At 35.7% G+C, this 66,015-nt stretch overlaps 6 protein-coding genes and 3 long non-coding RNA genes across 11 annotated transcripts; 4 read left to right on the forward strand and 5 right to left on the reverse strand.

Annotated features, from left to right (window-relative positions):
• The first annotated feature begins 8,011 nt into the window (after nt 1-8,011).
• LOC119067627 (probable nucleoporin Nup54) lies at nt 8,012-9,143 on the forward strand. The gene is made up of 3 exons (XM_037170720.1): nt 8,012-8,084; nt 8,218-8,331; nt 8,389-9,143. Exons 1-3 carry the CDS (start codon nt 8,012-8,014, stop codon nt 9,141-9,143), a joined length of 942 nt encoding a protein of 313 aa, XP_037026615.1.
• A 4,205-nt stretch (nt 9,144-13,348) lies between these two features.
• LOC119067648 lies at nt 13,349-14,915 on the reverse strand. Its single transcript, XR_005085982.1, has 3 exons — nt 14,380-14,915; nt 14,225-14,308; nt 13,349-13,710 (listed from the first exon to the last, which is right to left on the reverse strand). It is a non-coding gene; the product is annotated as an uncharacterized LOC119067648 (long non-coding RNA).
• A 2,262-nt stretch (nt 14,916-17,177) lies between these two features.
• Nucleotides 17,178-18,055, reverse strand: LOC119067645. Its single transcript, XR_005085979.1, has 4 exons — nt 17,875-18,055; nt 17,624-17,799; nt 17,383-17,534; nt 17,178-17,320 (listed from the first exon to the last, which is right to left on the reverse strand). It is a non-coding gene; the product is annotated as an uncharacterized LOC119067645 (long non-coding RNA).
• A 4,181-nt stretch (nt 18,056-22,236) lies between these two features.
• On the reverse strand, nt 22,237-26,138 carry LOC119067643 (glutathione S-transferase 1-1-like). The gene is made up of 5 exons (XM_037170742.1): nt 26,015-26,138; nt 25,870-25,924; nt 25,529-25,786; nt 25,296-25,466; nt 22,237-22,446 (listed from the first exon to the last, which is right to left on the reverse strand). Exons 1-5 carry the CDS (start codon nt 26,047-26,049, stop codon nt 22,303-22,305), a joined length of 663 nt encoding a protein of 220 aa, XP_037026637.1. The 5' UTR covers nt 26,050-26,138; the 3' UTR covers nt 22,237-22,302.
• On the forward strand, nt 22,695-35,007 carry LOC119067647. Its single transcript, XR_005085981.1, has 4 exons — nt 22,695-22,706; nt 29,405-29,410; nt 29,772-29,786; nt 34,911-35,007. It is a non-coding gene; the product is annotated as an uncharacterized LOC119067647 (long non-coding RNA).
• LOC119067638 (prostaglandin reductase 3-like) lies at nt 32,752-41,759 on the reverse strand. 2 transcript variants are annotated; one of them, XM_037170738.1, is made up of 3 exons: nt 41,747-41,759; nt 34,584-34,941; nt 32,752-33,514 (listed from the first exon to the last, which is right to left on the reverse strand). In XM_037170738.1, the coding sequence occupies exons 2-3, from the start codon at nt 34,887-34,889 to the stop codon at nt 32,810-32,812; spliced, it is 1,011 nt and encodes a 336-aa protein (XP_037026633.1). In that variant the 5' UTR covers nt 34,890-34,941; nt 41,747-41,759; the 3' UTR covers nt 32,752-32,809. The 2 variants fall into 2 exon arrangements, with proteins under 2 accessions (XP_037026633.1, XP_037026632.1); XM_037170737.1 differs by lacking the exon at nt 41,747-41,759 and having other exon boundaries at nt 34,584-34,984.
• On the reverse strand, nt 35,795-38,412 carry LOC119067634 (ubiquitin-conjugating enzyme E2 Q2-like). Its single transcript, XM_037170733.1, has 8 exons — nt 38,143-38,412; nt 37,927-38,058; nt 37,484-37,747; nt 37,347-37,424; nt 36,879-37,161; nt 36,673-36,821; nt 36,028-36,106; nt 35,795-35,953 (listed from the first exon to the last, which is right to left on the reverse strand). The coding sequence occupies exons 1-8, from the start codon at nt 38,296-38,298 to the stop codon at nt 35,922-35,924; spliced, it is 1,173 nt and encodes a 390-aa protein (XP_037026628.1). The 5' UTR covers nt 38,299-38,412; the 3' UTR covers nt 35,795-35,921.
• A 6,064-nt stretch (nt 41,760-47,823) lies between the features above and the next one.
• Nucleotides 47,824-53,081, forward strand: LOC119067633 (organic cation transporter-like protein). Of its 2 annotated transcripts, XM_037170731.1 has the most exons (7): nt 47,824-47,946; nt 48,028-48,147; nt 49,249-49,489; nt 49,553-49,656; nt 49,720-49,816; nt 51,793-52,698; nt 52,766-53,081. In XM_037170731.1, the coding sequence occupies exons 2-7, from the start codon at nt 48,119-48,121 to the stop codon at nt 52,898-52,900; spliced, it is 1,512 nt and encodes a 503-aa protein (XP_037026626.1). In that variant the 5' UTR covers nt 47,824-47,946; nt 48,028-48,118; the 3' UTR covers nt 52,901-53,081. The 2 variants fall into 2 exon arrangements, with proteins under 2 accessions (XP_037026626.1, XP_037026625.1); XM_037170730.1 differs by having other exon boundaries at nt 47,839-48,147.
• Nucleotides 53,082-58,034: 4,953 nt separating this feature from the next.
• LOC119067644 lies at nt 58,035-63,899 on the forward strand. The gene is made up of 7 exons (XM_037170743.1): nt 58,035-58,272; nt 58,839-58,886; nt 58,953-58,985; nt 63,206-63,280; nt 63,333-63,398; nt 63,465-63,609; nt 63,670-63,899. The coding sequence occupies exons 1-7, from the start codon at nt 58,195-58,197 to the stop codon at nt 63,738-63,740; spliced, it is 516 nt and encodes a 171-aa protein (XP_037026638.1). The 5' UTR covers nt 58,035-58,194; the 3' UTR covers nt 63,741-63,899.
• The last annotated feature ends 2,116 nt before the right edge of the window (nt 63,900-66,015 follow it).

Genomic DNA, 66,015 nt, shown 5'->3' on the forward strand with positions numbered 1-66,015 from the left:
TCATACCAAAAAACCATAGCAAAATATGTCGTATTTCAGTTGTACTGTGCATAATTCGACGATCGAAAAGTTCGATCAAAGTACTGCTTATACAGCGACATATGTGCGCTCTTAAAAGTAAGTTTATTTCGAATGAAGAGATAATGTTGGCTTTGTAGAACACGATTTCAGACAATAATGCATACCATTTTTGCATTACTAATACATGTAAGAAGCAGACTCACTTTATTGTCAAAAAAGTAAACTTTTTTAACTCGTTTTTGTTGTAGTGTTTGTCAAGGAAATAGAGACGAAAAGTACACAAACGAACGTAAAGAGCAAACCTTTGCGTACGTATGCACTATGCATGCACTATTGCCAATTGTCATAATCCCCACCATCTCATACCAAATTGAATGTAAATGGAAGAATCGAAAAAGAATGTTTAATTGTGTTTGCGTTAGTAGATCGTACGATGTATGACAGTATGACTCTTATGATAATAATTATTATGTGGTAGGAGGGGTAATGAGATCGTTACACTTCTGTACATAACACGAACGAGCGTTAGCGAGTGTGTGTGTTATGTACAGAAGCGTAACGATCGAGTGTAGCCCTACTACCACATATATGATTTTATCGTTCCGGAGTGAGTATGTCATACATAAACGAAAACTGGAAAATATACTGATACATACATGCACACACAGTATAGTATAAAACGATGAGCTAAGGAGAGTCAACATCTCGTATGTTATACATATCCTCGAAGAATACAAACAAACAATATTTACAACAAGTTCTCGGTATATGTATAACAAACTCAAAAATGACTCTCCTTATCACATCGTGTTATAATGTACTATTTCATCACTCGTAACGAAAAATACTATTTTTCCGCACAATTCGTTCGGGAAAACTTGACATTTCACAACAAAAATCATGGCAAAATATGTCATATTTCAGTTGTCCGGTGCTCAAATACTTTTCCATCTCACAATATTTTCCAAATCTTTGATTTGTCTTTTAACGAATTAAATTTAACGGAAATGTGGCTTTATTTATTACGTGAAATTGGGATGATAAAATCATGTTAAATCGTTTGGTCGAGATTTATTTCTTAAAGTTTTAGGGGAGTATTGTAAATGATGTGGTATTGCCAATTTTAAGCTTACGTTTGCAAGTTTTGTTTTAGATTTCTTTAATAAAGCGTGTATTTTTTGACATAATCGACACAAATACAGGCAATAGTAATATGTTTGTTTAATTATATCACTATTACTATAAGTACGAAACGGAAGTTGTGTTGTCTTCTTCGTCATCACCTTCTAAATGCAGGGTAAATTAGATTGATCGTTTATGAAATTAGCGTCCCGTGATTTGAAAACAGGTATATACGACATAGATATATAGATAAAATCTTTATTTTCTGCTCCTATCGAAGTTGCTATTTACACAGAATACTGTGTCATTCAAAACTTATTGAAAATATTCCGATTGATGTTTTTGGTTCTTCAATCACTTCATTAGTTGTATAGATGGTGATGTAAAATTCGCAATGAATCTTTTAGAATTGAAATTAAAATTTCGTCCAAAGTTTGTTTGTGAATTTTGATTTTAGAATGTTTGATGTATATTTCGGAATCATTCCTCTCGCACCAAAGAATAATCCAATCACGTCACACATTCGGAAATCGTTTTTAGCCCCGTACGAAGTACGAAGGGGCTTATAGGATTACGATGCCGTATGTAATTGATGGAATTCGAAGGAGACGGTAAGGACAAAGTGTTTGCCTATGTTCATAGATGACGAATCCGCAATAAAAATTTGGGCCGTCTGTCCGTCTGTCCGTCACGTCGATATCTTGAGTAAATCAAATCCGATTTCAAATTTTTTTTTCCCTGAAAGATAGTCAAAATAGTGAGGCTAAGTTCGAAGATGGGCATATTCGGGTCGGCCCTTCATGAGTTAGGGCCACCTAAGTGATTTAAGGTCTTTTGGTGATATTTATGGCAAAATAAACGATGGAAATGTAAATGACACGGCAAATGATAGGTATTGTCAGAAAAAAAGTTTTTTTAAATCGGGTGAGTGAACCGTGAGTTAGGGTCTTAGAAGTGAAAAGCTACTAGGGCCCTATGTGTATTTTACATTGAACTCGAGTGAATTTCATTCGTTTTTAGTAATTTTTGTGTCATTTGGAAGGTAATCAAAGGCCGAATGGAATGTTGTTGAAAAAAAAATTAAATTTGGGTCCTCGGACTAAGGCCGCTACTTGGGCCCTATGCGTATTTTACATACAACTCGAGTAAATTTCATCCGTTTTTCGTAATTTTTGTTTCATTTGGAAGGTAATCAAAGGCCGAATAGAATGTAGTTGAAAAAAAAAATTGGATCTTCGGACTGAGGCCGATACTAGGCCCTATGTGTATTTATACTCAATAAATTAAAATTTTAGGGCTATTTGAAATTTTTGTTTTATTTGAAAGGAACGTCGTACGGGGCTTCGTAATTGCGCTATGCGCAATTTCTAAGCTGTACACATTCCATAATAATTTTACTTTAACTACATTAACCGGCGCAATAGGCTTACGGTCAAAGTAGGGTGACAGACGCACTAAGGTCACGTACGCAATAGATATACGGGTTTATACGGGGCTCAGTCGCAGCAAACGCTCCGACTGTTCTGATGGCTCGTTTGTATTTCGGTATCGTATTAAGATAATGCTCTCGCTTTTCTGTATTTATTTCTTCTGCTTGTGATAATGTTTTTTCCCATCTGATTGTCGAATCAAGAATGTAACCAATTTTTCCGTTTTTTGATCTTGCTACGATGTCTGAACCTTGAGTCGCACTCCAATGTTGTATAACACTGACAATGTTTATTCAGTGTATTTAGCTTGCGCGTGCACGTTTATTCCGAAGTCGATGTTATGCGAATTGTTTACAGTGACGATAAACTTTACAAATGTAATAAAAACAGTTCAAATGGTTTTCAAATCACAATACATTCAGAATCGATCATTTTAATTATCTTTTCGCAATTCCTGTCCATAATCATCACCTTTCCATGCATCCATTTAATGTCGTTTTGAAGGTATTTATTTCACTGTATTTCACCGGTCTACAATCTACATCCAAAAAAAATACCTTCATACCTACCTTGGTAGATAAATAACTATTATCACATATGCGCGGTGTTCGGATGTCAAAATTACTTAAAATTTAAAAACTAATTCATTGCCATAATTCTAAGGTCCATTAATTTTGAGATTCGTCATTTATTTGCAAGAAATTTGCAAAAATTAAAAATTTAATTATGAATTATGGATACATGGTCGGCCATTTTGATGTAAGACTAAAGAATCAAATGCAGTGCAAGATGGAATAGAATCAATTCGAATTGGAATCAAAAATGGCGGACCATATTTCATAAATAAATTTTTAATTTCAGTAAATTTCTTGCAAATAAATGACGAATCTCAAATTAATGGACCTTAGAATTATGGCAATGAATTAATTTTTAAATTTCAAACACCGATTGCTGATATATTCAGAGATGAAAAAGTGCCTGATATTGCTGGCCTCACAGATGTTAAATTTAAAAGCAACATGGCGTCAACTAACTCATTAATGTTGCCTTTATCGTCGGCATTTGCCATTACCGTACGGATTTAGCGTTAGCGTTAGTGTGTGGCATTTACCGTTAAAAAAATTTGACGTTCTCTATTATTAGAGAACGTTAGCTAAACGGCCGCTAACGCTAATTTCCAACGCTAAATCCCCCGCTAACGCTAAAATCAACGGTAATGCACTGTCAATAAATGGCACCATTGTGAATGCATACACATGGTCGACGCAATTTTCGATTTATTTTCATTTATTATTTTAAAAGGTCATCCGGATCAATATTCTATTACTGCAATCCGTAGATCTAATTTGCAGGAAGGCAGCGACACTGTGCTGGAAAAAATCTATAAACTTTACAATGTGCTGTTCGACGACAAACATCCTCAACTACACAACAAACACGTGGTTAACCTGCAATTGAAACACCTGAAAATATTTTTGTGATTATTGCTCCCACAATGTGATCGGATTAACATTTTATGAATGGAATTAGTAGATCTGAATTGTAGGAAGCCAGCGGTATTAAGCTGGAAACGTTTTTTATTCTCTTTTTAATGTTACAAATAGTATCCTCCACACGACGAACATGCAGTTGGAAAATGTAATTCGTAAAACGTTTTATTGCAATCAAAAGTGAATAAAACTTTTCTCATAAATAAATTTTTAATTTCAGTAAATTTCTTGCAAATAAATGACGAAGCTCAAATTAATGGACCTTAGAATTATGGCAATGAATTAATTTTTAAATAGGATAGCACTTTTTGATCAGTTGAATACAACTAGTCATACGTCATACATACAAATGTAAACTGGGCTTACTCTCAATGCTCTTTTTATCAATATCTGCTTGACACTTTATCTGCCAGATCGTATACAGTGTTTAAGGAGAGCGATTTTTGACCGCTTTGTTTGGAAACTTCCACTCTACAACGTACATAGGAAGTTTCACTTTTTTGCGTTTGAAGCGTATCAATTGTCAGTTCTAAACTGTGTAAACATTATATTTTATTGCTAAAACCATTAACATTGGTACAAGTGATGTCAGACTTGTATTGCACAGTGATGACGAAAGCAAGTCGTTTTAACATAAGAAGAGCATAGTATGATCTCACCAGTCTCAAAAAAAAATTCTATATCGATGCTTGAACCAATGAATTGCTATGTAATGGCTTAAACCATTGCCTTTCAATGTATTTTGATTCTAATTAGAATTGCAATTCGGCTATACACGCTACAGTTATAGTACTAAAAACTCTAATTTGAAACAAGATGTCTAGAGACATAACGACAGCGAACAGCGTAAGTAATTCCTTTTAAATTTAATGTCCTTTTCTCTTACGGTTGCTTATATTTCTCTTAAATAATGAAATGTACAGTAAAACTGAAGAAGTGCGAGTTTTATATTTTAAATAGAGTACATTACTGCCTCTCTGAAACACTTTTTGTTTTTTTTTTACTTTTTTTGTTTTTTCGCCATCGCCGCCAAAAGTTATTGCCCAGGAACTCAGCCTGGCACCCTAACTTTTCTTCATCAGGACACTAAACTCTACCGAAAAACACTTTAACATGCTCCAGACCTCACTTTGGACACAGGGTTTTCAGTGGCCCCTAGACTAGATGGCGCTTCCACCATTTATGGCTAAGTATTTCTGAATCTGTTGAGGCGTGTGTTGTATTTCGAGCCGAAGGCAAGGAATATATCCCACACATTGAAACAAAAAATTTCGCAGCGAGACAGTATTTCACTGTCTTGCAGCCAGAAAATGCCAATAATTTGGCTTTTATTTACACAGTATTTGGTTTTCTATAGCCGCAGGAATTCAACATCTTATGCTTGGAAAATAGATACCCTGTTTAAAATCGTTCAAAATAATGAATTCCTCTTTTCTTTGGTAATAAAATATTCCGTAAGCTTTTCCATACAACAAAAATTGATCAAAATGGATTAAAATTTACTTTATCTGTCTAGAACGATAATCTCGAGCTTATCCCTCAAGGGAGTTTTTGTTTATCTCTATATCTGTTCTCGACAGATAAAATATGATATGCACCTATTGCCAGACTGTTATTTTGACGTGTAGGCATTATGACCCACGCCTTCGGCTAGGGCAATAATGTCCTACACGTCAAAATACCAATCTTGGCAACAGGTGCATAATATATATTACGAACAGACTATTGACCACGTTTAACCTAACGCTCACCCTGGCTGCTAGATCTCGTTTGGGTATCTGTTTGGTGTTGCCACCTACGTTCTTGGTGATTTTTTGAACTTTTTATGTTTTTCTTCTTTTCTTTGTTTTGTGATGTGTTCATCCAATGCACGGTGGTGAGTTCTACATATATTGCTTGGAGTGGCAATTCTTTTTTTGTATTATCTTTCTATAAAAAAATTTAGTAATTTATTTTAATTTTTTTTAAAGGGTATTGCAGGATGCAGACCCTATTCCATAGAATTGATTCGATTATTCGCGTCCAATATAATTAACGCTGTAATGTGACGAAATTACGTACATTCCATGTGATCCTAATAAATTCTATCCGTAAATAGCACATAAAAATATTTAAAAAAAAAACTCAACAAGTTGCTAATCATCAACTATTTGCTGTGCTCTGTGAACGTATAACTGATGCTGTTTCTCTTTTATACGATTTTCTACAAAATTTATGGCACTTTATGGCCGTTGCTCGTGTAGACATCAGAAAAAAGGGCGATATATGAAAGATAGAAATATCTTGTTGGTAATATATAAGAAGATATATTATATAGATATGATGCAAACAACATGCTCTCTCTTAATGTTCGTATCGTTTGTGTTCAACAAGCGAAAAACTATTTACCGCTAATTATTTTGGATTCAAAAACTTTTCGCTTGTACAGTTTAAATGTTCACTTAATGGTTGGGTGGCTGTGTGTAACAATAGCCGTTGTAGTCTTGTGGTAATTACTCCACGAAACATAAGTTTTCAAACAACTTGTTGCTTAAGCCGAAAAACTTTTGTAGCTAGCTAGCTTTTGTGGCGATAAATGCTGCAATTTTTTTTTTGTTTAAACCACAATCTACCTCTGGTTAATGATTGCATTGAAGTTTAGTCATAATCGTCATAATATTCGAAGCGCTGCTGCCTGCAGTGGGAATATACACTACTACTTATTTGAAAAGATTACGAACAAAAAACCCATAAAAATCGGAAACGGAATATGACTGGCGACTCGAAAATGTACATAAAAAATATCCCCAAGTAAAATAATATTTTTCGAAATTCGGGACTGGTATGAGGGAGATTTTCTATATTATCGCTCATTCAGTCGCCAGTCAGACCGTCTGCGAAAATTGCATACAGAAGAAGGGTGTTACAAATAAGCGAATGCAAAAAAAAAAATACACTGAAAACGAAATGAATGTGTAAATATTCAATTGATATGGTAATTATATGCGACCAATCTTAAATTCATTTTTCGACGATGATGAACCGAATTGACTATGCGAAACTGTTCGTTTTTCCACTCGCTTTTTAATTTTAGACTTGCAAACGAAAACAGTCGCTTTATGAACGAGTCTGACAATCCACATCATTTGAAAAATACCGGCATTTAGGCACCATGGTTTGGTCTTGTGGCTGGAATTGAATATGGAGTCAGAATTCTTTATGTTCATATAGAAATGTATATGTATATCGTCTATACAAATTACATAACAAATACGTTAATATGAAGCGCCTTTAGTCTTCCCTCCAATATCCAAACATCCAAAACATAAAACCGAAAAACCACCCTTACTGTCGCCATTAAGAAAATATTCTTCGCCGTTAAACATTCCAAAAACCATCATCTTATAACATTATTATTGATGTACATTTAGATGGATATTTATATATGTTGCAGGCATGTCCTTTATTCATTGTATATTTAGAAACATATTACAAAACATGAACCAAAAATTTCTTTTTGGCGCTAATGTTTCTTTCAACTTATATTTATATGTGTGTGCTTTTGCTTTATACGTTCTCCACGTTCTCTCTTCCCTTTTCCAAACCATTTGGACCACGGCGACGATATTGCCAAAATTATTTTTGATTTTTCTTGTTTTGCAATGTTAAGAGAGAGAGAGAGAGAGAGAGAGATAGAGAGAGTGAGAGTAAATGTGTGTGCTGCTGACACAACAAATTTGTATCGTTTAAATTTTTGAGTTGTTCACGCTTTTGTTGTTTAATGGAAACGGGAAAACATTTTTTGCGGATTTCAAATTGTCTTTTAGAAAACGGTAAAACCATTTTTTGCGGATTTCAAATTGTCTCTCTTTAAGGAAACGGGTATTCTGAATATCGATGTCTGTTATAAGTAAAATTTTTTTTTGTTTCACAAATTTAATGTGATAATATTAAACGTCAAGTCGTAACATGGAAAAGAAGTACGAATGTGCCAAAAAAAAATTCGCGGAAAATATGAATTGGAACAGCATAAACGTTCCAGGTTTGGATGCATCCATAACACTGCACATGTGTGTTCGTCATGCAAAAAGGAATTTGAACACAAAGGGAATAGGGATCGCCATGCAGCAAAATGTAAGGAAAATGAAAGTCGACCAAGCAATTTCGTCGTATAGGTCAAGCGGCTGCTCAAGAATTTGGTACTGGATTCGGTATGAGTACATCAACTTCAGCTGCACAATTTGGATTAGAGACATCCACCGCATTAACCAGATTCGGCGCGACCCCAGGTACACTACAGGACTTTTCTATTCTGAACTCAATCTCATTGTCTAAATTCTGTTCAGCTTCGTCAGCACCTACATTTAACTCATTCGGAGGGGCAGGCCATCGAGACGAACGTGACACGGTGATAGCGAAGTGGAATTACCTACAGGCAATGTACGGAACGGGTAAAGCTTACTACAGTCAAAGTGCGGCCCCGATCGAAATTACTCCGAAAAATTATTTGTGTCGCTTCAAAGCCTTCCGCTATACTAAACTATTTGGCAATGATAATCGAATGGGTCACCTGTCGCTAGTGTTTAGCACGCCGGTGAATCAGGTGAAGGACAATCATTTCATTTCAGTTTCAAATTACGATTGTTTTACAATACAAAAACATCTGCGTAGCTCTAGTGTGACGAAGTCAATTCGAAAGAGCTACGAAAGCTACAATCAGCAGCAGCTAGTAAATCAATTGAATCAGGTCCTGGGCAACAAGCCAACACTTACAGTAAAAGTGGACCGTATCGTGCAAGTGACCGACTATAAATCAGAGTTGATGATTTTCGTGGAAGAGAAGTCACAGACATCCACTGAAACAAAGAAAATTTTGGCCACCGAACTCTGCGATTTCTTGAACCAACCGATGATTTCGAATAAAGTGACCGGTATGGGTGTGGATGAGGTGATTGCTATGGTCTTGCCCGACGAAGAAACGTTAGTAGAATATTTGGACAATCCACCGGAGGGCATCAACCCGCGAATGTGGAAACACGCCAAACAGAACCATCCTGATTCCACAAAATTCATTCCAGTGTCACGGAAAAAGTGGACGTAAACAAACACGAAAGGACCGAATTCTCTACACTGTGCCCGAACCTGAATTGATGGTGCCCGAATAGCAGTTCGAAATCGCGACTAATGAATGTCGAAGAGTTGAACCATTGGGTTGCTGCTAATCGCTGAAATGGTTACTTCTGCGCTCAATGAAAACTTTTGTTTCGCTGAAATGGTTACTTCTGCGTTCGATGAAAATTCTTTATTCCGCTTAAAATTTAAATCCATTTTTTTTTCAGATGACATAAATTCGCAATATTCGAATCGTAGGTTAAGAAATGTTTGTGAGGTTTTGTCAGCTTGCATCCAACTTCTAACAAAGAATGTAAGAGTTTCTATTACCTATCCCCAGATGGTTCAAAATACGTGAAATATTCCATAATATGTTCCGTGACACTTCACGTACAGTCACATCAACTAATAAATCGTCTAAAAAGTGCTGACCGAGCTCTAAAATATCTGACTTCTAATATTATTCATTTTGAATCGACATTTTCTAGAGTCTGAATATCCATCATCGGTGGCGCCACAAAAGATATGAAACAAAGGCAAAAAATAGCAGTTATTTCGACTCCCCAAGGTTGAATAAAATCGTCGCGATTTTCACCCTTTTCTATAGCCATAAACGCATTCATGATGGCAATAGTCTCATTGATAGTTGTTATTATTATTCTGTCATGAGCTGTCATATTTTGCTAAACAAGCTACATTAGGCGCCGTTAAAAATGATTTTTTTTTTCTTTTGTGAAACATTTGTAAATAAATATTGCCACTTTCGTTTTCAAGTGTTTTAACTGTTCTGCTAGAAACCTCACGAATGTCAATCGTAAAGCGAATGACGTAAGTGTCCATTCCGATCCGAGTACTTAGAAATCTGAAATAAGATCAACCATCGCAACGTTACCAACAACAAACGAAAAGACGATGTTTAGGAACTAGGAAATCATTGAAAGTTATATCTTCAGTGTAAGAACAAATCACCTGGCAGGGTAATAGAAAAAAAAAATAAAGCATCTTATGCGAATGTCCATAACTTTTTTTCCTGATGTTATTGTAAAATTACCATTAGGACTGCTAGTGGTATTATTGGTATCAAAATATTACTCTATTTGACGTGGTAAAACATCTTTTATTTGCTAGGTGCATTGGTGAGAACGAATAACCACCTCACCCTTTCTCGAATACAATGCAATGTATTCGAGAAAGTCGAATTTAGTTAAATTCAGAAAATTACTGAAAACCCTAATAAGATCACATTGTCACGATAAAATCATAAAAGTGAATTAGTATTATATTGAATTGAAGAATGTATTACTTGAATGCAAAAAACCGTCTTTTGCGGAAATCGTAATGTACGAATTAGTGTTTGGTGTGCAAATAAAGTTAAAAGCTTCATGTTTTGTGTCCAGTGTAGCGATGCTTTAAAACGGTCCACTTGTAACGCAAATTTATTTTTGTAAATTTTTTTTTCACAAATGTTTTGGTCAACTTTTTATTGATAAACTTTTACACAATGCGTCACCCTCAGCGATATCAGTTATCATGGGCGCGCGTTAGCATAGCGCCCGTGACGCAAGTCCTATTACTAGAAAAAAATTCAAAAAAAAAATTTTTGTCGTAGACTGCAGATCATGGGCGCCCGTGACGCAAGTCCTATTACTAGAAAAAATTAAAAAAAAAAAATTTTGTCGTAGACTGCAGAACCATTTATACAGCGGCAAATATTGAAGTTCTACAATTCAAATACAAATGACTCCAAATTAGCATTAAAAAAAACTAGGCGTCCGTACGAGTTCAACACGTTCTTTCAGCTTAAAATTTGGCCACGCAAAAAATCTTCCAAGAAGCCCCATTTCCCTACATTTTGTTCAATTTCAGTACTTTAAACGAAATGAAAAAAATCTTACGTCATACTTTGTTAGTCCGTCCGTCCGTCCGTGTTTCCTATCTTCTAATGTCTTCTTTAGATTTTGTTGAAATTTTGAGAGTAGGTCAAATTTTTCAAAAATTTTCAAAATTTTTTCAATTTTTTCAAATTTTTCAAACTTTTTCAAATTTTTTCAAACTTTTTCAAATTTTTCAAATTTTTTCAAATTTTTCAATTTTTTTCACATTTTTCAAATTTTTCAATTTTTTCAATTTTTAATTTTTTTTTAAATTTTTAAATTTTTTTTTAAATTTTTTAAATTTTTTTAAATTTTTTAAATTTTTCAAATTTTTAAAATTTTTCAAATTTTTCAATCTACATACTAATTCTTCCAAAACAACTGATATCAGTATAAACACTCAAAAGAGTAAAAGTGACGCAAGTCCCTGTGCAAGTCCAAAACAACTGATATCGCTGGATGTGACGCATTCTGCGCTTGTACGCAAAAACTGTAACAGGAAAAATTTGACCAAAGAAATTCTAGAAACAAAATTTTACCAAAAAAATTTTGCGTCACAAGTGGCAGATGTTGAGGAAAGTACTTTTAAGAAATTTTTTAAAATAGGCAAGAATACGTCCTAATACGTCCGAATCATCTGCCACTTTGTGACGCAAAATTTTTTTGGTAAAATTTTGTTTCTAGAATTTCTTTGGTCAAATTTTTCCTGTTACAGTTTTTGCGTACAAGCGCAGAATGCGTCACATCCAGCGATATCAGTTGTTTTGGAAGTATGCACAGGGACTTGCGTCACTTTTACTCTTTTGAGTGTTTTTACTGATTTTGTAAGTAAGATAAAGGGCTTCCGTCACATTTACCCTTTAAGAGTTTTCTGACTGATATCACCACTTTTGTAAGTATGTCATTTAGACAACATCAAAAAACCGTATGGAAATCAAAAAATTCTAGAGAAATCAGTCTGAATCCCAAAATCTGGAAACCAATCTTGGTACACCTCACTTACATCGAAAATAACCCAGATCCGTCGAAAAATCCGATGGAAATTAGGTAGTGCCAGCGGAATCATCTGTCATCCCAAAATTTAGGAACCAACATTGGAACACCTCACTCATGTCGAAAATAACCGAAATCCATCAATAAAACCGATGGAAGTTAGGAAGTGCCAGAGAAATCATCTGTCACCCCAAAATTTAGGATCCAACCTTGTAACACCTCACTTATATCGAAAATAACCCAAAACCATCAAAAAATCCGATGGAAGTTAGTAAGTGCCAGAGGAATCAGTTGTCATCCCAAAATTTAGGAATCAACCTAGTGGAAGTTTATACTTAATGATCACAGGTATTTCCAACAAGAAACCTTTCACCACATTACCATCCATATCAGGCACCAAGATATACAACACACACATACAAATTGTTAGCAGTGGTGATTCCAACTGATATCTCTTCCGGTGGCAACGATACTGATTCCACTGATATAAACACGTCGACTCAAACGGATATGTTTATTGAGAATAAAATATAAATTAATAGTATAAAGCTAGAAAATTCGGCAATATTGTAGAACATTTTTTTGTTAACAATAACATTCTTAATCTAAATACAAAAAATGGCAAAAGTTCAACGTCCCATTGGCTTTTATAGGACATTTCTATGGAGACTTTGGAGAGCTTCAGCTCCCAAGATACGGATTTTTTCCATCTTTTGAAAATTCCATTCTTATTTTTGGGCCTATAACCAAAATTTCAGGAAAATCTATAGAAACGATTAGGAGTTGCTTTTCTATATGAACTAACTAACTAAATAACTAACGATTTGCATTATCTGAAAATTCCAAATTTTGCTTATTTTCATACAAACATCAATATTTCGAAGTTCAATATCTCGGCTCGTTGAAATCGTATTGATTCCTAGATTCCAGATATCCTTTGGCTCCAAGGGGAAGAAGTCAAAAAGTTGCTGTTAATATATTCTCCGCCGTCCACAAAAAAAAATTAAACTTTTTTGGTAGTGGCCTTGCGTCACACCCGCTTACTAACATGCGGGCATGATTATTGTAAAAAATTAAAAACACAAAAAAAATCGAACACAAACAGCCAGTTCAAAAAAAGATTTCTTACATTTTCTAAATGGTTGGTAGCCTTTAAAAAAAATATTCGTGTATACTGGACACCGAAACCTTTTTTCTGATGTAAGGCTGGAACTTTACCGAAGGGGAAACAAAACTAGCGAATGGTGGGACAGGGATCGGGCGAAAAAAGTAAATAATGTGCGAATAAAGAGAAATGCAAGCGAATAATGTGGAAATAATAGGCGAATAATGTGAGAACGGTAGGACAAGATTTTTCATTGTTTAATTTTACGAATAAATTCATATCAAATACTTTTATGTGTCTTGAACTCGTACATTCGTTGTTTACAATTTTTAATGCAAATCGGAAATGAAGAGTAACCTAGTCAACCTGCAAAACTTCTAGACTTCCTTTGCAATCTGATTAATTTTGTTTTGTTTTTACAGAAGAGATAATGTGCACTCAATTTCAGCTTAGCAGGAAGCACTGAAACGTTCCTTGCAAATTTATCCAAAGGCTGCCATCCAAGATTGTGATGAAATTCCATTCCTTAGCTCTTCACCGTTCAACCTTTTTGGAGAAGACAACGTCCTCAGCATCAAGTGTTCCTTAAAGTTGTACAAAAAGAATACAGATGAGATACGGATGCAATTTGGGACGACGAAAGCTGGTCAGCGAGTAATAAATAAGAAGTGTTCTTGGTACGTTGAGGTTCAGGGAGATTTGCAATTAAACAAAATTGGTGTTACCTATTCATTTGACATGGAGAGAGAAAGAGCCAACATCAGCTGGTTGAAATAAGAATAGACTTGACTTGACTCTGGATCAACCGAGCTGGTTCCTGTGAAGATTTTTTTTATGGCGAAATGATAAACTGGCCATCTTTTGCAACGAAGGAATGTTGAAAGGATTGGTTAATCCCAGAAAGGACAGAGACTAGAAAGGAATTCAGAAAGTTAGACAATTATGTGATATTGTACGAGGAACCTTGTCTTTTTGTAAAAATATCTGGATTTCCAATAACTTCTATGAAAGCATATCGCTTTGTCTTTCCAACACTAATCAGAAAAACACAAATTTGGACGAAACAATTTTGATTCAAACTTCTGACAAAATATTTACATCACATCCGAGGAATTCAACTGGTTTACTTAATTCCTGTTCCGTATGATGTTAATCGTCCAATTCAAGTAAAGTTTGAACCACCTGAAAACAAATAGAAAACATACAAATTTGAAGACATTCCGGCAGCCGTATCACAATCATCAAAATTGTACCGTCATAATCTCGGAAAACGCATCCAGTTCTTCCGTCCAATTTTTCGTCATCGGTGTAATGGTGTGTTGCCAGCAGTTTTTATGGACATTATTCATTGTCCTATCCCTGCCTTCGGTATAAACACAGATCCATTGATCCGATCATTCTGTTAGCTCCTAGAAGGTAATATTGTCCGTTTTCATGCTGCTACAATGTAGCAGTGCTACATTCATTAATTTTTATCTTTGTTTATTTTGAATCGGCGAACTGCATAAAATAACCATTGTGGCAGAACGGAACAAACGACGATTGAATTTTGTCAAATGTTGTTCGTTTCGCAATTACAGAATTCACGGACGTTTCATTTTGAGTCGACTTAGTACTCCATACGAGGACCAAATTACTTGTTTAACTTTAGGCGAACTATTCAGATCACTATTTTATACAAAAAGTAAAATAAAACAAACAAAACATCTTGTGGAATGTCATTCTGACTGCGAAGAGTGAAGTTAGATACGAGCAAAATAATACCCAACCAAATAATCTACGTGCGAAACAATACCCAACCCAATAATTTGATCAATGAGGGTGTTTCTCGTGTTTCTTTACCTTAAGAAATCCGACAACTTGCCAAAAGGCCATCTATCGTATTACGTCTGGAAACACTCAGTTATTTTGCGTATGATTTCTTGAATATTTCCAACTGCCCGTCTTATTTGTAGTTAAGTTAACAAAATTTAGACCTTTTTTGTATTGTTGATTATTTCAATGCAAACAGCGTTCAACGCCACGACACTGCACCTGGACACAAAACACTTATTTTTTCCTCATTTACATATCGAAACACAAATTTTATTGTTGAATTTAATTTAGACAACTAGTTTTCCAAAAATGATCAAATGTTTTTGGAAAAAACACATTTATATAAATATTTGATTTTCAATTTTGCCACAAATTTAATATAAGTTCGAAACAAATTTGATACAAAATGGTTTCAACTGAGTCGCAGATTTAACTGAAATTTGTGGGAAATCGGATTCAATTTCTTAAAAAATCGTTTCAATTTTTTACAGTAGTGTGTTTTGCCTAACTAGTATGCTAACTAGAGGCTTTTTTTTAGCGAATGAAAGGTTTGCAGCAGAAATATCGGAGCCAATGCGATCTGATATTTCTTGGTTTATATATCTTGTTCTCAAATGTCTCACTGTCATTTTTTTCAGAGAATGTCATTGTAAATTTGCAATGACACAATAAAATTCTCAGAAAAATTTGACAGTGAGACATTTGAGATGTCGTTCACTGTAGCAGATAACAAGCTCGGAGTTTTTCATATACTCGAGAAGTGACATGGTGGCGCTGATGCCAATAGATTAAAGTTAGCTCGTTTAGTATGTGTTTATTACGTAGGCTGAAGCACGGGTTTTCATTGGGTATGATTAGAGAAATGATAAGTTGTGACGCCTGTGAAGAGATATAGAAAGCGCATGAGGATGACAGCTGAGCGCTATAAGAGAGGCCGGCTCCAATATTGTATGATATTCTCTCACATCCTCTGCCATACAATTCAGCTGTCATCCCTCATGTCCATTCTATCTCGCCATAGGCGTACTAACTTATCACTTCTCCGGGTATAATGTACCAATGCACGTGTGCCAACTTGTAAAAATAAAAAATAAAAAACCACCGAAGCAAGCTAGCTTGACACTTTGCTGAGATTTACGGCATTTTTTATTTATTTTTACTTGACATATTTTAATATCACTTCTTCCGTCGTCGTTTTCAGGGAAATTTTTTGAATTTTTTAAAAGAAACTTTTGTTTGATGCGTATTTACAGCAGAGAAATGATAAGTTGGTCCGCCTTTAGCGAGATAGAAGGAACTTGTGAATGACAGTTGGCTCCTTTGGAAAAAAATGTGAGAATTTCATACAAAATTGGTTCCATTCTCTCACATTGGAGCCAACTGTCATTCACATGTTCCTTCTATCTCGCCACAGGCGTACATAGAGATGCTAAGATGACGGCTGGGACGCCGTTTCGACAAATAGAGGGAATATGTCGACCATTTCTGAAAAAGATTGAACCGTATGCTGTCAAATTGAAAACTACATAACCACAGATTTTTTTAAATACTTCCAGCATCACCAATTTTAATGAAAAAAAATTGCTAACACGATCCTTGTAGGATCAGAATTTATCTGTAAATCAGATTCAGTATTCGTACACAATTTCGGTATTGAAAAATGGAATTTTGGAGACAAATGTTTCTGTGTCTGGAATCATCGTAGTCAAAAATTAATTATTTTGTGAACAACCGGCCCATTTTGGAAATATTCACCCATTTTTGACATTTCATTCGTTATATGAAAAAGGCCCAGATGTTACCTCTATAGGTTTCTTCTATCGTACGGTAAAAACGAATTTTGACAGGCCGAAAACAACCGACCGTCATCCACAGAAGCAAACATAACCGCAACTTAAACAAATTTATTTGTTAAAACTTCAAAGTGAGGTTCTGTTGGCTTCTCTGTGGATGACGATTGACATTTTGAACGGCCTTGGAAGAAACCTACTTGTCGAAACAGCGTCCCAGCTGTCATCTTAGCATCTCTCTGCAGGCGTACTAACTTATCATTTCTCTGATTTTCAGCTAATGAAAACTTCTTAATAATTGACTATTTGTAGAAATCTTTGAATTTATTTGGCGAATATCGCCTGTTTTTAATATCAATATTTATTAGTCATACACAATTTTAACATAAATCAAGTCAAATCAAATCAAATAAATGAAATGTTTATCCCAATATTGACCCTAGTGTGCCAAGAACATTTCCAACCAACTTACTGGCAAAGCTAGTTACACCTAAGAGGAAATTTTGGAAAAATGTTAGATCAAAACCTCGAAATAGTTGCGACACTTGATCCAACAAAAGACAATTAAGTTTTTCCTGTTCCATGTACGCTGTAAAACATTAAAAATATCATTTCAATTTGTTATCTATCCATTTAAGAGTTTTAGCGTACAAGTTTTAGCGTCAAGAATTTGTGTTGCTGTTTTTCGAATTTCTGCAAATTCATTCGATTTTATTGTGGTAATCTGGAGTTCCATCAATCCTGGAATTATTCTCAATAATTGACACACCGAAGCTTCTGGAATACCCTCCGTTTTGCTTATCCTAAGGAAAGTCATGGACAAGAAATATTTACTTCGAATATATTTGAATATCAATAGCTTTAGTTTCCATTGGCATTGGACTGAACTTACAATCCTAGCAAAATGTTTGACATTAAAAAGTCAACTGAAAGTTAAAGAAAATAATGTAGTTAGTTAAATTAATGCGCTGATTGGAATATATCTTTAAAACAAACTTGTCATACGCGATCGAACTTCTTTCGTCGCTTTAAATAGAGTTTTGAATATTTCACAATGATCCAATTCACCTTATGTTTCATCAAAAAATAGAAAAAGAATAGAAATTAGTTATTTCCATCATTTGGATAAATGTTATCTCTCACCTTCAATTTCATTAACATTTTCAGTTACGTTCAATAAACTAACAAGAACACTTTTGAATTCATCATTTATTTTGCATATCTTATTTGAAACAGATTTCTCAAACACAAACGAACTGGCAGGCTCACATGCTAGAGCTAATAATATTGAAAATGCAATGAAATTCATGTTGCTTATAATTTCATTTAATGAATGAATATTTATTGTATTTCAATTATAAAAATTGATTTTGTTAAAAATAATAATAATTACGAACACCCTCACGATTCACGCAATACATTCTTACAACATAGTAACGTGATAGATCCAGACAACTATATACCATTTTCTAAATTTTTGTTTTCGTGGCTCCATCAAATATTTTTTACATTTAAATCAGGAAAAAACCTATAAAAGAATAAAAGTGATGCATGTCCCTGTTAGTCCAGTCCCATTGCAATCCGCTGGCTTGACGTTTTTCGAGCTTTTCCGATGTCATATGATTGTTAATGAAAAGTTGTGGAACAAATTTCCTTTTTCGAAAATCGACTTTCTCAGTACATTTTTGGCGAATTTTAATTTTAATTTTAAAAATTATTTTAGGTGTGGGGAGCGATTAATTTTTACAAATGTACGAAAGCGTTGGAAAGAGCAGTAAAAAAGATATACGCCATTATTATTATTGTACAAATGCCTCGCACCCCATGGTAATTTGTTTTACGGATCCCGACTTTCGGGTGAATATAAGATTTATTATGTTCCATCTCTGATGTTTGGCGTAATAATGTTGTCAGAACTGCGTTGCTCAGTATGGGTTTCTTCCATCGTATGGTAAAAACGAATTTTGACAGGCCGAAAACAACCGACCGTCATCCACAGAGGCAAACATAACCGCAACTTAAACAAATTTATTCGTTAAAACTTCAAAGTGACGTTGTGTTGGCTTCTCTGTGGATGACGATTGACATTTTGACCGGCCTTGGAAGAAACTTATAAAATTTTCTATGTTGAGCATTGAGCTGCAACCTAACAAAGTGAATTTTTCTCGATTTTACTTGTGTCCAACGTTATGAAAATTATATTCACCCGAAAGTTGGGATCCACATGTTTTTGCGGATCTGCGGTACCTTCAGTGTTTACATACTTTGCGTTAGCGGGGAACATTTTGACATTTTCTAAATATATGCGAATTCGAATACCAGTCGTGTTTTCGATGAAGGTATATTGCATGAGTTATGGAAAAATAATTTACATGACGTCAATAACATGTGTTTTAGTTTTTCAATTTCAGAGATTAAATTGAAGAAGTTTGTTTTGTAAAGACGCCTTAGCACGAAAAACGTAAACATTTGTCGTCTAATAACTCAATGTTACTGAAGTGTGCGGCAATTCAAATAACGAATTAAAGAAATCGAAAATATTTTCGGATACATAGCAGACACAGGCGCCCGTAACCAAGGCTGTATAGTTTGGGGAGGTCACGCAGATACAGATACGCGGGTTACACACCACAGTTGATGATAAAATGGCCGATTTCATACAAAAATTCACCTACTCTGATGATTCTCGTCGTCTTGATGATGTGGTGAATTTTTTTACATGTAAAATCATCAGAAGTGGTGTGTTCCCGCGTATCTAATAAAATGGCGGTGTGCGTGACCTCCTCAAAGTACACAGCCTTGCCCGTAACATATGTGTAATAGAGCTCTACGTTTTGCTAAGCGCTGACAACTGTTCCTCTTCATTTCTCTGATTTATTTCATTTCGTATGCTACTTCAAATGAAGTCAGAGAAATAAAGACAGCTTAGATACGAAAGTGAGATTTTTTACGTGTGCAAAACAGTCAGTTGAGCTGCTGAAGGTAAAAGTGGCGTTGCTAGTACCTCTACTACATGAATTTTAGCAATAGGACGCTAGAAACTTGATGAAACTCAACAGAAGAACGGTTAAGAAGTAGCAGACGCTGTGACGATATCCCACCATGAACACTTTATCCCCATACATACGTGCACATTTATCAAATAAATTCAGTCAATCAACAGCTGCGGCTGGCTACACATCAAGTAGGATCACATAGGATATCACATCCCCACCACAAGTGCATACGGATTGATAGAAGTCATACTTTTTATTTCTCTTTGCGATGATCGTCATAAACAGTTTGCAGAGTTTTAACTAAGGACTTGCAGAGCGCGGTAGTATTTCAGCTCTGTTATGTCTCCTTTGTTGTGCAGCCAACTTAGACTTCGTATTATCATGACAAAACAAAAAAAAATCAAGAAAGATTTTTGCGTACCAGCGTAGAATGCGTCACTAGTTCTTCTCATATTCCGGGGTTGTGGGATCTTGCGCTAAATCAAAGTATGTAAACAATGAAGGTACCGCAGATCTGCGATACCTTCAGTGTTTATATACTTTGCGCTAACGCCGCTAAAACAGACAAATTTAATCTCTAGGGATTACAAACTGGAATGAGGCTGTCACATAGTGCAATATGGTTTGCGTTCTGGATGGAAATGTTATGTTTGTGTTGGTAGATTCTAGTTTTCAGCATTATATTTATCATGGGCGCGCGTTAGCATAGCGCCCGTGACGCAAGTCCTATTACTAGAAAAAATTTCAAATTTTTTTTTTGTCGTAGACTGCAGAACCATATATACAGCAAATATTGAAGTTCTACAATTCAAATACAAATGACTCCAAATTACCATTAAAAAAAACTAGGCGTCCGTACGAGTTCAACGAGCTATCACACGTTCTTGCAGCTTAAAATTTGGCCACGCAAAAAATCTTCCAAGAAGCCCCATTTCCATACATCTTGGTCAATTTCAGTACTTTAAACGAAATGAAAAAATCCTACGTTACTTTGTTAGTCCGTCCGTCCGTCCGTGTTTCCTATCTTCTAAAGTCTTCTTTAGATTTTGTTGAAATTTTGGGAGTAGATTCTAGTCGTCATTCTAAGACATTCCAGAAAAAAAAATTGGGGGAACTGGCCTCGTTTCGGAGCTAGGGCTCCTCGAAGTTCCCATATAGGCCCCATATAAGAACACCTTTAAGTGTGTGTGTGTGGATGGGTATGGTAGAACAAATTTGTTCGCTTTTGGTAAGCTCTGCTCGCCTCAATTTTTTTACTAAATTTAGTATTTTTTAAATTTTTAAATTTTTTAAATTTTTTAAATTTTTTTAAATTTTTTAAATTTTTTAAATTTTTTCAAATTTCCCAAATTTTTCAAATTTTTTAAATTTTTTAAAATTTTTCAATCTTACAAAAGAATTGATATCAGTCAAAAACACTCAAAAGAGTAAAAGTGACGCAAGTCCCTGTGCATACTTCCAAAACAACTGATATCGCTGGAGGTGACGCATTCTGCGCTTGTACGCAAAAACTGTAACAGCAAAAATTTGACCAAAGAAATTCTAGAAACAAAATTTTACCAAAAAAATTTTGCGTCACAAGTGGCAGATGTTGAGGAAAGTACTTTAAAGAAATTTTTTAAAATAGGCAAGAATACGTCCTAATACGTCCGAATCATCTGCCACTCTTTGACGCAAAATTTTTTTTGGTAAAATTTTGTTTCTAGAATTTCTTTGGTCAAATTTTTGCTGTTACAGTTTTTGCGTACAAGCGCAGAATGCGTCACCTCCAGCGATATCAGTTGTTTTCGAAGTATGCACAGGGACTTGCGTCACTTTTACTCTTTTGAGTGTTTTTGACTGATATTTATGTTCACGGCAGAGTAAAATAAACCAGACAGTGGCGGAAACGCCATATAAGGGAACTAATACACTGTATGAAAATGAACTCGAATGAACACTGACATAAGTTGAAAAATTTTATGCGCAAAAAATATAGGGCTATAAGATAATTCAGGTCAAATCAAGCCCTCTTGCTTGGGTTACTTTTCTCTGACGTGTTTTATATTCGAGTATAAAAATTTTATTCAAAAACGTTAACTTTATACATCAAGTAGCCAAAACTTTACTTCAAGTTTTTAAAAAGAATACCTTACTCGGTAATGGGATAAATTATGGAAATAGTACTTCTTCTGTGTTTACCGACATCGGCTACGCCTTATCTGCCCCATTGACAAGTAATGTACTATAAACTCAGGTCGGGAATTGCCCTAATATATTTATTTAACAATAGAAAAGTACAGTTTAGAAAAACTGCCGGTAATTCCATAAAATTGTACTTTTGTTAAATATTTTAACCCAAAACACCTAAAACCAAACCAAAAACTCTTTTTGTGTGTTGTGAAAATTATATTTTTTTACAGTCGGAGAAATTTAGATTTCGGGTGTTTAGAGATATCATCTTTTCTCTTATTCTCTCAATTGCCATTTGAAATAACATGTGAAATGAGAGAATACAGGAAAACGATGATGTCTCTTAAAATCCCGAAATCTATTTTTCTCCGACGTAGCACAAGCACATGCATAAAATAAGTGATTACAATCTGTCTTGCAAAATACTGTTGATTTTATTTGCGAATGTTTTAGCACCTTCGATATTCTCTGCAGTCGATGGCAGTTTCTTCAAATTATCGTACCAACTCACTACATTTGCATATTTGCTCAGGTTTGCACCAAGTTCCTGCAAAATGTGAATTAAAATTGTAACAAAAAAAAACCATTATTTGCTTTCTTTAGAGCGCTCACCCATTGGCAATTTTCTAGCCTACATTTGTGCGCAAAAATTTTCGTTTTTTGAAGATTTCTCTGAACCAAAATCTTTTTTTGAAAAAGTAAAACCATTAAAGCATGCAAAAATGTGTTACTTTTAAGGGAAAAATTGGTTTGTAGATGTTAACTTATTCCACTCGGAGAAACCTTTGCAAATGTGTAAATTTATGTGTTTTGCAAATGTTTCTCCAAGTGTTTTAAGTTATCGACCACAAACCAATTTTTCCCTTAAAAGTAACACATTTTTGCATGATTTAATGGTTTTACTTTTTCAAAAAAAGATTTTCGTTCAGAGAAATCATCAAAAAACGAATATTTTTGCGCACAAATGTAGGCTAGAAAATTGCCAAGGGGTGAGCGCTCTTAACACCTTACAACAGCATAGTTCAAAACGCTATACCAATAAGCTGAACTCTAATACATTATTTTATACTTTTGTAACAAAATTGATCAAATAGAAGTTATAAACTGATAGACTAAAAATTCCCTTTGATCGACGGAAAATTTCGAATTCCGTTCAACTAGGCTTTTGTCTTGGAAATTAACTATCATCGGGTGATCGTAATTCTAATCTTCAGGCTGGGAAACATTTATCCATAAAAATTACGGACAAAACTGATCAGCAAGCACGAAATTCATCAACAATTCACATTTCGTGTTATGATGCGTAAACTCACCAAAAGTCATCAGTATAGAATAAAGCTACGACGTTAAGTTCAGTTCAGCTCGCAACACTACTCTCGCGATAAGTTGACGTGTATGATTGACTCAATTGATATACATTTCCACGATAAACTACTTAAATATTCTAACGAACTTCACAAATTTCCAGCACATCTATTCCAGAAACAAACGAGCCGTCAGAACAGTCGGAGCGTTTGCTGCAACTGAGCCCCGTACAAACCCGTACATCTATTGCGCACGTGACCCTAGTTCGTCCGTCGCCCTACTTTGACCGTAAACCTATGCGCCGGTTAAAGTAGTTAAAGTAAAATTATTATGTAATGTGTACATCTTAGAAATTGCGCATAGCGCAATTACGAAGCCCCGTACGACGTTCCTTTCAAATAAAACAAAAATTTCAAATCGCCCTAAAATTTTAATTTATTGAGTATAAATACACATAGTATCGATTATCTTTCAAATAAAACAAAAATTACGAAAAACGGATGAAATTTACTCGAGTTGTATGTAAAATACGCATAGGGCCCTAGTAGCGGCCTTAGTCCGAGGACCCAAATTTAATTTTTTTTTCAACAACATTCTATTGGGCCTTTGATTACCTTCCAAATGAAACAAAAATTACGAAAAACGGATGAAATTTGCTCGAGTTGTATGTAAAATACACATAGGGCCCTAGTAGCAGCCTTAGTCCGAGGACCCAAATTACATTTTTTTTCAACAACATTCTATTCGGCCTTTGATTACCTTCCAAATGAAACAAAAATTACGAAAAACGGATGAAATTTGCTCGAGTTATATGTAAAATACACATAGGGCCCTAGTAGTGGCCTTAGTCCAAGGACCCAAATTTAATTTTTTTACAACAACATTCTATTCGGCCTTTGATTACCGTCCAAATGAAACAAAAATTACGAAAAACGGATGAAATTTGCTCGAGTTGTATGTAAAATACACATAGGGCCCTAGTATCGGCCTCAGTCCGAGGACCCAAATTTTTTTTTTTTTCAACTACATTCTATTCGGCCTTTGATTACCTACCAAATAAAACAAAAATTACGAAAAACGGATGAAATTTGCTCGAGTTATGTGTAAAATACACATAGGGCCCTAGTAGTGGCCTTAGTCCAAGGACCCAAATTTAATTTTTTTACAACAACATTCTATTCGGCCTTTGATTACCTACCAAATAAAACAAAAATTACGAAAAACGGATGAAATTTGCTCGAGTTATATGTAAAATACACATAGGGCCCTAGTAGTGGCCTTAGTCCAAGGACCCAAATTTAATTTTTTTTTCAACCACTTTCTATTCGGCCTTTGATTACCTTCCAAATGAAACAAAAATTACGAAAAACGGATGAAATTTACTCGAGTTGTATGTAAAATACGCATAGGGCCCTAGTAGCGGCCTTAGTCCAAGGACCCAAATTTAATTTTTTTTTCAACAACTTTCTATTCGCCGTTCGATTACCTTCCAAATGAAACAAAAATTACGAAAAACGGATTAAATTTACTCGAGTTATATGTAAAATACACATAGGGCCCTAGTAGCTTTTCACTTCTAAGGCCTAACTCACGGTCCACTCACCCGATTTTAAAAAACTTTTTTTTTCCTGGATTGGTATTGACAATACCTATCATTTGCCGTGTCATTTACATTTCCATCGTTTATTTTGCCATAAATATCACCAAAAGACCTTAAATCACTTAGGTGGCCCTAACTCACGAAGGGCCCATCTTCGAACTTTCTTCAGGGAAAAAAAAATTTGAAATCGGATTTGATTTACTCAAGATATCGACGTGACAGACAGACGGACAGACGGCCCAAATTTTTATTGCGGATTCGTCATCTATGAACATAGGCAAACACTTTGCCCTTACCGTCTGCTTCGAATTCCATCAATTACACACGGCATCGTAATCCTATAAGCCCCTTTGTACTTCGTACGGGGCTAAAAACCAATAAACCAGAAACTCGCGCTCCGTCAAAAGAATTAAGTATTTTCAACTATTGGCGGAACGGTTTAAGGTATTGGAAAGATGTTCAGTCACAACATTTCATATTCAAATACTCACAACAATATTGGCCACAGATGAAAAGAGCGAAAAATCAGCGATTGTCGGTTCCGCACTGCCTGAAACATATTTTTTGCCTTCCAAATACGTATTCAAAAAACCTATGGCTTCAAACAGTTTCTGACGAGCGTCATCTGAAATCGTAGTCTGTCCTTGATAAAAAGCTGGTAACTGAAAATAAATAAAAATTAGAAAAAAATGCTCAAAAATACCTCAAAGAAAAATTGAATTACAGTGACACCACGAAGCCGTGGATAAAGGGTTCCACAATCAAAGTGCAAAAATTGGTTGATCAGCGCACGTTCTCTGGCATCATTCGGATAAACCGAATGGCCACTGGGGAAGTACTTCTCCACCAAATAAACAGCAATGGCTCGAGATTCAGTCAAAATAAAACCGTCATCGTCAAGGACAGGCACAGTGTGTTGATGGTTGATTTTAATGTAGTTGTCACTTAGATGCTCTTTTTTCAAAAGGTCAACAACACGAATCTAAGATATTGTTTTATTATACATTTAGAGTTTGATAATGACCTTGAAATACAATTCATATCAATAGAATAAAGATCGCTTACCTCAACATCAATGCCCAAATGTCTGATGGTACTCAATGCTACACGGCAAGGTCCGCTAAGAATTTATATCAAAAATTACAAATCAGAACAGAAGATTTTCTTAAAGAAACAATTCATTGTAGTGCTTCCTTTTGTGTGGTGTTACCTTATCGCACAATAATACAAAACTATTGGAGCCATTGCAACAAAGTAATTAACTTTATTAACATTACTTAAGCAATGAAAAAACTACTCGAATCACTTCAGATGCGCGACAAGCTCTACGTCGAAGATGATTACAACCTATATGTGTTTGTTAGATAGTTGTGACACATCCAAACAAAACGTATGCCAATGCACTTATGAAATGAAAGGCAACTAAGGCTTGATTTCCACTTACAAGAAACCACTCTGTTTTACCCCCGTTTAGCTAAACGGCGTATCTTTTCTATTTTTTGTTAAGTGTAAACGGAGAGAAAACTGAATGCTTTTTTCGTAAGTGGAAATTAAGACTAAAGCTAGCTCATTTTTACGATCAACTTCATGTTGATTAAAATCACTAATCAATTCAACGACAAGATTATAAAAATAAGAGATAATTTGACATATTCCATTTGTGGTATATATACGTGAATTTGCCGGTATGATATGATTAGTCTTATCATGGGAAGATACCAATATGAATGAGAGTAGTCCGTAGCAGATTTTAATTAACCTTTTTACCTTACTAGGGAGGTAATGTGGCTCTTCCGCCCCTAGGGAATACATTTTACCGCGCTCGTAAGGTATAGCAAAATAGAATATACGGGCCGAAGCCCTTGGATAATTTTACTCATATAAAATTACTTCCCTTGTATAGTATAACCTACCAGCAGTTTAGGAAGGATATGCCAATCTTCGAACTTTTACCTTTCAGGTCAAAATTCTAATAAGAACAAATTTATTATACCAAGGAAAAAGGGAAACATTATGATTGAATGGAAGCTCAGAATCAGTGTTATACCAACACAGGTTCTTTTGTCCCACGTATATTGAACTTTCTCGCTTATTCACACTCTTCCAACAAATCCAATTTTTGCTTTACTTTATACAATTGAATAGATACTGTGAAACGTTGCCAATATCAGAATTCATCAGGCCTGAAGAAATTCATCGAAACCGCACCGCATGTTTATGGATAGACAACATCACTTGGCTGAAATTATGCCTACATTTGGGCGTTTGTTACCTATGTTATTTTCGATGATAACTTCGTATCGGCGTCCTTTCTGGAAAAAGTGGACACAAACCGATGGTCCCACTTTTTTAAGAAAGGACGCGGACGCGGTAACATATTTAACATATTTAGGATACAATTTGGCGTAGTGACGCAAAATTTGTTTTGGTAATTTTTTTTTCTAGAATTTTTTCGGTACAATTTTGAGTGTCACCCCCACCGATATCAATTCTTTTGTAAGTTGATAAAAGGACTTGCGTCACACCTCCACTGTAAGCAGAAACTTAGTTATGTGTGCAAATACCATGCAAACAAATCAGTGGATAATTGTAGGAAAGCGGAAAAACCACCATGGCACAAAATCCGGAATCTACCTACGTAGTATACTTCTTTTTTTCAAAGTTATGGTATAAGAAAAGAAGCATATTGTAATGGTTTAGCTTAAGAAAATAAATGTGTCAGAGCAAAATTGATGGTTGGTCAGAAATGGCCAGTTTCAATAAAAAGAGTACCAGATCTCTAGTTTAAAAGAAATTTTTAATAATTTTCACTTTTTTGTGACGTGTGTTGGATACATGAGTTACCAAACATTGCTATGACGGTGATACCGCGTTACGATGATTAGTATTATGGGACGAGTAGCCGCCGCCGCCGACATATTGCTACTAAGCCGGCTTCTAATCTTTTAATCTTATTAGCCCGTACTTGGCAAAGTTCTGAAAGAACAGGTTACGACAACCACGAAGGCGGGTGGCACCAAATTTTACAAACAGAAATTGTGAGAAATCAACTTGAAGAAAATATTTTTGTCGAAAATTCAGGATTTTTTTTGGTTAAGTTCCATTTTACATATAAACTTCCCAGCCGTTGACGTAATCAGTCAAAAACACTCAAAAGAGTAAAAGTGACGCAAGTCCCTGTGCATACTTCCAAAACAACTGATATCGCTGTAGGTGACGCATTCTGTGCTTGTAACGCAAAAACTGTAACAGCAAAAATTTGACGAAAGAAATTCTAGAAACAAAATTTTACCAAAAAAATTTTGCGTCACAAAGTGGCAGATCGTTCGGACGTATTAGGACATATTCTTGCCTATTTTCAAAAATTTCTTAAAAGTACTTTCCTCAACATCTGCCACTTGTGACGCAAAATTTTTTTGGTAAAATTTTGTTTCTAGAATTTCTTTGGTCAAATTTTTGTTGTTACAGTTTTTGCGTACAAGCGCAGAATGTGTCACCTCCAGCGATATCAGTTGTTTTGGAAGTATGCACATGGACTTGCGTCACTTTTACTCTTTTGAGTGTTTTCGACTGATATCAGTTCTTTTGGAAGAATTAGTAGATTAAAAAAATTTAAAAAAATTTCAAAAATTTCAAAAATTTCAAAAATTTCAAAAGATTGAAAAATTTGAAAAATCTAAAAAATTTGAAAAATTTAAAAATGTTTGAAAAATTTTAAAATGTTTGAAAAATTTAAAAAATTTTGAAAAATTTTAAAAAATTTGAAAAATTTAAACAATTTTGAAAAATTTAAAAAAATTTGAAAAATGTAAAAAAATTTGAAAAATTTTAAACTTTAAAAAATACTAAATTTAGGAAAAAAAATTGAGGCGAGCAGAGCTTACCAAATACCAAAAGCGAACAAATTTGTTCTACCATACCCATCCACACACACACACTTAAAGGTGTTCTTATATGGGGCCTATATGGGAACTTCGAGGAGCCCTAGCTCCGAAACGAGGCCGGTTCCCCCCAAATTTTTTTTTCTGGAATGTCTTAGATTGACGACTAGAATCTACTCCCAAAATTTCAACAAAATCTAAAGAAGACTTTAGAAGATAGGAAACACGGACGGACGGACGGACGGACTAACAAAGTAACGTAGGATTTTTTCATTTCGTTTAAAGTACTGAAATTGACCAAAATGTATGGAAATGGGGCTTCTTGGAAGATTTTTTGCGTGGCCAAATTTTAAGCTGCAAGAACGTGTGATAGCTCGTTGAACTCGTACGGACGCCCAGTTTTTTTTAATGGTAATTTCGAGTCATTTGTCTTTGAATTGAAGAACTTCAATATTTGCTGTATATATGGTTCTGCAGTCGATGACAAAAATTTATTTTGAAATTTTTTCTAGTAATAGGACTTGCGTCACGGGCGCTATGCTAACGCGCGCCCATGATTATGTGTCCCCGCCTTCGTGATCAACTCAGAGTTGTCTTAAGCTGTTCTTTCAGAACCTTAATACTTGGTACGGGGCTTAAAATTAAAAGAAAACGTAATAATCGTTTCGTATGGGAAATTCCACGTAATTTGTAAAAATGCATGTGAACTACAAATTAAGTGAAATGTCCTGTATATCCACTGATAATATGTTCATAAAAACAGTTTCGCAATTTTAATAGCTCTTGTAGCTACACACGCGGAATTCTGAAAACCGACATATTTTGTGTTTTGTGTTTTATGCGAGTTTTTGATTTCTCCCTTTAAAAATACGCAAGTGTAGTTATAGTTATTCATGAAGATTAAGTTCAATAGTCTAGGCTCCACATAGTATTCTGGCTGCATGAAAGAATACCTGATTAGTTTCTGGTAGAGTTCGCTGCTATGAAAAATCATTCATCCACAATTAACAAAATTGTAAATCTTTTTTTATTTTCAAACATCCAGTCTCGCATCCATTGACATTTGATGTGTGAAGAAATATATAGTTCAATTCAATTATAGTTATTTTCATGTGTCGGGACCGAAAATGAGTGAGTTTTGAGATATTTCTCGATTTTCGGCCCCTTACATGAATTTTTTGTGTGTGTATTTGTTGATCACACGTTACTGTAGGTTAAGATTTGGCCGAGATATTGAATTTCAAAATTACATTAGTTAGTTCCTTCGAAAAAGTTCGATTTCGTAACTCCTAAACGTTTCTTACGATTTTCCAGAAATTTTGGTTATAGGTTAATCTCGGGCCCTAGATCAAATTATTATTTTTTAAAAATGGGAGTACGCAAGCGTTTTTGGGAGCTAGGGCTCCCTGAAGTTTCCATACAAATGCTTAAACTCTTTTTTGAGCGGTGAAATCCTATCAGTGAGCTGTCGATTTTTTATGTTTTCTGTTTCTTTTCTTGAAGAAAAGACGATGTAGCTCTGTATTTTTATCCGATCACATTTAGCGAAAAACGCTAAAATGTCATCAATTATGATTTCCACAGAGGAAGTTTTGATACAGGAGGTCCTAATGTAAATGCGTCGATTGTCGATTGTTCTTGTCCTCGAATTGAAAACATTGAATTGGGACTGGAATTTTATTTGGCTGCAGGTGTACCATCCGAGAAAATTAACATTGGAATGATTACATATGGACGAACATTTACGTTGGACTCTCACGACGGATTTAGTGCATTTAGTGATGACGAAACGTTAAGGAATGGAGGTAACGAAGGAGCCGGTAAGCAGGGAGTTTGCTCTTTGACTTCTGGCATTCTATCTTACTATGAAATCAAACATTTGGTGTCTGATGATAATGTGGTTGTCGACAAAGTCCTAATGTCAGCCTGTGCTCGATTCGATTCAGGATTCAGGTTATACAAAGGAGACTGTCGTAAGTTTTAAGTTTAAGTTTAAGTAATAAGAAAATGTGTTTTGCTAGAAGAAAACGATTAGGTGGAATCATGATTTGTGATGCAGAAATGGACGACCACCTTGAACTCGTTAGAAACATGAAAGAAAACATTCCCAGTAATAGTTGCGATAATTTCAAACTCCCAGGATGTCCACGTTCGAGGAAAAAGTGTGCGGCCATTCGTCAAAAACCTGCGAGGCCAACAAAGAACTTTTCGTCGAATCCCGGTCCAAAATAAACATTCTACAGCTATGCGATCATGTAAGGAACTAAAGTTGGAGGTGTGGTCTGTAAAAAAGATTAAAAAGCTACGAAACCCGACGTAACTTGTAGGAAAGTCGGATTAACGAGGGCAGTTTGGTCAACTGATGCCGATTGCGAACTAGATTCTGCAGATTGTGGAGATCGTCCTTATCCAATAATTGGAGTAGCAGAGAACGGAGGATCGGGATCCACACTTTATTATGCTAAAATAGATCCTACCTTAAAACTACCTATTTGGAGCTAATACGCACACAAAAAGTTTTCTTCACCGAATCCTGGACAGGTGAATGGATTCAAACAGCACGATTGGTATAAAAATGGTCAACTTCTATTGGAAAATGATTTGCTTAAAGACAGCCAAAGGTCGCATTAACGAAAACGGAAAGCTACTGGTGCAGGAAGGCATCCTGCCGATTTTTGGACCACGGCTGCAAAACTTTTAACAACAGTGGCCGGATTACCGAATCCCGCAGTTTGTGCTTAACACTTGGAACTCGAGGTGTGAATAACCTATTCAGTGATTCAAAGACTCGTGGTGGTGAAGACGGCCTAAAACAATTTTCGGAAATGGGGTGTTGATTACCCCACAGTTGATCCTGCGGATGATATAGACAAAGACGAAGAAGATGAAGTTGACGATGAGGACGGTGATGACGATGAAGACCTTAAAGGCTGTTTTTTTTTAAAATAATTTATAATTTCAACACTGAGTCGAGCAATAGTAGGTTACAGTGCATGCTGCGAAAATGATTCATTACATGGGGGAACAATTTTGAGATACGAGCAACACACACGCGTGAGTTGCGAGTTTCAAAATTGTTTCCACAAGTAATGAATCATGGCAACAGCTTGCACTGTATTCTATTTTATTGCTTGTCCAAGCGAAAATTGATTCTTACATATCAATTCCTTAACGCAGTAACAACGAATCTAGTATACCGCCGAACCCTCCGAAATTGGCTCACACGTCTACGAAGAAAAAAATCCCGAAAACAACACTAATGTTATGTTGGTATTGTTACAGCAGTAATCTCAATACACGTCACAACGGTCACAACAGTCGGCTTGTCACTGAATTGTTTTTCCGTTTCAGGATAATGCATTAATTTTGTTGTTTTCGTTATTTAGAATAAAAATTTTGCAGTGAAGTGAAGTGAATAATGTCTAACATAAGCAAAGTGTTTAGTGTTCTCGAATATAAGTGAAAAATACGCAACTAAAAGTGTTTGCCATGTGTTCATTACAAACATTGAATTTATTGCTGAAGCAAAAAAATGGCTGACACTTTCAGTTTTGTTATTTTCTTTTCGAAATAATTCAAATGCTTTTGCGACATTCAACTCACGCCACTGGAAAATTTGTGTTCAAAAACACAAAACATCAATAATTATTTTCTTTTTTTCTGTTGGAAGGCATTAAATATTTCAGATGATGCATTCTCCTTCGCGGCTGCACCCCGCGAAAACTCGTTTTACGTGAATGACTGTGCACCCCGCGAAAATAGAGATTCCTTGACGATAGTGTCACACAAATATCCCTCATGTAATCGACCATTTTCGCAGGGGCCAAATTGATATGTAAGAATCAATTTTCGCTTGGGGCAAGCAATAAAAATTAATGCTTTTAGTACTCTTCTTCATTTTCGTATGTAATTAATATATCATCAAGAAAGGCGAAACAGAAGTATAATTGTTGTCGTTTCTTTAATGTCGGTATCCAAAGTTACAAGGCTCTATGACTCTTCGTCTGAGCGCCTATAGCGAGACGAACAAACAAACATTAACCTTTATATTTTAAGATAGGACTGTGATTGGCAATATATTTTTATTCAGCAGCGGTCATATACATCAATGAGTTGACGAAAGATTAACATAGTTTAATGGTCACTTTGCCGATACTTTTACCCGAATGTAAATGTTCAACTCCTCGAACAGCGCCATTGAGTCCACTGAAAATGCCATCAGAAGTATTTTCCCCAAAATCGTTTGTTATGTTCAATTTTCCACTATCCACATCCCTGATCAATTCATTTAAATAAACTGGAAACTTATCGACGTGATTTAGTAAAAAAAATCCAGTCAACGTGATGTCGTTCATGAGCAATACGCTTGGCTGGATTTCGATTTTCGGGAATCCTTCAGTCCTGTAGCCTGCGATTCCACCAATGAGTATCATACGGCCAAATGAGGCTAAATGCGGTATAAGAGTTTCAGTCACTTTGCCACCTATTGTCTCCCAGATAACGTTCACACCATCTGGATAATCACGCTTCAATATCGCATTTAAATCTTCCTCTTTGTAATTGATGACATGGTCTGCTCCAATGCCTTTTAGAAAAGTGACCTTGTCGGCAGATGACGTTGTACCAATTACGTAAGCCCCTTTGGATTTTGCCCATTGAACAGCTATATGACCAGTGCCACCAGCAGCTGCTGTAATCAGAACTTTGTCACCGGCTTTAATATTTCCGGCATAGTCTAATCCAATCGCAGCGCTTAGGCCACAAACCATAACTGAAATGTATTTTGGATCAGCAGCAGGTATCGGAATCAATTCTTTTGCTTCTGCCAACTGAAATAAAAAATCGAATTAAGCTCCAAACAAAATTTTTATGTTTTTTATCGATAGCGAACGTTATTATGAAATACAGTTCCATCATGCAATTTTTGTATTTCGATTCGAAATTTCGTGTTTTTAGTGGTTTTAAAAATGATTTATAAAGTTGACTTTATGTATCTGTTTTGCAGCGAGATAAAGTGATTTTTCACGCTAGCCTTCGTGCCTTCGGCTCGGGTTTTAAACTTACCACTGGCCAGAATAAAAATTTGGAAACATGTACATAATATGCTATTTTAGCACATGAAAGAAAACAAAGTGTCTTATAATAACGTTTTCGCAATTCCGGTCCATAATCATCACCTTTCCATGCATCCATTTAATGTCGTTTTGAAGGTATTTATTTCACTGTATTCCCGGACACAGCGCAACATGAACTTTTTTTCGCACGCAGTGCGTTATCAACTTTTTTTTCGCACGCAGTGCGATATCACCTTTTTTTTCGCACGCTAAAGAACCTATTACCTTCAACGAAGGCTAAATTTTTATAAATAAAAATCTTGCATTGACCAGAAATCGAACCCCCGACACCAAAAGGTTTTTCAGCACAAAGCAGCGACTATAGCCATTCGGCTATAGAGTCACACAATTATACCGAACGCATTGTTGAAGCGTATATACTAAGCATTGACTACTCGATTTCATTCAAAGCGTCTCTTTACATCACATTGCAATGTGTATTATAATGCAGCCTTCTTGATCGTTCAAATGAATTTCTGTATACACAAGAATTTTGGAACAAAATGTAGGACATGTTTTGCATTGGAAAGGTGATTATGGCCCGAAATTGCGAAAAACGTTGTATCTACCACGGTAGGTATGCCGGTATTTTTTCGCACACGACGTCTTGTCGACCTCGGCTTCGCCTCGGGTCGACAATCGACATCTAGTGCGAAAAAATACCTTCATACCTACCTTGGTAGATAAATAACTATTTCCATCGGTAAAAAATATAATTTTTTGTTTGATTGGAACTTAATTGACCGACGTCAAAAACGAGTCCCATAGTTCGTTTTGATATTACCTGATATTCCGAATAGCCGGCACCTGAACATGACATAACGGCTTGGCCCACTTTGAACCCAGTGACATCTTCTCCAACCGCTTCCACTACACCAAGGCTTTCAAATCCAATGTCGAACGGTACTTTTCCAACAGTGAAGTATCTAGCTGCTGTAACGTTAAGATCGGCGGCATTTACACCAGAAAAATGGTTTTTAACTAGAATTTGATCGCTTCCCGGTTTCGGTATAGGTAGTTCGAATATTGATGTAGCTTTTCTGAAGTCAGCAGTCACATTGGTTACTTGCAATTTCTTGAATGTTGCCATGTCAACAGGAGTTTACTTTAGAATGTTAGTTCAATTATAAACGAGATTTATTCTTGTTGTGTGTATACACAGCAATGCTGCGTGATTGACTGGGAAGAATGACGAGGCCAAGTATAAGTATAACTACGAACAACTTATCATCTGTTTCAACACAATAAACCATTTGTTAGTTTAGTTATACTCTTGATACCCTGGTACATATATATTTTTTTTAAATAAATCATTTATTCATCATTCTATTATTTCTGAAAACAAAATGATATATCCAGAGGCGCCGACCCATGAGGGGGCAAGATTACTCTTTCAATTTTACCTCGCTTTTACGTTGTATTCAAAATTATTATTAGAAATCTGTCCCACAGGTCAGTGAGTGCAGAAAATCGGATTTGTCAAACCTGTCAAAATTATAAAATTGAGCCGTCACCACTCATTAAGTTACAATTATTCTGATTCGTCCTCATTGTTCAGATTTTTAATTTCGTTTCACCTCATTTGATCAGAATACTACAATACTTCGGAGCATGTTGGTGGCAAAGTCAGGGTTTTTCCCGAAAGTCACCAATTTGGGAGCTGTGAGCATTTTAAGTGTGAGCTATATCTCGGAAACTATAGAGCTTGGGCAGTTCGGTTCATAGGCAAATTTATAGTTTTAGATTCCAGTCCACACGTTCCCAAAAGTCGCTCATTTGGGAGCGACGCTACGAGCGTTTTAATATGAGCTATGTGATCTATATATCTTGGAAAATATGACAGATAAAAAGTTTCTAACAAAATTCTCATAATTATTCTCGAAACTTAGCATCTGGGCTGGTATCCTTTTCAGGAATTAAAGGCGAATTTCAAAAAATATTTAATTTTACATTTTATTAAATACTCTTACCGCTTAAATAGCATTTGAACATAAATCTGTAATTAATCATAAACAATAAAGTCAAGTGACACAAGCTTAATTAATTCTACGAGCATAAGTGTTGATTTTTGTCTATTCAGTTCTACAACAACTTCATTTCGATTGCATGCAGTAAATTTAATCTAGCTGCTTCCGATATCTGGTAATTTCCAACCTAGACAAATTGGTAAATTTTAATAATTGATGTGGACTCGGATCGGTTGTCATTGTAACCAAGTTCACACTTACCATTGTTCTTGTGCAAGTTTGCATGATATTCAAACATTTCCCTAGCCCGTTCCTGACTATATGGAGTTCGCAAAATTATCTAGAAAAATTGGATCGTTCATTAAAACATTGTTGTATGTTAAAACTTGAAAATCTATTTCTCCATCTAATAGGACGTTCATCATTTTAATCACAAAAGCACCAATGTCAAGCAATGAGGAATGTGAAACACCTGTAACTAATGGTGTTATCGTAAAGATCCTCAAAAGTTGTGGCCTTTGCACTAGTTTATTTCACTGGAAACATACACACATTTAAATTACAGCGTTTCCGCTAAGACGTAATTTTTAAGATTACCGCCGACATTCAGTTTTTACTGGGTCATCATTTTCATCATTTTGGTGTCTTTGACGAATATTTTATGACAACCGCTACGTGAACTGTTCAAACAACATAAGAAGTACATTCACACACAAAATCAATTAATTAATCCAGAGAACTTCAAATAGTCCCGTTAATTAAGTTAATTAATTGTAAAAAATATGATCGAATCGTTTGTAGTATTAGCTTTCATAAAAGTCGATTACCAATCTAAAAGCTAAATTACAGAAAATCAAACGGTCTCACAAACACTTTCGTAAACAGAAATTTTACAGATAAACTGACCTTTGTTTTGTCGAAGTCAACACGAGCATTTCCAGTAATTAGCGTCGATGAAACTTGCATTAACACATTTTCCATAGAGTATGCTGAACTCCACCCTTGTTTGGTCAATAATTCCATGCACAACGCACCTTCATCCAGCACATGACCACCTGGTTGATTAAAGAATATATTTAGATATATAATTCTTAGCAATGAAAGAATCGTACCCTTTATGGCCGGATAGGTGACTTGGATGAATGGAGCGGAATATGGAAACGTTTCCTCAAACGTAATTCTCATATGGATGCTGTGATTGAGTCCTTGTTCTCTCAATCGATGTAGATCTAACTGTAGCAAACTATCCGGACAGACTAGCATCAACTTAACGTCCCAAACGTCCAATGCATCTTCCACTAATTCTACCGAATACGTTTTGTTTTTGTATGTTTCCGAACGGTAGATCGTATCGAGCTCCTTCAGCAACACCTTACTGCTGTTGGCGGAAGATTGCTAAGAGAAAGCATTTTTGTCATGGTGGAGTACGAATGAAAATTAAAAATAATTTAGACCGAGACCGTCTAATGAGTATCTAGGTTTCATTGAGAACAAAGAAGGTAAACCAGCAATCTAGGCTGTGAAGTGTTAAAACACCGATGCAATAAGATAAAAGACAAAGTGTTCCTGATTGTAATTACCTTTCCGTATTGCAAATTTTTCTGCTTCCTAAGTATCTGAGCATTTTCAGCGTCCATTTCACATTCTGTAGGGTTACCCTACAAGTAGAGAAAAAATTTTACTGCTGACTCTACCTAGAAAACTTTGTTAACCATACCGTGGTAGTATTGCTTCCACTTGCGTTTATTTCAAACATTTCGTCGTTGTCATAGGACTCGTCGTTGTCGGAGCATTCTTCGTCCTCGCATTCGCTTTCAAACTCTTCCTCGTCTCCATCTGCATTTACATTATTTAGCTCATCGCTTTCGTTGCCGGTATCTTCGTCACGTTCCAAAACCGAACTTAAAATTTTTAGTTCATTTAATTCTTCGGGACAAGGTTCTTCATGTATGCGACACAAAAGCTCGACTATCGCTGTCACCTTTAGCGAAATAAATATTTGTATTGACTAATAGGAAATAGTATAGATTACAATAGCAGGAAAGTAATTTGACAGGTACTTTTACTCATTGTGATACGATCGAGGAAAATGGGTTTCCCTAGGAAGGTAGTGGCCCTATTACCTTCCTAGTAAAGTAAATATAGTTACATCAAACCAACCTGATTAATAATTCTATTGTCGCGTTCTTCAGTACATTTATTTAATGCCTCCAATGGTTCCTCCAATAAATCTACTATCGCCTCGTGGTCACTGATGACAAACCAAAGTGGTGGTTCCGATGGGTAAGAACTCTGCACGACAATATGTTTTTTATTATTATAACGATTTCAAATCAACGAAAGCCAATTTTTTAATAAACAATATCAAAAACTCACCGGTATGTTGGCCTGAACATCGTAAAAAGTTTTATTTTGCTGGAAAAATCTGCAAGTAACTTCATCTACCGACGAGTTTAAAATTCGAAATCGATCGTGAGTGTTCGTAAAAACTTGTTGTAACCGAATCAAATCTGATTTTAATTGTCGGGCCATTTTCGTTAACAATTCCTGAACAAAAGTAACAAATTTTTCAAACAAAAAAAAAAACACAAACAGAAAAACAACGTTTGACAAGCACGTGGATCTCAAACCATCTGATTTTGAGTTCGTGTGATTTAACCCGCATCCTTTCAACACACTATAATACAAATACATTTACGCCTTCTTCTACGTAGTTTTTCGTATGTATTGGTTGAAAATTGCAACGAATTTGCAATGAAATATTTCTGCAACTGTAATGGCAGGTAAATTATGCATGATGTTGAATATATACTACACATACACTCACGACTGTACAGTTTATGCTGAGTGCATTTAATGCATTTTTGTTACAAATGTCCTAGAAGGGCGTTCTTTCTAGCAAACTTTTTGAATTTATAACACTCAAATATTTCTTCTTCATTTTCTGAGTCGGTGACGGCAAATTGAAATTGAATTAATCAAATCTGGGAAATTTGCTCGTCTTCGAACTTAGCAGAACCTTTTCTGACGCTTAACGTTATTCTAAGATATGCCCATAAAATACGTAGATTTTCGCACTTTTTTGTCGACTTTGTTGACTGAGGCCGTTTGCACCGCGATAAAAAGAATTTGTTTGAGGCAGAACTATTTTCGATCGGTGTTAAGGAATCTCGCGCTGCGTCATTCACAATAATTCACAAAGTGACATCTTCCTTATACAAAATGTGTCAAAATGTTAATAATTGTGAATGACGCGGCGCGAGATTCCTAGCAACCTTTCGATCCCACAAAAACCTCAAAAGAGGAAAAGGTGACGCTATTCTAGTAAAAATTAAACTTCCAAAACATTTGATATCAGTTTTGGTGACGCATTCTGCGCCTAAACATATTCAATTTTAAACAAGAAAATATGTCGACGATAATTTCACCGATGAGATTTTACAATGAAAATTTAACTAAAAAATGCGACAATAATGAAATAACGAAATTTGAAGATGGCCGTCATTTTCTTGAAATATCGATAAAAGTTTTCCACCAACGAAACTGTATAAGCGATACTTTATCCCACCTCTCTACATGCCATACAGCCGAAAATATCTCAAAAATACGAAATTTCAAGATGGCCGCGATAATCTTGAAATATCGAAAAAAAAAATTACGTCAACGAAACTGTACAGTTGACACTTTTTCCAACTCTATACATGCCGTCGAAAATATCTCAAAAATACGAAATTTCAAGATGGCCGCCATTTTCTTGAAATGTCGATTTTTTTGGACATTCTAACCCTAAACCCTAAAACAAATTCCACATTGAAACCTGAAAACAGAAATTCCAAAATGTTCCAAAAATCTTGCGAAGAAACAAATTTTTCAAATCATGAACCGAAGCGATAGCGGAGGTTCGTGACGCTAGTCGACTCCCTAAGAAAAGAAAACAACCAACGGGAGACTAAGGAACCTATATATAGGCGAACATTTTAACTTTTCCATAATGAACCAAATCAAAAAACAAATATGTTTAAACGAAAGTGCTTGTCAAAACGAGTTCAACGAGCTATAGATCATTAAAAACAGTGGTCTACATCCGGAGAAAACACCACTTGAAAACCACTTGAAATAAAGCATCTTCTTCACACATTTTCAGCACATTTTTCATATTCGAGTTAATAGAAATGTTTCATGTGGGTTTGATATAGGTATCGAACCACTACATCTGTTTGCGAAAACTGCGCTCGCACTTTTGCTAAAACTTGTATTAATTCAATCTTAAGACTTTTTCATCGGCAAATCAATAAATTTTATTGAAGTTTTTTACTTAATTTCTGTAATTAAAACATTTTCATGCAAAAAACCAAAAAACACACTTATATGTAAGCCATTATTTCATTCATATGACAAAAATATGACAGCTACATTTCTATTATAATGATTGTGTAGTAGATCAGTGCTTCATATAAAATGTGCGCGAAATTATGAATTTGAAAAATTTGTTTGTTCGCAAAATTCTTGGATCATTTTCGAATTTCAGGTTTTAGGTTTCAATGTGGAATTTGTTTTAGGGTTAGAATGTCCAACAAAATGGTGGAAAGCAGCCATCTTAGAAATTCTTTGAATTTTTTGTATTTATTGTATTTAGGCCTATATGGCACATACATAGTTGCAGTAAATTGATAATCATAGAGTTTCGTTGACGGATAACTTTTTCCGGCATTTCAAGAAAATAGCGGCCATCTTGAAATTTCGTATTTTTTAGATATTTTCGGCTATACGGCATGTAGATAGTTGGGACAAAGTGTCACTTGTACAGTTTCGTTGGTGGAAAACTTTTATCGATATTTCCTGAAAATGGCGGCCATCTTGAAATTTCGTATTTTTGAGATATTTCCTGCTGTATGGCATGTAGAGAGTTGGGATAAAGTGTCGCTTGTACAGTTTCGTTGGTGGAAAACTTTTATCGATATTTCCAGAAAATGGCGGCCATCTTGAAATTTCGTATTTTTGAGATATTTCCGGCTGTACGGCATGTAGAGAGTTGGGATAAAGTGTCACTTGTACAGTTTCGTTGACGGTAAACTTTTATCGACATTTCAAGAATACGGCGGTTATCTTGAAATTTCATATTTTTGAAATATTTTCGGCGATACTGCATGTTCAACTTAAGAAAACACAATTTTAGATCATTTATCAGAGTTTTAATGTCCATCGACGCACCCAGTGCATTAAGTGATTTCCAGGGTTTGATAACTTGGCGCAAAATATCATAAGTGGAAACAACTTAATTGACTGGGAACATCGATGACTGTTAAAATTCGAAAATGTCTCAAAATGTTCCGAACCAAAAAAAGCCCACTGTAATTGTACGGTATGTAGACTTGAGATAAATTGTCACTTGTAGAGCTTGCTTAACTCTATGTATTACCCAAAACTTCCAAAACAACTGATATCCCACAAAAACCTCAAAGAGGAAAAGGTGACGCTAGCGTAGTAAAAATTTTTAAAAATTTAAACTTCCAAACCATTTGATATCGGTTTTGGTGACGCATTCTGCGCCTCAACGTAATCAATTTTTACCAAGAAAATTTTAACAAGAAAATATGTCAACGAGAAGTTTACCGATGAGATTTTACAACGAAAGCTTTACAAAAAAAATGCGTCACAAAGTGGCAGACGATTATTGTCGTATGAGGGGTTTCCTCAGCATCTGCCACTTGTGACGCATTTTTTTTGTAAAGCTTTCGTTGTAAAATCTCATCGGTAAACTTCTCGTTGACATATTTTATTGTTAAAATTTTCTTGGTAAAAATTGATTACGTTGAGGCGCAGAATGCGTCACCAAAACCGATATCAAACGTTTTGGAAGTTTAATTTTTATTACACTAGCGTCACCTTTTCCTCTTTGAGGTTTTTGTGGGATTCATAATTTCGCGCATATTTAACCCCTTGCTTCGAAAAGACGAGTCCGGCTCGTTTTCGTTGAAACAGTTCAAATATACTAGAATTACCAAAGAATGCCATGAATTCATTTTTTAGTCAGTCAGTAAATTTCGTAAGATTTGTAAATAACGTATAATGTCAGACGTTGATAGCGGATTTACTTATTATTCAGAAAATGAAAATATTTCTTCATCTGATTGGAGCGATTCCGAGGAAGGGAGTGACTCTGAGTACTCCGATGAATCGGACGAATCTGTCGACAGTTGTGATTCCACTGAATGCCATATCCCTGAGAAAAGGACAAAATTTACATCGAAAAAAAATGATCCGATCGAATGGACATGGGATTTGAAGGACAACGCTCCGAAAATAAACAAATTCATTGGCAATCCTGGTATCAACAACTCTGTCTTGCAACGGCTTGGAGAAAATTTTACTGTTTTGCAAATGTTTGAGGAATTTTTCGATGTATCCTTTTGGCAAACAATAACAACCGAAACCAATCGTTACGCTCAGCAAGTAAATGATGGAGAACCGTCTAAAAAAAAGAAAATTGATGAAAAATGGGTACCTGTAACAGTGGATGAAATGAAAACGTATATGGCGTTGAGCATCATCATGTCGCAAGTAAAAAAGCCAAGAGTGTCAATGAACTGGTCAACGAGATCCATAATTCACACGCCAATATTCGCCAGGACAATGCCATACAGAAGATTTTGGTTAATAACTCGATTCCTCCACTTTTCACATAATTCAACATTGGATAAGACTGACAAAATGAGCAAAGTCCGGGAAGCTGTAAATTATTTCAACAACAAATTTGGCCAAATGTACACTCCAGAAGGTGACGTATCAATCGATGAATCACTCATGAAATTCAAAGGTCGTTTGGGTAATGTGGTGTTCTCGCCTCAAAAACGAGCTCGTTATGGCATAAAGTATTATAAACTGTGTGAGTCAAACTCAGGATACTGTTGTGGTTTCAAAATATATACCGGTGATGATGCTTCTGAAAGCAATTCTGATTTGGGTATATCTGGCAGCATTGTGCAACATCTGTCGAGTGAAATTTTGAACAAAGGATACACCTTGTTCATTGATAATTGGTATTCGTCACCGAACATCTTTGAATATTTGCTGAAAAACAACACAAATGTAATTAGCACCGTCAGAAACAATCGCAAAAATATGCCTAAGGATCTTCCGAAGTTAAAATTGAAGAAAGGTGAGGCTGCTGTTAGATCGAGTCACGGAATATTGGCGATGAAATGGGTTGACCGGAAAGATGTGTACATGTTATCTACGAAACATGCAAATGTCGAAATGTGTAATACAGGAAAAAAGAAAATTCACAAAGGTGGCAACCGCGAAGAGGAAAATACTTTCAAGCCTAAGTGTGTCATTGAATATAATCGCGGTATGGGAGGTGTCGATCGTCAAGACCAACGACTGGCGTGCTTTCCTGTAATGAGAAAGTTTCTCAAGGGCTACCGTAAAATATTCTTTTACATGGTGGACATGGCAATTTACCAGTGCCTATATTCGCGAAAATATTTCAAGAAAATTGTGAAAATTTGAGAAAATTCTAGAAAATTATGAAAATTTGAGAAAATTCACGAAAATTCATGAAATTTGTGAAAATTCATGAAATTTGTGAAAATTCATGAAATACTGGTACTTTCTTTGGAACAATTTCTGGCCGTTTGTCAGTTTTCGAGTTGATGTTTCATAGTCACGCCAGAATCGGTTATTTTCGGTTATAACGCACAATCCTAGGTTTTTGAATCAAAACCTCAGATCTTGAGGTATAACAGAAAATGACCGATTCTGGCGTGACCATTTACTACCCCTTTGAAAATCTCTAAAATCTTGAGTTGAAAATTATGGAAATAATGATTCTGATGAAAGAGTTTTGCAATTTTCCAAAACACAAGTTTGCTTTTTGATTTTATTTTTGATATCGTGTGCGTTTTACACGTTGTTGCGTGATATTAGGAAGAGCCCGCTTTTTCGACGAACGTCGTGAGTTGTGCTCCATATGAGCAAGAGGAAGATCAGCGTTTGCTGTCATGTCGATTTCAATTCCACTTGCCGAATCTTCATTCAGAGTTTCGCTGTTGTGGATTTCAATTACACTTGCCGAATCTTCATTCAGATTTTCGTTGTTGTTTAAATCGGATGAAGTTTCATTGTTTGGTTCTCCAGCGCCAGTCGGAATTTCTTGACCATGTCGTAGAGAAATGTGTTTCTCTACGGTGTAGAGGCTCCATTTTGGCTGTGTGTGGGATTGGTCGTTTGCTGATTTGAGTGAAACGACATGGGAATGTAAAAAGTGTTTGGTTGCGTTGCATGTTCCAGATTGTTTTGAAGCTTATCACACTCTAAAAAATTACTGAAAAAACATTCAAATCGAATATAAAATTTATAACGTGTATTACAAGGCAAAATACAATAAATTTTTGACAAAACAAATCACTTTTTTACAGTTCAGTCGATACTTCAGTCGATACTACGGCACACTTCGTACAACGAAAAAAAAAATATGGAAAAATTGCCAAGCAAAAGTAGCATTCCTCTCAGATTGCAATAAAAATATTCGGACCCAAAACTTGACATCCAAGCCAGAGTGGCAATCCGCTCAGATTGCAACGAAAATAGGGCCAACCATATGAAACATCTGGCCCAGGCGCTCCAAACCAGAGTGGCAATTCGCTCAGATTGCAACGAAAATAAGGCCAACCATGGGAAACATCTGGCCCAGGCGCTCCAAACCAGAGTGACAATCCCCTCAGATTGCAACGAAAATAGGGCCAACCGTGCAAAACATCTGGCCCAGGCGCTCCAAACCAAAGTGACAATCACCTCAGATTGCAATCAAAATAGGGCTACTATTCTAGCTGGATCTTATAGATTTTGTAACTACGACGAATTCTAATAGATGTGACTAAAACCCAGTATTTCTGAGTTTTTTTCTTCAAAAATTTGCATGGTTCCGGAACGTTTTGTTCCACTTCCAAATGTTGTAGCTGTATTTTTGTCATATAAATGAAACAATGGCTTTCATATAAGTGTGTATTTTGGAAATGTTCATAAAAATGTTTTAACAGAAATTAATTTATGATTTGCCGGTGAAAAAGTCTTAAGATTGAATTAATGTAAGTTTTAGCCAAAGTGCGAACAAACAAATGTACTGGTACAATACGTAAGGTAACTGATTGAAAGTTGACCTAGCGGAAAAGTGATCTTAAGTTGTCCGTGTAAATTTATATGGAGAAAAAATTATTGGTCAACTCAACATTCAATAAATCGTGATATGTCCTATGACTATGTATAGATAGGACAGCTCACGATTCAATGTGTTTAAATGTGAAATAGGACCACTCACGATTCATATAGGTCAACTCTGCATTTTTATTAATTCATTAACTTTGTTAGACGAAATCGACAATAATTAATAAAATTTATATTAATTAAGTAAACAAAAGATAAATCTTTAAAATAAAAGTGGTTCCATGTAACATAGTTCCAAAATCGCTGAGAAATTCAAGTTCAAAGTTGAGATTTGTCAAATTAGGTCAACTTTCAATCAGTTACCTTATATCAAACCCACATGAAACATTTCTATTAACTCGAATGTGTGAAGATGCTTCATTTCAAGTAGTGTTTTCGCCGGATGTAGGTAACCGTTTGTAATGACCGATAGCTCGTTGAACTCGTATTGAAGAGTACTTTCGTTTAAACATATTTTTTTTTTGATTCGGTTCAGTATGGAAAAGTTAAAATGTTCGCCCTTATAGCTTCCTTTTCTTTTCTTTTTTAGGGAAGTCGAACTAGCGTCACAAACCTCCGCTATCGCTTCGGTTTATGATAGTAGCAATTGAAACTATACTCAACATTGGATGAGCTAGACATGACCAGAAAGCTTCCCGATGGTGAAAAAATCAATGAAAGTTGTCGACTATTCACAATATAAAAATTTTAAATTTATTTTTAGTGCAAATAATAGTTCGGCAGGTCAACAGAGTCAACCAATGCATAGCAATTAATTTCATTTTTAGCCAAACTTTCTTTAAAAAATCTCTGGAATGTGGACACCCAAAAGAAAGTTTTTTAAGATTTTGCGAAAAAAATGAGAAACCTCTCGCAATTTGTTTAAATATGATGAGCTAGCCGTAATTTTAAGACAATAAAATAAAAAATCGGTTAGAGTGCTCATTGACAAAACATTTTTGTACTTTCATGCCTCCACCTGGCTCACAGTAACAACCTTTAGACCCGATGATATTTTTATTACATACGCCCATCAAATCTCTACAAAATACCACTAAATCAAAATCGACCGGGATCGCTATCACAATAAACACTCAGAAACAAAAATGATTTAAACAAAAAAAAATTGGGTAAATTTTGTGTTAAATTTAGATGGCAATAAAATTTTGAACTTAGCGATTAACCGTTATATATAATAATGAGCTTCGAGTCAACCATTATTATTAATCCCTTTAAATTTTGTACCACTTCACTTCAAATAAAATTGTGAGAAAAAAAGATTTTGTTGAGAGGGGAGGAGGGGACGAGTAATTTGGCTCACGGCGCCAAACAATGCACTTTTCAACAACGTAACAGTTGGTATCATGTTTAAACTGATGACAGGACTAAAAAATAAATAAAATGTTTTTTTTGCGTCGTGTCCCAGAATTCTCGACACCTTGGGTTAATTATTAAACAAACAAATAGTCAAGGTTGCGATCGCTAACGATTTTTATTAGCGACGCTAACGCTAACGCTAATTTCGAAAAATGTTAGCGTCGCTAAACTTATTCGCTAACAGAAAAAAAGTTAGCGCGCTAGTAGCGGCCGCTAATAGCGATCGCTAATGTTTCGCTAAAAAATCTAATGAATAAGACGATTTCTTAATTTAAATTTTTTTTAACATTTTTGATCATGATGAACATGATGAAATCTCAATAATTTTTTAAATATTGTTTTTGATGAACTTTGATTGCATTTTGTTCAATCGTTTTTTGAGGTAAATTTATTAGAATTTATGATTATGTTGAAGATTTATGTTGAAGTTTACCCTTTTACGGGAGTTGCAAAAGATTGAGTATAGTAGCAAGTAGCTATTGCATACTAGTGATGAACAATTAGAAAGTCAAGATTTCATGTGAATTTTGTTAATCCAAAGCATGAAAAGTATTTTACACGATTGCGAGTTGGAGTTGGTCTAATACATGAAATTTCATAAACTTTCAACGGACTTTGAATGTGAAGTACATTTCATAACTCGATTTTTCAACGCTTCACTTCTAGTTAGGCAAATAACAATTCTAATAATTCAATATTAAATTGTTCAATACCTAGAATGTTCTATTTTTCATTAGCGAAGTGATTAGCGGTCAGCGAAAAAAAAATCGCTAATGATATTCTAGCGAGCGCTAACGCTATTAGCGACATTTTTTGAAAATAAGCGTCGCTATTAGCGGCAAATAGTTATCATATTAAGAGCAATTGACCCTTTGTGTAGCCTACATTTAGGGCAGGAAATATTCGTTTTTTGATGATGTGTCTGAAAAAAACTCTTTCTTTTTTAAGTAAAACCATTAAAGCACTTAAAAATGCTTTGTGAGTCATAACTTAACCAACCTGGAAAAACCTGTGCGGATTACATAAATTTACAAAATCTGCAAAGGTTTTTCTAAATGGGATAAGTTATCATCCGGCTCGAGCTGTAAACCTCTCATTCGCTCAGAAAGCCTTTTAGCATAAGATGCTAAATAAAGGCTTTTTTAGTGAATGACATGTTTCCAGCTCGAGCCGGAGAAGAAAATAACTATTACGGCTACTTTATCTTGAATGAATGGAGTCTGTCTCGCACATCTGGTGCAAAAAATCATCATCAATTCGTAGACTCTGAAGAAAATTGCTATTATTATACTTGCCCATCAAATCACAAATTCTTGTTGAATGAGATTACGCAGTGTATTGTGTCATTGTTGTAGCGAGTCTCAATAACATTCAATTTTGTAAACTCAATTGAAAAATAAGTTCTCTGTACAAGAGCAAGGCGTTTACATGAATTTGTATCCGCTCATTAATCTTTATTATGTTCACTACATGAGGATAAGAAGTAGATATATTTTTCAGTTGGATAGTTTTGGATAGTTTTGGAAGGCTAATGTTTTAGTGCACTGCAGAGGTGTGGCTTCTATCATCTTAAAATTTTGTTATATCAACGAATCCGTGGTTTGCCTAAATATTCGGCTAATAATTAGTTGAAATGAGTGCGGATACTAATGATGATACAAATTTGGACGCGATTTTTAGAGAAGTTGGGGAATTCGGACGGTATCACATTTTCATATATTTACTTATTAGCATTCCAAACATTATATCGTCTGCGACATTTGTTAATTATATGATATCGGCTACCACCTTGGAATATCGGTAAGTTTTCTCAGCTTTCCTGTCTGTTTGTTTGAATTAAATAACAGACTCATTTACAAACTAGGTTCGTTAGAGCATATTTATTGGTGTCTTCATTGCTTTAACTTCAAATGATGGATATAACAAAAGAACCAATTGTTTTTATATGTGATTTTGTACAATATTTACTAGATGCGTGATATATATAGTGTTCAAAGAGAATGTCAAAAAGAGTGTTCACCCATCGAGCTCAGTTAAATTAACTGGTTTTTTCCTAGTTAACTCGACTTTTACATACAAATTTTGACGTATCACCCAACGGAACCAGTTAATTTTTCTCTCTTTTACGCTCTTTGAACACTGTATAGAGTGTTTAAGTGAGAGAGATGGCGGAACGCCAACCTATTGTTCCATCTCTGGGTCTGCTGTCAGATTCTTTTGTATTATCAACTCTGTCATCATCACCATCACCTTTATCATCATTCACCGACTTGCGATGTATTATCGATGACAGCAGACCCCGAGTTGATTTTCCATCGCGCTCTACTTAAACACCGTATAGCCCAAAATGTCACGATTATTCAATACAGTGTTTAAGGATAACGATTTTTGACCACTTTGTTTAAACTGGTCTCGGGGTCACACGTCAAAATGAGAGAAATCACATACAAATTTAAAGTGGGCTCAACTCTCAATTTCTTTTTTCATTGATGAATATTTGACAATCGAGCTACACCTAGTTGCTGGTGGAAGATCTCCGAAAATGGAAAATGGGTGTTTTTTAACCTCATTTTTTGGCCGCTAAATGTGAGCGATGCAGATGAAAAATTTATAAAAACCCAAATTTTCTATCACGACGGACATTTTGTTTTCACAAATTTTGTATGGTGGCCGATGTTCGAATTTCTATTGTCATTAAGGATAACCACAATGATATTAAGAATAATCAAAAGCGATTCATTCAAATGAAACGAGATGGCGACATAGTATTTCGTTTGTATCAAAACTGAGTACTTGTAACCTCTTAATTTGTTTTTTTCTAAGTACTTTCATCCTTTTCTGTTATTGCAATGCCTGGACGGATTTCGGCAGCTTATCATGTTCTTTTATTTTGAATTATAGGTGTAGAGTTCCTGAATGTGATGTTAGTGGAAATAATCGGGATATCCCGTTTGATCAACCTTGGTTGGAAAACGCCATTCCGTTCACGCAGAACAAAATCGATAGATGTCATCGGTATGCACCACGGAACAGCACAGCGGCGGTGAATGGACAGTGTCACGCCCATTTGTTCGACACTGCCAAATTAATTGAGTGTTCCGAATATGTTTACACTTCTGATGAGAAAAATGTTCAGACGGAGGTTCAACTAAATACAGTTTAACCTCTTACAGTCTTTCTAAAAACTGTCAAAATTAAATTTTAGTTCAACACTCACTGTGGTGAGACTTACAAATTGGCTCTTGTTGGAACTATAAGTAGTGTGGGACGTTTCGTATTCTTGCCATTTAGTGGACTTTTGGCTGACAAGTTAGAGATGAATTTAATCATTCAAATTAATCATAGTTGAGCTGTGATCTATTTGTTGCATAGATATGGCCGATTGAAAGTGGTTATCATAGGAATGACGTTTTGCAGTCTGATTGGTCTGTTGAAATCATTTTCAGTGAATTATTTGATGTACCTGACGGTAAGATGACGATTTTTTTTTCACAATTATTCAAATATTTGACGCCGTCAGTGCGGTCGAAATTCAAAATGGAAAGTGCCTAATTTTCATACAAGGAAGCGTTAAGATTTACTGTTCGGTTCACTTTTTCATCGATTCGTTCACTTGAAATTCAAATTTTAGTCACACTTACGGCGTGAAATCATTCAAGAGCGGGCTGGCCTGAGTCTTGTGGAGGTTTTTTTTCAAAATTATTCCCTTATGGTTATTGAAGAGGTGTACTAATTCTTGTTTTGTGAACATTTTCTGATGTCTAGCATTGATAAGTGCCGTGGCTCTATTACCACAAGAGCAGGTGAATTTCTCGAACCAATCTATCCTGTATGGCATTGTGCCGATTAGTAACTCCAATCATATTCGGAATACAGTGGTTGATAATATGCCGGAATATGCGGCAGAGTGTCCTTTTCCCAACCACATCCGAGGGGTAATCACTGATTTACTAGCTCAGTAAATCACGGTAAATCACAGTAAATCAAGTAAATCAAAAATGAAGTTTCTACTAAATTTGAATCTATTTACTTCAATTTGTATTAGTTCATGAAATTTATCCTATATGTTTACGGCCACGATACTTCGAAATGTAATCCAGTGACAATTAAAAATTTTTCAAAAATTTTTCAAAATTTTTTGTGATTTACCGTGATTTACTTGATTTACTGATTTACTAGTGATTACCCCCTTGACCACATCGACGAAACTTTGCGTCAGTGGATGACTGTAAACAACTCACTCCAAGAAGAGGCAAAGGTAGGGATGGGAGGCGTTCAAAATTATCGATAATATCAATCGAAAGAAATTATCGATAATCGATTAATCATATCGTTATCGATAATTTAATAATTATCGATAATTATCAAAATATCGAAATTCGATAATTATCAAAATATCGATATTTTGATATTTATCCGAAAATTCATGATAATATACCGATATATCGGAATATATCGATAAATATCGTATTTTCGGACCGAAATATCGATATATCGAATTATCGATATCTTGATAATTATCAAAATATTAATAATTATCGATTATCGATATTTTTTTGATAATTTTCGATAAAAAAAGTCTTTTCGACCGATAAAAAAAATCATTTCCTGGAGGGCGTTGCATAAGTTCTTCTCTTTTGCCCCCGTTCTTTGCTGAAACCTATTCATCACTTTGATTGTATAGATAAAATTCAGACATGCTCTGGTTATAAAATGTCTGTTGGAAAATCGAAGGTAAGAGCGAGCTTGAGCGGGAATATTTCGATGATAATGTATACTCACTGTGTATAGCATTTGCCTTGATACGGTTTATTTATGAGTATTTTAGAAATCGATTTTTAGGCGCGGATCTGAGTCGAAATTTTGTACGACATCCGGTGTACGAAGCTATCGAAGGCCACTTATTTAGCTCTGATACAATTCCCTCGACAATTCCTTTCTTATACAGTAGAATCGTGATTGATCGTTTCCGAGAGTCCTCATCGCACGACAGTTGCTACAGTGAATGAAAACACTTCGGGTAATGGATCAGATAATGCGTTATGTCAATGCACTTCACGCTGCAGAAAGTACTCTATTTTACATGAAAATGTTTACAGTGTTTTAAAGTTGTGTGACAGACTGTCAAGTTTCGGTACAATATTTAAAGTACCACTCATGCTTGAAGTGCGTTGGTTATGTTAGTTTCTGTGGATGACGCTTGACATTTCAAATTTCAAATTTCTCAAGTTCCTCGGGTCTAATTTCAAAATTCATGCGGACGGGTTTGTCGGACTGCCTTGGAGCAGATGTCTCAAATTATGTCTGGTTCGGGACGACTTCGAAGAAAGAGTCATAGCCCTAGCCCGCTCATCTTTATTTTGCATTCTTTGCGTCAATTTCTGACGTCTCAAATGAAATTGAACATTACCCATTTATGTTACATATTGGTTGCTCGTCGTACAGTTGGAATTCTTCGAGGCTTGCGTTGGTACTTCCACATATGCTGGTTCGTTTGTACTGGGCATTGAGCTCCTCACAACTCGATATCGAGTCTTGGGAAGCACAATAATTTCCATATCGCATCCGATCGGCGAAGTAATTTTTGGCTTGATCGCAATGCACATTCACGATTTTAAACACTTGCTGCGAATTACATACATTCCGGGACTATTCGTCTTCATTAATTTCTTCTTGGTGCCAGAAAGTATACGCTGGCTTTTGGTAACGGGTCGCGTGGATCGTGCCGTTAAGAATTTGAAAACAATAGCTAGAGTAAATGGAAAACAGCTGTCGGAAACATCAGTGGAACTCCTCCAATCAAAGTATAAGATCGAGCAAAAAGTTATCCGGAACAAATATGATTTGGATCAGAGTGTGAAGGTTGAAGAAACTGCCGCGCCGGAGACATTTTGCATGATATTTAAATCGAAAACCCTGTGCGTACGGTTTATTGTTTGCTCGTATCAATGGGTTGCGTGCTGCTTTTACTACTATGGAATTAGCTTGTATGCAACACACATCCCAGGTACCAATCGGTATGTGTCGTTTTTGATAGTTGTCTCTGTTGAGATTCCAAGCATATTGATCGCATTGCCATTAGTAAATCGAACACGACGACGAATTCTACTATTTTCAACGCTTTTAGTCGCAGCAATTTCAATTCTGGCAACCTCATTTGTACCGGAGGAACATTCTGTAATAACTGTGATATTTTCGCTAATCGGTAAGGGTTCCATAACATTTTCGTTCACTTTGTTGTACGTTTTTACGGCTGAACAATGGCCAACGAATCTTAGAACAACTATTATGAATTCATGCTCAATGATCGGAAGAACTGGATCGATGATAGCACCATTTGCAGTAATATTGGTGAGTATTATAGCATTTTGAATAACTGCAGATGTTTTCACTAAGCTCTGTTCGTGTTTCCATCAAGGGATCTCAATATGGATCACTACCGGCTCTATTGTTTGGAGCCTCTGCCATCATTGCTGCTATAATGGTCATCTTCAATCCGGAAACATATTCAAAAAAACTACCCGATACGATTAAGGAAGCAAAACAAATATAATGGTTGCAGATAGCGAATTTTAGATTTAATTTATAGCTTGCTGAATTAAATCGGATTAAATCAAGAAGAGTGAATTCATTTATTTGTCATAATGGTGGTCTAGTCGACAACACGGGTCAGATATTTCGGGTGAATTAAATGGATAAGCCCACATTTAGTTTTTACGTTCTTCATTTAAAAAAATCACGGCGCTGCGTGTTATTGTGTTCACGACAGAGTAAAATAAACCAGGCAGGAGCGGCTCATTTTCGAAACGTGAAATACGGGACCTAATACACTGTATGAAAATGAACTCAAATAAACCCTGACATAAGTTGAAAAATTTTATTCGCAAAAAGATATAGGGCTACTGCGTCACGGCCCTTCACTAACGTAGGGCCATGATTCCTCAGTCATACGGTTTTTAGCCCCGTACGAAGTACAAAGGGGCTTATAGGATTACGATGCCGTGTGTAATTGATGGAATTCGAAGCAGACGGTAAGGGCAAAGTGTTTGCCTATGTTCATAGATGACGAATCCGCAATAAAAATTTTGTCTGTCCGTCTGTCCGTCACGTCGATATCGTGAGTAAATCAAATTCGATTCCAAAAAAAAAAAAAATGCCCTGAAAGATAGTCAAAATAGTGAGGCTAAGTTCGAAGATGGGCATATTTAGGTCGGCCCTTCGTGAGTTAGGGCCGCCTAAGTGCTTTAAGGTCTTTTGGTGATATTTATGGCAAAATAAACGATGGAAATGTAAATGACACGGCAAATGATAGGTATTGTCAATACCAATCCAGGAAAAAAAAGTTTTTTTTAGATCGGGTGAGTGGACCGTGAGTTAGGGCCTTAGAAGTGAAATGCTACTAGGCCCTAAGTGTATTTTACATAGAACTCGAGTAAATTTCATTCGTTTTTCGTAATTTTTGTTTGATTTGGAAGGTAATCGAATGCCGAATAGAATGTTGTTGAAAAAAAAAATTTGGGTCCTTGGCCTAAGGCCGCTACTAGGGCCCTATGTGTATTTCACATATAACTCGAGTAAATTTCATCCGTTTTTCGTAATTTTTGTTTCATTTGGAAGGTAATCAAAGGCCGAATAGAATGTTGTTGAAAAAAAATTAAATTTGGGTCCTTGGACTAAGGCCACTACTAGGGCCCTATGTGTATTTTACATTGAACTCGAGTAAATTTCATTCGTTTTTCGTAATTTTTGTTTCATTTGGAAGGTAATCAAAGGCCGAATAGAATGTTGTTGAAAAAAATTAAATTTGGGTCCTTGGACTAAGGCCACTACTAGGGCCCTATGTGTATTTTACATATAACTCGAGCAAATTTCATCCGTTTTTCGTAATTTTTGTTTCATTTGGAAGGTAATCAAAGGCCGAATAGAATGTTGTTGAAAAAAATTAAATTTGGGTCCTTGGACTAAGGCCACTACTAGGGCCCTATGTGTATTTTACATATAACTCGAGCAAATTTCATCCGTTTTTCGTAATTTTTGTTTCATTTGGAAGGTAATCAAAGGCCGAATGTAATGGTGTTGAAAAAAAATTAAATTTGGGTCGTTGGACTAAGGCCGTAACTAGGCCTTAGGCCTCTCAATAAATTAAAATTTTAGGTCAACTTGAAATTTGTGTTACATTTGAAAGGAACGTCGTACGGGGCTTCGTAATTGCGCTATGCGCAATTTGTAAGATGTACACATTTCATAATAATTTGACTAGGGTCACGTGCGCAATAGATGTACGGGTTCGTACGGGGCTCAGTCGCAGCAAACGCTCCGACTGTTCTGACGGCTCGTTTATTTAATTTTTTAGTTCACTAATGTAGGGCCATGATAGTCTACGCTTCAAATTCACTTCTCTGTAAATTATTTTTCATGTCTCGGGCATATATTTCAGAACTTTTCTCGTAATTTGCAGTATGTTTGTGTTCGAATGCATATTTCACTACTTTAAGTGGACAAAAGATTCAATATAAAGTATCGCGTTTGGAAGAAAGTTTACAAAAATTTTGAGAACGAAGAGTAATTAGAAAAAGTACACTAACACAGAAAAAAACAAGCCGGACACACACTGATCATAAGCAAAAATTTGAGGAAACACAGAAACCTCAATTTGCAAGAAAAAATTTCAAAAATTGAAATTTACGCCCTCATTAGTTCGTAGCGTAAACTTGACGCGGTGCACCATTTTGGCTATGGCTGTAGATGAGAATCTCATCATTGTCTAGGAGCGAGCCGTTTGATTTTCACTTTGACCAGAACTGTATGTTTATGCTGATACAATATATCAGTGATACATTCTTTTGCATAATTTTCATTTCGTTTTGTACACTCAATACTCTCTCTAGCAACCAAACTCTCAGCTCTCTATGTCAAATTCACACCTCTACAAACACTATTCACATTTTGACTGACTACGCTGTAACCTACATGTAAATTCCAAAGGCTACTTAATTCTTTCACCACCTTAATGAAAGTAGTTTGTTTGCTAGAAAGAGTATTGGTACCCTACATTAGATTGTTGCATCACTGGCGTCTTATCCTTTAAGTCTACTGAAACAGTTTTTGTCCAATCATGTTTTCTACCAGGTTATTTGGATAGAAACAACGCACTTCAAGCAACAGGGCCTTTAATGGCAGCTGCCAAATAGAGTACTATTTTGTATGAAAAAATTTATAGTCAAAAATTAGCCGTATAAACTGTCCAGTTTCAGTTCTCGATTCAGAGTACCACTCATGCTTGAAGTGCGTTGAATCAACGCCGTTGATAAGAATTGTTCTTTAACATTTGTCTCAGCAATTAAAAATTCCTGTCAAGAACTGTATATTTCTTCTACGTCAACTTCAGATGTGAGTTAAGATTAAGGTAGCTTCCCGACTAAGTCCCTTGTACATACCCCCTCGGGTAACAACAAGAGCGAATGGTGGGAGCGAATGTTGGGAAATATGAGCGAATGAATGCAACGAACGAGCGCAAATTATGATCGGATGACGGGAAACTGTGGTCGAATGATGGGAAAATGTGGTTGAATGGAGGAAAATGTGGTTGAATGTAGGAAAATATTGGCGAATGAATGGAAAATATAAGCAAATGAATGGAGTGAACGGCTGGAAAATATGAGCGAATGAATGGAGAATAACGAATGGCATTCGCATGCGAATGGTGGGACAGGATTTTCCGTTGTTGTTTCCCCCTCGAGTCTGTTTTCATACTTTGATTTTCTGTTCATTATTGCAAATAACTCTTTTAGGAATGACATTTTTTCTGTTTTCTGTTTCAATATTTAGTCAGAGCCGGCTTAACCCATGGGCAAAGTGGGCCTGGCCCAGGGCGCTGGGAAAATAGAGGCGCTGAGAAATTAAATTTTTTCGACAGTGTAATCATTTCACGTTCAACATAAGTCATGCACAAATCAACGTCGATTAAAAAAAATTCGCGCTCGCTTCGCTTGCGTCTGTACATTAAATTCTTGGGGTAAATGTGAGCTACAAGAAATGCATATATACATCTAACTTGATATTTTTGAATAATACACGCACATCGACTAACCCAAGGCTGTTCGTATTTGGTTATTTAAAGCGTTTTTATGATGGTCCTGCTTTAGAAAAGTTGAACTTTGAGGCTTCTGGCTGAAGACACTATAAATAATTTTCAATAACCATTCCATTGCTTCATTTTCGTCAGCCGCCGGTGATAGTCGGATGATGGAAAGCTTTTAGCTCATGAGGAATTTTCGAAAATTTTGTAAATTCCTCTGAGCTGAAACCTGCTCATGATCGCCGGACAACGGGTGTTTGGAGCAAATAAAGCAGCTGGAAAAGCTGCAGAACAAATCCGTTTCCGCCCATTGAAAATTGTTCATGGCATATATTCGCGATTTTTTTTTTTGTCGAAATCCAAGGCCAATTACCTAAATTTCAAGATCTAACACTTTCAGAGTGAAGACAAAGGATCATTCTAGAGTGCCCTAAACTTCAATACTTTTGGGATCCCGAGTCCTAGATCCTTGAAATTGCTTCAACGCAAGTCGTTTTTTCCGAATCATGACCTTACCCAACGCACTGCTCCTAGCATGAACATAAGAAATATTTGGAGGCTGATGAAGTCACAGTAGGCACTGCGTTTCTTTCGTGAAGATAGGCGACTTGTTTTAGTTGTGTGAGTTCAAACACACAATACAATCAATCTTAAGCGGTAGCTCTCATCACAAAAGCCTCCAAATTCGACGTTTGTCAAAGTAGTGTTCATGCTAGGAGCAGTATCACAAATATTGTGTCAAAAATTCACGTTTTTTCTCTAACGATCTTCCAAGGGAAGTGAAAAGTGAGAATAATGAGAGGACATTCGAGTGTAAATTGAAAGAACACCTGAATGAAACTATAGAATTGTGATGTAAATTTGAATTGTAGTGTTCATTTTTCAATGTCTGTGATTATGGAACTTTGTATTTGAAAATAGCTATTTGCTAAATAAATTTGTTTGATTTGATTTGTTCTTCAAGAAGTTCTCAAGAAAAAATTGTTTCGGATTCATTCTACAAACTTCAAACTTAAAATCCCGAAAAATACGAGCGAAACCTTTTTATAACTTTACTTGATTTTTGTTTGTGGGAAAGTTTTGCGAATTAATCACGAAAACTCTGGTTATATCATATATCTCTCATTCATATATGGTTATATGTTATCATAAGCTTGCCACCTCGCCTCGCTCGCCGTTTCTAACTACACATTACTTAGAAAATAATATTCTTGAGGAAATGTTGAAAACATTTTATTTGATTTGGTTGACAATGTAGGAAACAATTTCTTTAATAAATTTTTCATGCGGCGCTGCAAGGCTCGTTGCCCAGGGCGCTGTAAATGCTAAACCGGCCCTGTAATTTAGTAATCTGTAAACAACATGAATAAGAACATGCATAGCTCAAGTCGTAACAGCGTATGACACAAAAATTTCAGAAATTAGTATTTTTATAAATATAGCTAATAAATCAGACGCACACCAGTCAGCAGAAGTATTAGTTGTAATGCCAAAAATTAAAATTTTCATTCTCACCTATGTGCTAGTCTGGACTAAAAGAAGTTACATCCCACACACATTTATTACCTACACGTACCGTTTTCTTGTTAATGACGCCAACCCGTATCGCCGTGAAAATTGTCTTGAGAATTTTGCGCTTAGTCTATCGATTGAATTGGTGGAGATAGGATTATTTTTTTTTGATAATTTGATTTTTGTGTAACTTTTGTTTTTAAATTGAAATTGTATTTCATTGTTTCTGTGCTACTAACGAACGACTGAGAACAACGATGGTTTCGGAATATGATTTGACTCCGTATCGTCCATGGAACTATTACTCAAAGCCACGCTATTATACGACATATGTGGTAGGATTTTTATCATTTCCTGATTGACAGTACTTTCTTAACGTGATACGATCATTTTATCTGCTTACGACAGTAACGACAAAAATATGCCTAAAAAAATTCTTCTTTGCCACGTTACTCTTCATTGCTTACGGTACTCTACATGTGGTTGAAGGCGCATTCTATTTTCTAAGGTGGTCCTCAGGTTACGACATCTGAATAACGAAAGGATCACTGCATTGTCTGAGATAAAACACTAAAATAGTACCGAGTAGCCTTCTTGACTATAAAATTATCGGCTCACTCCACTTCACCATTTCAGGCGACATTTCGCAACGATGGTCAAGTTTATTTTCATTTCCAATTTTCTACCGTCAATAAATTGATGTCTATTTTTAAGCGCAAAAATCTACTTGTACCTATATGAATGCCAGCATTAATCATTCGTATAAATAGATATGTGAAGCAGTTTACACAAAATTGGTTACCTTAAATTTCACTCAAACACTGCGCCAATTCCAATATCATAACAGTCGGACGCAAAACAGATTTTATTATTCGTTAATTTTTTGTTTATTTTATTTTAGCCAACCTGCCTCGTCAGCGACAGATATCACAATGCTTACAGATTCTACGTAAGTAAATATGGAAATATCTGTAAGCGTGTGAAGAAAATTTTTTATTTATTTATTTTTGTACAGAGACCAATGAACGTATCGTCGTCACACGAAAAAGTAAGTTTTACTTTTACCCATCATTTGAATTGTAAATAATCAACGTTTGTTCGAAAAGGTGTATTTTTTCGTCGACGAAGCTTTCTAACCAATTTTTAATGAAAAATCACATTTATCTACTGTGAATTGAAAATATTCATAATTTTCAGCAACAATCTAGTTAACAGTGCCGCTTTTAGCTTTTAGACGCCATCGGGCAATTGGAAAAATAGGCGCCAATTTAGTAAAGCTAATTTTTTTTAAGGACCTCGGGCACCATGTTCTTCTGCTCCACTTCGGGCGCCACGGGCATTTGCCCATTTGGCCCATATGGAAAAGGCGGCACTGCTAGTTAACAAAGACAGTTGATTTACACACGACAATAGATCAATGTGAAAGAGCGGATTCTTCTCTCAAACACTCTAAAATAAGCTGTCAATTTAACAACGCTAATCTCAAAAAATGGAAGCTTCATGTAATTTTTTTGGTGAAAATGATAGCTTATTTGTCGTCTTAAACGACATTGACAATGATCTAATGTCGTGAGCAAATAGTATTTGTGCAAGAAATTGACAGAATCCTCCTACAATCATGTCAAGGCAGCAATATCATACCGATTGTTCACAAAATTTGGAGGCCTAAAATCACTTAGTGTGTCTTGCGAATTTCATTATGTATTCGTTATATGCACTTATATGTTTATTATATATGTGTTTGTAATAAATAAATTCATATGCCTATCACATGCCATGTGAATTAGGAATCTGTGCTAGTTACGTGTTGATGTGGTTCGGCATGAAAGTTACGAACATCGATACAATATACTGTAGATAATGAGACACGAAGAACGAAATTTCGGAAATATAGCACACATGCAAGTGCAAAAAATGCGAATCACAACACAAAACGAAGAGAAAAAGGAAATTGAGAAATGCAGAGTTTCAATTATTTTCAAATATTTGTATGACATAATTTATTTATTCAAAGCGAAAAAAAAAACTGCTCACATACGGCGCAGTCAATAAAAAAACGATCTTTTCAATCAACAAATATTACAATAAATAAAAATCATCCGCTCTATTACTTCCTAAAGTTCCAAGAATACATGCCGCATTGCCTCTTTGTATAGCAATAGAAATTTTCTGCAACAGATAATCTTTGGAACGTGGCTCCCCTGATGCTCTCTTCATCAACGATCCCAACTTGTCAATAAATTTCTTTGTTTCTGGACCCATGCAACCTAATGATTCAAAGGCAAGGGGGGTAAATAAATAGTTTTCTTTAAGACGTATATAATGATTATGCTTAAATCTCTCCGCTTTATCTGCAATAGACCCTGCTTTCTTAGAGGATTCACTGATGTATGAAGGAGCCAAAGTATCACGTATTGTTACATCCCATAAAAGTGATTTTCCATGACTCCACGGAACTATTGTCATACCATCAGGTCTTTTACCGTCGTCTCTAGAAATACCAGGTGGTTGCAAAATATTGGGAAATCCTGCAGAGGAAAATGCATGACCAAAAATATTATTGACAGAATCGTGTTTAGCAATAATCCCTATCTTTAATTTGCACGATAAACCATGCAAACCGTCCTTCTTAACCACAGCACCACAATTACACTTGTACTCTTCACACATTATTTCGAGCGCTTTCTCAAAACGTAAGTTACGTTACACATCCATTCATGTGATCTTTCCGCATAAAGTTGCTTTATCTACCCTATAGGGCAAGTGCAAACTAACACACTTACACAAATTATATTCTCCTCTATTCACCTTGCCTTACAGATGATTGTTTTTGTCGGAAAAAATTTCAAAACAAGCAAAAAAATGATGTGTCATATTCACATGTAAACTTCACAAATTTATTGGAATTACATAAATTTAACATTCCGTCTTTACTTAAACGAAGAAATCGGAAAATAACGATATCACAACAAATTTTTTCATATTTTTGGAATTTTTCGCTCCAAATATTCATCTGTAAGGCAAGGTGAGTAGAGGAGAATTGTGTTGAATTTCTGTTTGCACATTCCCTATATTATATCGATGGTTACGAATACAACAGAGAGTTGCTAATATGACGGCTGGGACGCCGTTTCGACGGATAGAGGGAATATGTCGACCATTTCTGAAAAAAATTGAACCGTATGCTGTCAAATCGAAAACTACAGATTTTTTAAAATACTTCCAGCATCACCAATTTTAATGAAATAAATTGCTAACATGATCCTTGTAGGATCAGAATGAAGTAAGGCAATTTATCTGTAAATCAGATTCTGTATTTGTACACAATTGCTGAATTGAAAAATGCAATTTTGGAGACCAATTTTTGAACGCGTATATAATAAGAAAGTAGCTTGCAAATAAAACCCTTTACGTGCATTTTGACAACGATGCAAACGTATTTCCATATTCTGTTTCTCGAATCATTGCAGTCAAAAATTAATTATTTTGTAAACAACCGACCAATTTTGGAAATAGTCAGCCATTTTTGACATTTCATTCGTTGTATGGAAAACAACCTGATGTTACCTATATCCGTCGAAACGGCTTCCCAGCCATCATCTTAGCATCTCTCTGGAATACAATGAATTAATAATTTCGGTGTGCCGATCTAGCAACAGCTGGTTTTGCATTAGCTGGTGAACATTGTAACGATTGTTTACTTTGTGTTTATCTTGCTGTTCTCTTTATATGGTGTGTGTGTGTGTGTGTGTGTGACGTGTAACCAAGGATAAATGCAGATCATACTAACAATGAAATAGATACCAGCTGAAACATGAAATTATTTCTCTGAGTGTAAGCTGATTTTTAGCCCCGTACGAAGTACGAAGGGGCTTATAGGATTACGATGCCGTGTGTAATTGATGGAACTCGAAGCAGACGGTAAGGGCAAAGTGTTTGCCTATGTTCATAGATGACGAATCCGCAATAAAAATTTGGGCCGTCTGTCCGTCTGTCCGTCACGTCGATATCTTGAGTAAATCAAATCCGATTTCAAAAAATTTTTTTTTCCCTGAAAGATAGTCAAAATAGTGAGGCTAAGTTCGAAGATGGGCATATTCGGGTCGGCCCTTCGTGAGTTAGGGCCACCTAAGTGATTTAAGGTCTTTTGGTGATATTTATGGCAAAATAAACGATAGAAAAGTAAATGACACGGCAAATGATGGGTATTGTCAATATCAATCCAGGAAAAAAAAGTTTTTTAAAATCGGGTGAGTGGACCGTGAGTTAGGGCCTTAGAAGTGAAAAGCTACTAGGGCCCTATGTGTATTTTACATAGAACTCAAGTAAATTTAATCCGTTTTTCGTAATTTTTGGTTCATTTGGAAGGTAATCGAACGCCGAATAGAAAGTTGTTGAAAAAAAATTAAATTTGGGTCCTTGGACTAAGGCCACTACTAGGGCCCTATGTGTATTTTACATATAACTCGAGCAAATTTCATCCGTTTTTCGTAATTTGTGTTTCATTTGGAAGGCAATCAAAGGCCGAATAGAATGTTGTTGAAAAAAAATTAAATTTGGGTCCTCGGACTAAGGCCGCTACTAGGGCCCTATGTGTATTTTGAATATAACTCGAGCAAATTTCATCCGTTTTTCGTATTTTTTGTTTCATTTGGAAGGTAATCAAAGGCCGAATAGAATGTAGTTGAAAAAAAAAAAAAAAATTGGATCTTCGGACTGAGGCCGATACTAGGCCCTATGTGTATTTATACTAAATAAATTAAAATTTTAGGGCTATTTGAAATTTTTGTTTTATTTGAAAGGAACGTCGTACGGGGCTTCGTAATTGCGCTATGCGCAATTTCTAAGATGTACACATTTCATAATAATTTGACTTCAACTACGTTTACGGGTGCAATAGGTCTACGGTCAAAGTAGGGTGACAGACGCACTAGGGTCACGTACGCAATAGATATACGGGTTTGTACGGGGCTCAGTCGCAGCAGACGCTCCGACTGTTCTGATGGCTCGTTTCTCATTGTATTACTCGTCCATCGCTCATCCTCATGAATGGTTTAGAAAGTGTTTACGAAACCGAAGCAGAATTTACCTGGCAATAATATGTAACTTAGCTGTAGAGTTGCACACATCGTATCGTTTCCAAAATGTTTCAAGAGGAGAGAAAAAAAACTATTTTTAAACCACGCTATTACAAATCACCAGACCCTTTTCCTTTCTTAAAGATTTCATAAGATTGAACAAATATCCCATCACTTTCATTTCTTTAAGGCTAGAGCATATCTTCCGTACATACCATCTTCGGATTACCACTACAGTAATTCCTCAGCAATCGACACAACGACTGTAAGTTTAGTACTTTCTTATAGTCTCATGAAATAATTTGTTGAACCCATAGCCACTATCAGCAATGCTGTCGCCATTCAATCCTGAGTCTGTACGATTCGACTACACGTACGGAACGGTAAGAAATTCTCAAAATCATTTTTCCAAGTTCATCTAAATTCTTTTCATTTTTTTCCATCCATAGGATTTTGCATCAACTACGCAAGATATTCGTGAGTCGGCTAATAAGTTGTTACAAGATGTACAAACACCTAGCACCAGAAAGACTCGTGCTGTCAGCTTGGAACCATATTATACTAGTGATTTAGACTGCAATGCTACGAGAAGAAGTAAGATCAATCAGTAGATATTGATCAGGGAAGATTGGGATGTTAACATAAACTTTTTAGTTACTAGCCGAGGAAGATTGATCAGTGCCGAACCTCTTACACGACGAATTACCACTGTACGTTACAATTGACACTTTTTCGTTTTGTGGCTCGGTTGACTTCCGAAAGGATTACTGAAACGAAACTCGGAAGACTTAACTGAATGGTGTTACAATTGGGTATCCACTGTAAGATATTTTCGTAACTCGTAAATGAAAGGGAATAAACATTAAACATTTAATATTCGCTAGACTTAGGGACTGTTCAGTTCACAAATGACGTCACACGGTTGGGGATGTCCTAGAAAACATGACAGTTCCTACCTGCCGTGTTAAGCCGAAAAAACGTATCTAATTTTTTGATTCTTAGCTTCTTTTGTATTTTAAATCTTCAACATTTCCAATGGAATCCAAAGAAGCTCGAAGCTTTCGAAAGCTATCCAAAGAACACAGACTATGCGATACATTATCATGGCCTAACACGTCACTTCAAAATTTTGTCTAATTTTGACCCTTTTCGCACACCCCCCCTGAACAAAAATAAAGTTTTACCGAAAATGCACCCAAAAATTGATCGCTGTTCTGAATAGAGGGACCCTAGGGGAGTTCAAAACGATGGTCCGTTAAGCTGGACCAGATGCTTCCCCACTAGACTGTTTCACCCGGAAAATTAACGTCGAGTTTTCCGGGTACGCATCGTTCTTCCGACACATTACCTATCTAGGAAAAACTTTGTAGAAGAAACTACATAAAAATTTTCACGTTCCGCGTCGCGCAACACGATTTTCATTTCCTTATAATTCGCTAAAAACGATCAGCTGATTGACATTTATGTATGACATTTTTTACATCAGCTGATCAGTTTTAGCGAATTATAGGGAAATTAAAATCGCGTTGCGCGACGCGGAACGTGAAAATTTTTATGTAGTTTCTTCTACAAAGTTTTTCCTAGATAGGTAATGTGTCGGAAGAACGATGCGCACCCGGAAAACTCGACGTTAATTTTCTGGGTGAAACAGTCTATTCCCCACACCCATACAACTGAGGAAAAAATTGTATGGGCTGGGGAAGCATCTGGTCCAGCTTAACTCCTCTAGGGTCCCTCTATTCAGAACAGCGATCAATTTTTGGGTGCATTTTCGGTAAAACTTTATTTTTGTTCAGGGCGGGTGTGTTCGCATGACGAGGAGATGGTTCAAAAATCTTTAAAATAGCGTGACGTTATTTCTGAACGGCCCCTTAAGATGTTTTCATTGTAAGAAGTGAACTATAGTCAGGTCTACTACTATCCGATCATTATACCACTCTATAAGGACAATCATTCAGTTAGGCTTATACGAATTGGACAAGGCAGAGTGGATTCAAGATAAATATTGCTCCGAAAGTTCAAGCAGTGTATGTACCAATTGTGTCATACTTTTACGGCAAGTTCAACAAACATTTAGGCGTCTTAAGTAAACAATAGATTAAGGAATTTGTTCATGTATCGTCCGTTGACAGAAGGTTGTGGAGATTGCTTGTTAAAAAAGGAATTCACCTATCACAAATTGAAGACCTTGGACATACTTGACAATGTATGCAACATAGAGAAACTTAATTTCAAAATCCACTGAAACCCCATGCTTCCGTCTTCATCAATGTTTGTAACATTTCCTTGCATCAATGTCCATCAATGTCTGAAATGTATACATCGTCCTCATAAAAAAATCATTCACTCTTCATGTCGTCTTCCGATACTTGATCTACACACTCCAAGCTATTTCTTGGTTGTCTGTGTTATTATTTAAGTCATTAGAAAAGCTCTATGAGTTGAAATCGCCGTTTCTACTTTACAATGAAAGGATTACTTGCCGTGTCCTGATCAATTTGACAAGAATCAAATCTTTGAAATCTTCTTTAAGAGGACATTCGTCGCTTTTGTAACGGTCGATTTAAATAACACTGCATTTCATTTGAATTTATTCTTACTTTTCATATTATCTGTACATGAATCTTACTGTAAGCTTCACAAACGATGCGAAAACCAAGGTTCTGAAAGAACACGTTAAGAAAGACACTTCTGAGTTGATCAAGAAGGCGGTGGCATCAAAATGTTTCTGTGTGTCCAACCAAGGTAAATATAGTGTGGAGGTAATGCCACGAAAGTTTGATACAAACGCTATCTCATCCCTTCATTAAAAGCAAAAAAGGTAATAGAAAGTCGGGCCATCTGTTGTCAGATAGTGAAAATATTTTGTGAAATACAAGTAAATCGTAGTCAACCATTTTCGATACAAAGGTATTGTCTTCGTCGACCAGCTGGAGATGTTCAGCTCTTGCTGATTCTGCACAAGCTTTACGTTTAATAATTGTATGTTCGAAAAATTTG

The sequence above is a fragment of the Bradysia coprophila genome, assembly GCF_014529535.1.
Source record: "Bradysia coprophila strain Holo2 chromosome X unlocalized genomic scaffold, BU_Bcop_v1 contig_128, whole genome shotgun sequence".
Classification (NCBI taxonomy): domain Eukaryota; kingdom Metazoa; phylum Arthropoda; class Insecta; order Diptera; family Sciaridae; genus Bradysia; species Bradysia coprophila.

What these genes read in the sequence shown, in the direction of transcription:
- LOC119067627 (XM_037170720.1), top strand. Translation starts at nt 8,012, where the DNA reads ATGGAAAAGAAGTACGAATGTGCCAAAAAAAAATTCGCGGAAAATATG. An exon ending in GAACAGCATAAACGTTCCAG is followed by an intron (nt 8,085 to 8,217) that starts GTTTGGATGCAT and finishes TTCGTCGTATAG; the next exon opens with GTCAAGCGGCTGCTCAAGAA. An exon ending in CAGATTCGGCGCGACCCCAG is followed by an intron (nt 8,332 to 8,388) that starts GTACACTACAGG and finishes AATTCTGTTCAG; the next exon opens with CTTCGTCAGCACCTACATTT.
- LOC119067643 (XM_037170742.1), bottom strand. Translation starts at nt 26,049, where the DNA reads ATGGCTCCAATAGTTTTGTATTATTGTGCGATAAG. An exon ending in ATTTGGGCATTGATGTTGAG is followed by an intron (nt 25,787 to 25,869) that starts GTAAGCGATCTT and finishes ACAATATCTTAG; the next exon opens with ATTCGTGTTGTTGACCTTTT. An exon ending in CACGGCTTCGTGGTGTCACT is followed by an intron (nt 25,467 to 25,528) that starts GTAATTCAATTT and finishes ATTTATTTTCAG; the next exon opens with TTACCAGCTTTTTATCAAGG.
- LOC119067638 (XM_037170738.1), bottom strand. Translation starts at nt 34,889, where the DNA reads ATGGCAACATTCAAGAAATTGCAAGTAACCAATGTGACTGCTGACTTC. An exon ending in CCGGCTATTCGGAATATCAG is followed by an intron (nt 33,515 to 34,583) that starts GTAATATCAAAA and finishes TTTTTATTTCAG; the next exon opens with TTGGCAGAAGCAAAAGAATT.
- LOC119067634 (XM_037170733.1), bottom strand. Translation starts at nt 38,298, where the DNA reads ATGGCCCGACAATTAAAATCAGATTTGATTCGGTTACAACAAGTTTTT. An exon ending in ATGTTCAGGCCAACATACCG is followed by an intron (nt 38,059 to 38,142) that starts GTGAGTTTTTGA and finishes ATTGTCGTGCAG; the next exon opens with AGTTCTTACCCATCGGAACC. An exon ending in ACAATAGAATTATTAATCAG is followed by an intron (nt 37,748 to 37,926) that starts GTTGGTTTGATG and finishes ATTTCGCTAAAG; the next exon opens with GTGACAGCGATAGTCGAGCT.
- LOC119067633 (XM_037170730.1), top strand. Translation starts at nt 47,981, where the DNA reads ATGAGTGCGGATACTAATGATGATACAAATTTGGACGCGATTTTTAGA. An exon ending in AGAAAAATGTTCAGACGGAG is followed by an intron (nt 49,490 to 49,552) that starts GTTCAACTAAAT and finishes ATTAAATTTTAG; the next exon opens with TTCAACACTCACTGTGGTGA. An exon ending in AGTGGACTTTTGGCTGACAA is followed by an intron (nt 49,657 to 49,719) that starts GTTAGAGATGAA and finishes TTTGTTGCATAG; the next exon opens with ATATGGCCGATTGAAAGTGG.
- LOC119067644 (XM_037170743.1), top strand. Translation starts at nt 58,195, where the DNA reads ATGGTTTCGGAATATGATTTGACTCCGTATCGTCCATGGAACTATTAC. An exon ending in TATCGTCGTCACACGAAAAA is followed by an intron (nt 58,986 to 63,205) that starts GTAAGTTTTACT and finishes CATTTCTTTAAG; the next exon opens with GCTAGAGCATATCTTCCGTA. An exon ending in TCGACTACACGTACGGAACG is followed by an intron (nt 63,399 to 63,464) that starts GTAAGAAATTCT and finishes TTCCATCCATAG; the next exon opens with GATTTTGCATCAACTACGCA.